We start from the raw sequence: 71656 nt of genomic DNA, 5'->3' as shown, positions 1-71656 counted from the left end.
CACTGAGGAGCCAGGACAGCAAACAGTCTGGATTTCGAGTGATTAGCTCGAGGTGCAGGAGGCACAAGACGATTGGCTGTTGCCGAGCGGAGCGAACGTGCCGGGGTGTACGGTGTGACCATATCCCGGATGTAGACGGGGCCCGATCCGTTCAGAGCACGGTACGCCAGAACCAGTGTTTTGAAGCGGATGCGAGCAGCCACCGGTAACCAGTGGAGAGCGCGGAGGAGCGGAGTGGTGTGGGTGAATTTCGGGAGGCTGAAGACCAGTCGAGCTGCTGCATTCTGGACGAGCTGCATAGGTCGGATGGCCTTAGCAGGTAGACCAGCCAGGAGGGAGTTGCAGTAGTCAAGGCGCGAAATGATCAGAGCCTGGACCAGAACCTGCGCCGCCTTCTGAGTAAGAAGAGGCCGTGTTCTCCTGATGTTGTGCAGCATGTACCTACAGGAACGCGTCGTCGCAGTGATGTTGGCCGTCAGGGAGAGTTGACTGTCTAGTGTCACCCCGAGGTTCCTGGCAGTCAGGGTAGGGGCCAACACAGAGCTGTTGAAGGTGGTCGTCAGGTCATGGGTGGGGGAGCTTTTCCCTGGAAGGAATAGTAGCTCGGTCTTGTCAGGGTTGATTTTCAGGTGGTGAGCAGACATCCACTGAGAGATGTCAGTCAGACAGGCAGAGATTCGCGCCGCCACCTGTGTTTCGGACGGTGGAAACGAGAAGATCAGTTGGGTATCGTCAGCATAGCTATGGTCGGAGAAGCCATGCGAACGAATGACAGAGCCGAGAGCATTTGTGTACAGAGAGAAGCGGAGGGGACCCAGGACGGAGCCTTGAGGAACCCCAGTAGTGAGAGGACAAGGATCAGACACAGATCCTCTCCAAGTTACCCGGTAGGTGCGGTCTTTAAGGTAGGAAGAGAAAAGAGCGAGTGCAGTGCCTGAGATCCCCAGGTCCTGAAGAGAAGAGATAAGGATCTGGTGGTTCACGGTGTCAAATGCTGCAGAAAGGTCTAGAAGGATAAGGACAGAGGAGAGAGGCTGCTCTAGCAGTGTGAAGCTGCTCAGAGACAGCAAGGAGGGCAGTCTCTGTCGAGTGGCCGGCCTTGAATCCAGACTGGTGAGGGTCAAGAAGGTTGTTACTGTGGAGATAGGAGGACACTTGGCTCAAGATAGCTCGCTCCAGAGTTTTGGAGAGAAAAGGAAGAAGAGAGACCGGTCTGTAGTTGCTGACTTCAGACGGGTCGAGCATGGGTTTCTTCAGGAGAGGGTTGACTCTCGCCTCCTTCAGAGAGTTGGGGAAACAGCCAGTTGAGAGGGAGCTGTTAATAAGATGGGTGAGAAAGGTCAGGAGCAATAGCCTGGAGAATGGGAGACGGGACGGGGTCAAGGGCGCAGGTGGTCGGTCGAGCGGAGGTCACCAAGCTAAGAACTTGATTGGGAGACAAGGGGGTGAAAGAGGAAAGAGAGGGGGATGAAGAAGTTAGTGTTGGTGAGGTGATAGAAGATGGATTAGTAAAGGAGGAGCGTATGTCGTCTATCTTGTTTGTAAAGTAGTCGACAAAGTGGCTCGGCAAAAGGGTGGAAGGAGGAGGGGGACAGGGGGGATCAAGGAGGTTGGAAAAGATAGAGAAGAGTTTTTTGGGGTTAGAGAAGGAAGACTGAATTTTGGTCAGGTAGAAAGAGCTTTTGGCTGCAGAGATAGAGGTAGAGAATGAGGAGAGGAGAGATTGATAGAAGAGCAGGTCTTCCGCTTGATTCGATTTGCGCCATTTCCTTTCCGTCGCTCGCAGGGTGGCTCTCTCGGCGCGCACCGAGTCCGACAACCACGGCGCCGGAGAGGATTTCACATAATCGGCTATTTCTCCTACACGTTGGGTCCGATTCATACCGGAATTTCTGTCGATGATGATTGAAGCTATATCACCTACTATGTTACAAAGGTTTTTTGATTTCTCATTGTGTTAAGATTATATGGCCCAATGAACCTCTTAGGGGTGTGTCTTGTTTTGTTATTTGATTTGAGGAAACGGGTCCCTTGCTGTGTTCCCCAGATTCATAAATGTTCTTCCAGCAGGTCTCTGAACAGTGTCACCGGACACCGGTCATCTGCTCTAATTTATCGTATGTGCTATGGATGGACAGTGAGTGTTAGAAGAGAGAGCTGAAGGCCTTTTGAGCGCTCCTCATTCCATGAAGCAATATTGAAGAGCACATTGGTACCAACCCAATCAGATAAGAGCGATCAATTTAAAAAAACAAAACCACAGCATTTCCCAACAAATTGAATTAGAGTCGTTTTGTGTTACTGCATTTTGATTAAGATACCACAGATATATATGTATATACAGGACTGTCTCAGAAAATTAGAATATTGTGATGAAGTTCTTTATTTTCTGTAATGCAATTAAAGAAACAAAAATGTCATGCATTCTGGATTCATTACAAATCAACTGAAATATTGCAAGCCTTTTATTCTTTTAATATTGCTGATTATGGCTTACAGCTTAAGAAAACTCAAATATCCTATCTCTAAATATTAGAATATCATGAAAAAGTATACTAGTAGGGTATTAAACAAATCACTTGAATTGTCTAATTAACTCGAAACACCTGCAAGGGTTTCCTGAGCCTTGACAAACACTCAGCTGTTATAAATCTTTTTTTTTACTTGGTCTGAGGAAATATTCAAATTTTATGAGATAGGATTTTAGAGTTTTCTTAAGCTGTAAGCCATAATCAGCAATATTAAAAGAATAAAAGGCTTGCAATATTTCAGTTGATTTGTAATGAATCCAGAATGCATGACATTTTTGTTTTTTTAATTGCATTACAGAAAATAAAGAACTTTATCACAATATTCTAATTTTCTGAGACAGTCCTGTATATGTATATATATGTATTTATATATATATATATATGTATGTATGTATGTATACATATATATATGTATATATGTATGCATGTATATCGGTATATATGTATGTGTGTATATATATTAGGGCTGTCAGCGTTAACGCGTTAACCTATGCGATTAATTTGGCCGCGTTAACGCACAAAAATATTTTAACGCAATTAACGCAACTTTGTTTACTTCCGGTGTTCGTTGAAGTTTTTACCCTCAAACCGAGTGTCAAACCGCGGCAGTATGGTTTAACACTGTTTCCGTTTTTAAAACAATTATTTCTCCGCGAAAATAAGAAGCAGAAATCAGTTTAACTCGTGGATGAATCAGTCGGGTTTCCTCCTGCTCCTCCTTCCTCCCGTCTCCCCCTCTGATCCACAGAGGAACGGGGCGACGTGTCGGGGGACGCGCCGCGGAAAGAACTCGTCACACGAAACCTTCACCGTGATTGGTCAATCCGTTTGTCTGTCAACATTTTGGGGAAAAAACAACCAATGAACACTCAGTATATCACAAAGGACCTCCCACCTCACAGGTAATGGTGTGTTCACACCGGACGTGTCAAAATTTTGACGCGCGTCGAGATTACATGTTAAATCAATGCAAAGCTGCGTCGAAGCTGCGTATTTTCCAGCGAGCAGCGCGTCAGACGCGTTTGAAGCAGCACGAACAGAGAGTTTGCCGCGGGGCGAACTCAGCGAACAGAGCGAGCAGACGCAGCTCCTCGACGCGCGAGTTGAAATTTTCCAACTCCAGCAGCAAAAACGCGTGAGTCATAGTTGCGTCAGCCAATCAGCGTTGAGCAGCTCCGCTCGTCATCGTCCTGCCGGTTGAAAAAAAATGGAGGACAAGATTATTATCGCCGTCTGTGGGCACCCCGAACTTTACGATACAACTCTTTATGCTTACCGAAACCGGAGCTATAAAGATAAAGCGTGGAACAAGGTCGGAGAAGCCGTGGGACTACCTGGTAAGTTTTGAATGTATGTATTTGCTTTTATTCTCGCTATTTGTTGTACTTTACTATCAACCAACCGCCGGCATATGTGTTTCATGGCAGAGGAGATCTGCCGCCGTAGGTGGAAAAGTCTCAGAGACACGTATCAAAGAGAGAAGAGAGAGAGAGCAGCGAGAAGCGCAGTGGGAGTGCAGCTCAGTCCATAAAAAGTGGAAGTACTCTGCGGTCCTGTCGTTCCTCGATCCATTTATTACTCCGCCCCCGATGCGTCCGACGCGTCTGGTGTGAACACCCTTTTTTCGACGCGCGTCGAGCCTGCTGCGTCAGACGCGTCGAGAATTTTTTCGATGCGTCCGGTGTGAACGCACCATAAGGCTCATTTAGCAGCCTGTCAGTCAGAGAGCAGAGAACACGGCACCAGGACAACTGAGCCTCATTGAATAGAGCTGAGATTGTTCTGGAATGTTTGATGTATAACACGTGGGTATGTGTCATATGCAAACGCTTTTAAAAGGTGAATTTAATTTTTTGTGTAAAATGTATCAAATGAGCCCAGCCTCCAGAGGGTGAACGTGACATATTTGAATGTCAGTCAGTTCCCAAGGCCACTGGTTCTGCTGTTGTTCAGTGTTAAAGATGACAGGACCAATGGGGTCTCAATATACTTCTTTTTTTTTACTAATCTGATGTTTCACTGAAGAAACAATTTATCATCCACAATATTAAATACCTCGCTGGCACTTTATAGGTAGGAGCCTCTTTGAAAACACAGCTCTGTGTGAAGTTTGGTCTTTAAAAAGAATGAACTTTTAACTTAACTTTTAATTGCGATTAATCGCGATTAATCGCGATTAATGAATTTCAAAATGTGCGATTAATTAGTTAAATTTTTTTTAGCGATTGACAGCCCTAATATATATATTAGTGCTGTGAAAAATAACGCGTTAACTCAGTTAATTAAATTACAGGTTTAACTAGTTTTTATTTTTTTACGCATTTAACGCATGCGCAGAATGAGCTTCCAATCCATCTGTTGTTGGTCGTCTCGAACCAGCAGCATGTCATTCTGTCTCTACGTGTCGCGTTAACACGACTCCGATCTCCGTCTCGCGCGCCGCAGAGCTCGGATGCCGGCGTGTGCACGCACATAGGGACGAAAAAAAGTCACTTGCACCCCCCCCCCCTCCCCCGTCAACAACTCTTCTCTCAGCTCGCGTGGCAGAGCTCCGATGCTGGCGCGCGCACTGGTGAGCAATGCAGGGCTCTCAAGTGTCACGCATTGAGCGTGAGACTCACGCATTTCGGTCTTAACTCACTCACTCCCGCCACACATCGTATTTCTCACGCTGAAAAAAACTCTCGGCTCTTTAATGTTTTAATGCAGGGGTGTTCAATATGTCGATCGCGGTCGCCGCAGAGTTCCGATGCCGGTCTGCGCGCATGAAAAGTCACTAGCACCCCCCCCCCCCCCCCCCCCGTCAACAACTCTTCTCGGAGCTCTTGCCTGTCTTGAGAGCCCTGTAAATGTATATATGTGATTAATCATGATTAATCCACAGAAACCTGTGATTAACCTGATTAAAAATTGTAATCGTTTCACAGCCCTAATATATATATATATATATTTATATACTGCTACTTGTCCTTGATTTTATTTTGAAAGTACAGCAAAGGGTCTGACAGGATGACCCTTCACTTCCAGGTCAAATTGAACAGGTGGAGTTTTGTTCTCTGTTTTCACTTTGGGGATTCAAACTGCCAAAGAGGAGCAACTTTGATCATTAAAAAAATGTGTAACATGAAGCTTTTTTTGTTCTCTCTCAAATCTGTTGTTCACAATATGCTCCATGATGCGCCAGAGAGGCTTAGATGGAGCTTGGGTTATTTATGTAACCAATTCATACAATGAATGACATTTGTGTAAATGTGGATTTTTCCCATCATACAATGCTCATCCATTACACGTGTGTGGTATTATCCCCTACAGATTGACGGATTACCATGATGAGGCTATTTGAGAACTGCCTTTGTTGAAGTCAATGTGCCAGATGAGAAAGTCACATTGCAGAGCCACTGGCTCAAAGTCTTTCTCAGGATAGAGGTTCCACGTATGGAAATGTGTGTCAAATCTGATTACCTCAGAGTGTTTTGTGTCCGCCCAGCCGATCTTATTCCCCCTCTCTCTCTATCTCTCTCTCTGAATAAACAGCCGATGTCTCTGGCAAGAAGCCACAATTGATTGTCCCTTCTTTCTCAAACCGCCGTGTCCCACCGCTCTGATCCAATCCTCCCCCTCGGCCCATAACTTATTCATATTTCGCTGACAGACTATAAGAAATTGGATGATGAGATGAAGACTCCGTCTTTTTGGGGGGTTTTAAAACTGCTAAATGACCGGCAGCTTAAACAAGATTACTGAGGATCAATTACTATGGAACGGCAGCTTTGTTGGGGAAATAATTTCTCCACTTTTGGTTATTGGAAGAAACAATCAGGTGGAATTTAATAAATGTATTTTTATTTGGAGAGGAAGAGACAGCTTCGAGGAATCTATTTGAGGCGTGGCTTGTTCTGTGGGGTCTCCAAGGTTATTAATTTGAATATTAGACAAGTGAAAACAACAGCGCCTCACACGAGCTATCAACAATTTTCTAATAAGTCAGGACACAGATGAACAGCAGGAGGATGTATGAAGTTCCAACCCTCTGTGGATGTGTCTTGTTTATAGTTTAGACAACTGAATGACGTGACTTCTTAGTTTTAGTTGAAGTGAAAAGTTTCAGTCACCTTCTGCAGCATTATAGGTTAGATCTTATTGTTTCTTTCTAGTCTAGAAAAGTAATAGTGCAATCACACTTTTGTCATCATCAGATAACCTGGCCGATGGACATATTGTCGCAGTATATATTTTAGTCACCTTCTTGAGTATTCCCCTTTGCATAATTTTTTCCCGTTCTTTTATGTGATGTACATTTGATTTAAAGTGGTATTTATTGATTTATTTGGTCAAATGTAGCATGCTTTAGCCAAATAAAGTTTTTAAAGCTAACTTGTGATAGTTTTCTATTCACGCATTCAGCCGACACAGTGGCTGTAAGGGACATTTAGTTGTTTTTTTGTTTTCTTTAACCTCCCGCCACTAGGGGGAGGAAAAGACTGTCAATGAATACAGAGGCTAATATAATCCGGGGGAGCAAAGGCCCAGGTGTTGCTAGACTAGCAGGACCACGCACCGCTTTTTGACCTTGGAAAAACAGGTGACATTGTGTTTTGGATTTCATAGGAATGTATATTTTGGTTTGTGTTGGAAGCCGTACGACTTTATAAATGAATAACCTTTCACATTAGAAACTGGACATTGCATCTGTTTATTGCACACGTCAAAACTAAACCTCCAAGCAACCACTGAACCTTTTTTGATAAGCAACGGGGTCACCACAGTTGCCTGAGCATTGATTAAAAGCTACTGGCCACTCAATGAATTCAAGTCTAAAATCATACTCACTTTTAGCTCCGTTTTGGTCTCCACCACTACAGGTATATGGATAGCGTAGTCAGTTCCTTGGGATTCTGGCATTGAAATTCCATCACTTCCAGCAAAAAGCAATCCTTTAAACTGGGAGCCATCTCTGAGTATGTGAACACCATTCGGTGTTCGTTCCATGTTCTCATCGGGGAGGAAAGTGGAGATTAGACCCTGATGGGGGAAAGGGCGGAGCAGCCTGACCTGATTGGACAAGGCGGGCAAACCATGTTCAATTTCCAATGACTTTCATAATATGGCTTACTGGCGGTAACACGTTTGACACTTAAATCAATCACACTCTTCATGTTCCATTAATGCCATTCCCGTGTGTGTGTGTGTGTACGCCTTGGTACGAGTTCCTCTCCATTGGTTTCTCTGATTAAGGTCCACTGTAAGTGCATACACACACACATTTGCTCTTTCTATCATCAAATTGCACGATGTCTAACGGTCCGACGGATGCGTGCTGTCCAACCACGTTTCTATGAACTTCCCCAAATGCATCAGCAATCAGATAAAAAGCATCCAGCTCTCAATGTAAAAAAAATGTGATCAGATTGTGACAAAGGCAGAGAGATAATAATGTTTCTCAAGCACAGTCTGAAGCTTACTCTTTTTCTGTACTGAGATAAGCAAAAGGCTTGACAGTCGTATAGAACTCCACATATTGACGTGTTTTAGACCGGTATTTTTTATTTAGAGTGAGTCAAATTGTTCTCTTGGAACAGAAAAGCTCTGTATGAAAACACAATGAGGGTCGTACAATTAACCCGTTATCTAACGTGACCTCCCGATCAACTGATGGTGTATTGACAAATCATTTGGGCGCTAAACACCAGCTGGCGTTTTTCTCCGTGTCAGCCGCACAGCTTTTCCTCCTCGCCGAGCACATGTCAACAATCCCTCGGGAAGCCTCCTCGGAGAAGATTGCTCATCACACCGGCTGTCTCGCTCTCGTCTCCCCGGTCACAACACAAGCCTTTGAACCTTTGACACCTGTCTCACAGCCCGGCCCCGCTGTCTGTGTGAGACGCGCCGGGCTGTACGACACTACGGCTCGCCTCACACCTTATTAGCTGAGAGCAGCTTTCTCAAAGGATTCCCAGGGTCACGGGCAGGGTCATTCATCACACCTGTCACCTGGGTCAAAGGCTTCTGTTGTTGTTACAGCAACTTTGATCTGTGAGATATAACAATAGAGACAGGTTTCATTAGACTACTTCTAGAAGCCCTTTAGTTATAGAAACCCTTTAATTATAGAAGCCCTTTAGTTATAGAAGCCCTTTTAGTTATAGAAGACCTTTAGTTATAGAAGCCCTTTAGTTATAGAAGCCCTTTAGTTATAGAAGCCCTTTGGTTATAGAAGCCCTTTAGTTATAGAAGCCCTTTGGTTATAGAAGCCCTTTGGTTATAGAAGCCCTTTGGTTCTAGAAGCCCTTTAGTTATAGAAGCCCTTTAGTTATAGAACCTTTATAGTTCTAGAAGCCCTTTAGTTATAGAACCTCTATAGTTATAGAAGCCCTTTGGTTATAGAAGCCCTTTAGTTATAGAAGCCCTTTCGTTATAGAAGCCCTTTAGTTATAGAAGCCCTTTCGTTATAGAAGCCCTTTAGTTATAGAAGCCCTTTGGTTATAGAAGCCCTTTAGTTATAGAAGCCCTTTAGTTACAGAAACCCTTTAGTTATAGAAACCCTTTAGTTATATAACCTTTATAGTTCTAGAAGCCCTTTAGTTCTAGAAGCCCTTTAGTTATAGAAGTTATAGAAGCCTTTTCGTTATAGAAGCCCTTTAGTTATAGAAGTCCTTTGGTTATAGAAGCCCTTTCGTTATAGAAGCCCTTTAGTTATAGAAGTCCTTTGGTTATAGAAGCCCTTTAGTTATAGAAGCCCTTTGGTTATAGAAGCCCTTTAGTTATAGAAGCCCTTTAGTTATAGAAGTCCTTTGGTTATAGAAGCCATTTCGTTATAGAAGCCCTTTAGTTATAGAAGCCCTTTAGTTTTTGAAGCCCTTTGGTTATAGAAGCCCTTTAGTTATAGAAGCCCTTTGGTTATAGAAGCCCTTTAGTTATAGAGGCCCTTTAGTTATAGAAGTCCTTTGGTTATAGAAGCCCTTTCGTTATAGAAGCCCTTTAGTTATAGAAGCCCTTTAGTTATAGAAGCCCTTTGGTTATAGAAGCCCTTTGGTTATAGAAGCCCTTTAGTTATAGAAGCCCTTTAGTTATAGAAGCCCTTTGGTTATAGAAGCCCTTTAGTTATAGAAGCCCTTTGGTTATAGAAGCCCTTTAGTTATAGAAGTCCTTTGCTTATAGAAGCCCTTTAGTTATAGAAGCCCTTTAGTTATAGAAGCCCTTTGCTTATAGAAGCCCTTTAGTTATAGAAGTCCTTTGGTTATAGAAGCCCTTTAGTTATAGAAGTCCTTTAGTTATAGAAGCCCTTTGGTTATAGAAGCCCTTTGGTTATAGAAGCCCTGTGGGAGATCAAATTACATTGCATGTCATTGAGCTGACTCTTTTATCCAAAGCGAAATACAATGGTGTTACAATCATACACCGTAGACGCAGATACACGGAGCAACTCAGGGTAACGTGTCTTGCTCAAGGACACATCGACTAGGGCGGGGATTGAACCGCCAACCCCCTGATTGAAAGACAGACCTGCTGACCTCTGAACAGTGCTACAAAGAGGATTCCCACTCATGGAAAAAAGACTGTACAGTGCATGGTATGAGTTGATGTCTAGAAACGTGTAATTATTTGACGATATTCGTTGTCAATGTGGACATCATAATTACACATTGACTTTACATCAACCACAGACAGCAGAGTCCTTATTTAGATGTCAAGGGCATCGCAGGAATGGTATCCCTCAAAATGAATGTAGTCACACCAGAAAGGCCTCGCTTAATTCAATTCAATTCAATTCAGTTTATTTGTATAGCCCAATTTCACAAATTACAAATTTGTCTCGGAGTGCTTTACAATCTGTACACATAGACATCCCTGCCCCAAAACCTCACATCGGACCAGGAAAAACTCCCAAATAACCCTTCAGGGGAAAAAGGAAGAAACCTGCAGGAGAGCAACAGAGGAGGATCCCTCTCCTAGGATGGACAGATGCAATAGATGTAATGTGTACAGAAGGACAGATTTAGAGTTAAAATACATTCAATGAATATGACAGAGTGTATGAATAGTTCATAGTAGGCATATTCCACGATGGAGACCTCCACGATCCATCAGGCAGATGGCGGTGGGGAGGAGGAGTGGGCGGAGTCTCAACAGTGGGCGGAGTCTCAACAGGACAGTGGCGTAGTCATGAGCAGGAATTCCACGACCCAGACGATCCATCAGGCAGATAGGATCTATGCCGTCTCATAGGGTCCGATGACCCCATGAGACGTGAAGTCAAAAGGACTCCGGGGAGAAAGCAGAGTTAGTAAGGTGTGATTGAGAGATGAAAATGCATCCTTAAGGAGAGAAAAAAAGAGGAGATAGGTGGATTGTCTCTGAGATGTATAAAGGTTGCAGTCTTGCACTGAAAAGGCAGCAGTTATTTCTGACGGCCTTGAGAGAAGGCTCAGGGATCCTGCTCCATTCAGCTGAATGTTTTCATGACTTGTTTGTTATTTAGTGCTTGGTTGATGACTTGTAAACTTGTTACTATAATAAAGTGTTATGGGTCAACCATGCTTAAACTACTTTTGATCTCTCACAAGGTAAAGGAACACTTATTTCCACCACAAATTGGCGACGAGGATGCGATGGACGCGCTGGACGGGGACTCCGGCTGAACGGCAGATGGCCATAATATAGATGAATCCTCCCCCGAGGTTGAGAAGCTGCCGTTCAGACGGAGACCGGACGGCCGATCCAATCTAGTTGAAAAACTATGGACAACACGCGGTGAGAGATCCAATTTATTTTAAAACAAAAAGTCATGAAACAGGGAAAATAGAAAAATCTCACAATCAGGTGTTGTTAACAGACGTGTTTTGAAAACTGTTGGGTTCTCTAGTGGTTCGTATGCACCAGTTTTGGCGCACACTTCTCAGGGAAAACAGTTAGCAGTTTTTAGAGATAGCAGCGGTCACTCATGACTTGCCTTGGTCATTCATGTGTATTGTTTAGAGTGCACGCGTCTGGTGAATCCTGAAAATTTATTGACGCACACGTCGACGTAATACACACATGACTATATGGGTAGTGCTCAGAGAAGAGGGGAGACTAGTTGGAACCATGTCGTCCCGATCCTTCCGACCCTGTGTGAATTTATGTCGGAACATTATCCGGGCAGTTTAGATCAAATGCAAAAATGGATAGAAGTTGGTTTTCCTTCAAACGGAAGTTTGGGCGAGAATCAATTAAAACAGTTGGAGGTGCAACTGAGGGAGATGGAGATGAGCGCGACGGCTCAGCACGCAGTCTTATCAAAGAAAAAGCAGAAGAATGTGATATTTAAGGCAGACTGGGAAGCCTTTGGAATGTGGGAATTTGAGTCAAAAAAAAGGGAGAGACAGAGATTGAAAGCATTTAATTCGCTAAATTCCAAAAAGCCGACAAAGAATGTTAACAAGTGTCATTGCATTCACCCAAATACTGTGTATTCTTGTCTTTCTGAGGTACTGAGAGAATCGGTGGCTCCAGACCTGGATTCCGCCCCCCCCCCCCTTTTTGCTCCGCCAGCCTGCTTGCAGCAGCCTTCTCAGTCAAATGCAGCTTCATCGGACACAGTCCAAGAGGGACACAGACTCTGGAACAATGCAAAGACCATCTGGAAGAGCGTTTCGTGAGCGGGACGAGACCAAAACTCCGGCAGATGGTGAGAAAATCATATGTTCCACTAACAGATGTCCTAAAGCACGCTGAACATGCTAAGGCGGAGTTGCACAGAAAAGAGATGCTTGCAATGATCAACACGCTTGCAAGGCAAATACGGAATATTCCTCCATGGCAACTTGGGAGGACAAGAGGTCGAGGCAGAGGCAGAATGGATCTGACCTTGGAAAGATATTATTCAAGTGTGTGCTACAACTGCGGAGGGCATGGACACTGGCGAACAGAGTGTCCGGAGCCCAAAAAGGAAGACCCACTTTCTACACGGCTGAGCGGAGGGAGGCGGGGGAGGGGCGGATCCCAGAGACGGACAACCCTCTCCAGGACAAACAAGTAAGGCACACTATACAAAAGGGAAACAAAAGAAGCAAACTTTAACATTGATTTTCTAACTATCCTTTAAAGATGTTTTGACTCACAAGCTAAAATCTCATTTGTAAAATTGAAATTCCCATTATTTTAGGCTATAAGAAATAGCTCAAAACCACTCAGTAGCGAAAAGAGTGAAAAACTAATATTAGACCAGGGAGCTTCAGTTGCTCATGATCTTTTCACATTGCATACAGTACTGCAGCAGAAGGTTACATGCCATTATTACAGTGTCATGTAAACATAGGAAGTAAACAGAAGGTTTGAGAGAATGTAGATTTGAAATAGAAGTATTGGTGAGAGAGGGCTGCTGTTGGGTCTGTCTGTGTGTCTCCCTCCATCTCAGGAAATGTGCCTTGGAGCTGCCCTGCATATATCACTGACAGACTATCGCACTGGGAAGGGCGAGGATCTGGGTCCATGTTTTGCAATGCGTCTCGGCCTTTCAAAAGAAACAACGACCGGGTGCTGAGAAACCTAGGGACTAGCGCTATTGGTAATGTATTTAAACTACATTGACCATCACAGTAAGTGTACACGAATAAAAAACAAAGAAAGAAAAGGAAAAGGGAGAACAAATAATTAAAAAAAAGAAAGAAAGAAAAGAACAAAAGTACCACATGGGGACCAACATGTCTAAAGGGTTTTCATGAAAGACCAGGCAGGTCCCATAGAGTGCTTAGTGAAAACTTTGGAATTCTATAGACGATGTATTAGTTTATATAATATTATATGTATGTATTGTATTATATGATGAATTACAGCCATCAAAGGAGGCTTGTAAAATTAACGATATCTAAACGTTTGGCAGATAATGGACATAAAACTAGTTTACAAAAAGAAAAAGGAAACATAAATGTGCACTAAAACAAGTAATTTATCTGGGACATGTGATCACAAGAGACGGCAATTTCCTCTCTCCCAAATAGTATTGTGGTAGTTCAATCACTACCAAAACTAATTAAGAAGAAACAAATTATGTTTTTAAAAAAAAAAATTTTAGGAACGACGTCATACTACAGACAGTGGATCCCAAATGACTTAGAAAGAGAGGCACACCTCTCGTCCATGGTAAAGGCCTCAGTGAACATGACTGACTGACTTAGACTATAAAAGCAAAAGACAGAAGAGAACTTAAAGACTTCCTTACTACAGGCCCGACCGGGGCCTGCCGAGACCAAACTTGATATGTATTTTATACATAGACCGAAATGACTGTTACATGAACTCCAGTTGTGTCAGCCTCATGGAGGAAACTTAGGCCTGTGTCCGACTTCTCCTCGACATGACTTTGTTGTCACAGGTCTTCCTCTCTGTTGCAGCAGCTGAAGAAGCCATGGATTAACATCACGGGACATTGTGGGCTATTCTGATGTCACACTTAGTTCAAATTCAAAGATGTTTATTGTTCATACACACACAGGGTGTGCAGTATAGTCCCGCATGCAGTTTCCCACATCTTCCATGCCAGAAGACTTCTCACCTCTCTGCTCAGAGATGGTTCAGATATCATGTTAGAATAGCGTGACATTACGGTAAAACGCTGCGATGAACTTAACTCAACTACACTTCTTCCGACTGCAGATGATGGAGAGCCTCGTGATAGTGTCCAGGTATTGCAACAGACATGCATCCCGAGACCTGATCTGTTGGACACACCTCCTTCCAATGCAGATTCGAGCTATCTGTAGCTATCCAGCTCACCCACAACGGGGCAGCGGTCAGGTTGTATGTTACATCACATCACACACTTGTTGGTGTCAGGCTTACTGCACACCGATCAGTACAAGCAGCAGAGTTGATTGCACTCACAGAGGAATGTAAGGTAGCTAAAAAGGTCAAACTAACAATTACACAGGTTCACGTCATGTATCTGGAGCTTACATGACCTTGGGCCTCTGTGGAAGACACAGAGGATTTCTAACAACAGTGGCAAACCTATGCACACCACACGGTGGGTTTCAGCTGTTTCCAGTCGTTAAATGTGAAGCTCACATCTCTTCTTTTGACCTGTGTCAATAGTAAACATAGTGGCAGATCTGGTGGCAAAGGCGGCAGCCTTATCGGGCACCCCTTTTCCCCACATAGACTGATTCCAGTCCTTAGGCAGATCTTTCCACAATTCATTCTTTTGCCAATGCCCAGGAGCGCTCCCTATGGAACGCTCTGGTGCCACTCTTTGAGTCGAGGGGTTGACAGGCCTAGACGGCAAGCCTTGTTTGCCACGCGCTCTCTTCCATACTTCTAGATTTTCTCATGGAGGAGACCACGTGGGCAAAGGGGGAATGTGTAATGCTCTAAATGCAAGTTCATACACCAGAGCATTTTCAACATTTGCAATAAATAACAACAGCAGGGTCACCGCCCTGCAGATACACTTTTTGAACAGTTAGTAATGTATTTTAAATCTCAACGTTTTAACATCAGGCATCATTGTTCTTATCATCCTCAATCAGCTGATTGAGTTGAACAAGAAAATGGTACTATGAAATCTAAACTAGCGAAATGTTGTGAAGAGACAGGCCTATCTTCGGTGAAGGCACTTTCCGCGAGTGCTTTTTCACATGCGCATGCGAATACAGCATGCTAAGATATTGTGCCAACCTATCATCCTCGCTCTCAGCACTTCACACACAGGTGAAATCTACACTTCCCTCACCAGCCACTGCGGTCCAGCATCACCTGAAACCAGGAGACTGGGTGCTCATCAAGGATCACAGGAGGAAGCACGGGAAGCAGAGACACTACACGGGTCCCTTTCAAGTACCCCGACAACGGAGACGGTGGTGAGAGTGGAAGGAGAACAACGTAGGTCTACGCCAGCCACTGCAAACACATCCCAGATCCAGAAGGAGAAGGAGCAGCTGCTACAGGTCCGGACTAGAGGGGAAGGGTGAGAAAAGCGAGCGCCTTCCTCCATCAAGTAGCATGCCAAGCTACCAACAAGCGCACCCTTAGCAGTGAAGTAACCGAACACCTCACTTATTTTGTGTGGCTGGGGAGAAACCCGAGTTTCTCAAACTGCAAAGCTGTCATACAGAAATCAGTGTGGTAGGAGGTGAACTCATGTGAAAAGGTGACGCCACCCAAGAAACAGTGATGGAAGAAAGATCTCCAGCATCAGGACACTCCTTTGAGGAGCACGGGTGCAGCCAGAGCAAAAGCATGCACTCACTGCTCTATCTGACCACGACAGCAAGGATACTGTTCCTGAACTTTGAATTTCAATTACAAGACATAAACGGCAAAGATACCAGCCCGTTTCATCTCACGAAGAAGTGGCAGGAATTGCCCAACAGGACGATGTGTTCCCTCTCCTCAGAAGATTTGATTGATATGTTAATATAGACGAACAACTTCATCAAATAATATGTGAGTGGTGTTAAGTGGCCTACCAGCAGGTCAGTAAAGCACAGCCAAAACCAGCACCTATTGGAAACATGTACTTTTAAGCCCAACACAGGTTCTATTCGATTAGAAAATAGGTATACAGAGCATACCTTGAGTAAATAAATTCAAAGTCAAGCATTCATTTTGGACAAAAGCATAATTGTACTAAATCCTTAACTAAGACCAGACCTAGAGGTGAAGATTCACCAAACCCAAACCATCCATTCTGATCCATTCTTTGACTAATGTCAGCTGTCGTGTTAATTTCTACTTGTTAGAGGATAACTACTTTGAGAATAGTGTGTAACTAAACAAGATCAGTACATAGTGGGTATTAGTAGACAAAAACCATACTTTGCACTCAGAGGTTAATGATGTAATGTCTTGAAATCTTTGTGAAGCTACACCACGGATGTTTGCTCTAAGAATGTTTAACATGGTGTTACTATTTTTTCAGTTTAAATTGTCAAAAATGACAAAAAGAGAGGAATGTTGGAGGAGAAAATGTGTTAACAATTATCTCTCCCAAAGGTCTATGAGGGAGGAAGCTAAATCATTCATAGGGGTCATGGGAAAAGGTCACCACCAAGGGGTCTTGAACTAAGCTTGAACCTAGCAGAATAAACAAGCCTTCGGGGTGTCTCAACTTCCTCTGATAGGAAACAGATGGAATGTGGATTGTCTCTGAGATGTATAAAGGTTGCAGTCTTGCACTGAAAAGGCAGCAGTTATTTCTGACGGCCTTGAGAGAAGGCTCAGGGATCCTGCTCCATTCAGCTGAATGTTTTCATGACTTGTTTGTTATTTAGTGCTTGGTTGATGACTTGTAAACTTGTTACTATAATAAAGTGTTATGGGTCAACCATGCTTAAACTACTTTTGATCTCTCACAAGGTAAAGGAACACTTATTTCCACCACAGTAGTCACACCAGAAAGTCCTTTGTCTGATCTCACTTCATGTCGATTTTCCTTCAGTGAACGACAAAGGACGCGGTCAAGCTAGAGAAGTGGAAGGAGGACATCGAGGTTGTTGGATTTTTAGTTTCTTTTTTTTATCATTTCGGGGCTGAACCTGGATGACTCAGGAAAGATGGAGCCAGAGGAGAAGAGTGGAAATAAAAGTGTCGTAAGTCTGAGGGTTGTATAGATAAGGCCCAAAGAAGGGAAAGATGGAAAGTGCTAAGAAACAAGCGAACGCACCGATTGTTTTGGTCTTTTCGTGTGAATATAAAACACTGAATAACAGCAGCTCTGCCTGCTAATGTGTTATGACACATTGTATTGGAGTCAGATGATGATTATTTCTATGACAAATAATCCTATTTGGCAGGGTACTGTCAAGATGTGACATCCCGTAATGTCCTTTGTTTGGATAAATAAACAGCTTCAGCTTTTGGAACTGCTCACGAAGGTCAGCGTGACCATCTGCTCCTCCATCTACCTCCTGGAGGCCTTCAGAAAGCGGCTCCGCCCGATCTACCACCCCTCGCCCGACATGTAAACGTCCTTATGCTAATGCCTCCTCTGCCCAGGGCGTCGCCTTGCTGATTGCACACAGGTTGTGGAGAACAATGAACCCTTGGAAGTAATAGTGCAAACCATGAAGAGCTGCAGTATCGTTAGATCCAGATTCACCATTAAGTTTACATTCAAAGTATGACTCTCTATAAGGCCCTTTCTGGTTGGTTGGCACACAGCAGTCACATCAGGGGCCACATTAAGATTCATTATGCCGACGTGAATCTGTGCTTATCTTGTTTTTCTGCGGCGCCCCGCATCAGCATTATCTGCGGCTTTCACCAGGAGATAATCTTGTCAGAGATGAAAGAGGCAACCATGAGGAGAATATGACTCCCTCTGAGCCGTCTCCTGATTGCTCTCAGAGAGAATCCATCCCTCCTTCAAACTCCTATCACCCTCCACATCTGTGCCCGTCTCCTTGATACGTCCTCCTGGACTCCATCTTATCCACTTCCATACAACCCTCAGACTTCAGACACTTTTATCTCCTCTCTTCTCCTCGGGCTCTATCTTTTCCTGAATCATCCAAGTTCAGCCCCCAAATGACAAAAAAAAATAAAAAATTTAAATCCAACAACCTCGATGTCCTCCTTCCACTTCTCTAGCTTGACCGCGTCCTTTGTAGTTGACTGAAGGAAAATCGACATGAAGTGAGATCAGACAAAAGACTTTCTGGTGTGACTTCATTCATTTTGACGGATACCATTCCTGCGACGTCCTTGACATCTAAATAAGGACTCTGCTGTCTGTGGTTAATGTAAAGTAAATGTGTAATTATGATTTCCACATTCACAACTAATATAGTCAACTATTTGTTCACTAATGTTTCAAAACCAAAGAGTGGAGAGGGTTTGCCTCGAGCTTGTAACTGTGAAGTTCTCTACATCCGATCTATCAAGGCTCCGAGATAAAATATCTCATTATTTATGCTGTGTTTTAGAATAAAAGAATGGATGGTAATTAAACTATTGATGAAGGACATTGGATTGAACGCTATATGAAGGCTTGTCATGCCAAAAGAGAGAGAGAGAATATCCTTTCTATTTTCATATTCACAGATCTCAAGGATGGATTATTGTTTGATAAGCAGAGATCTGGTGAAGAGTGTCTCCCACTGAGCGATGACGCAGTGCAGCCAGACGTGAAGAAGAACTGCTGGAGGCTGAACACATCATGTGCTTCACGACCTGGGAAATAAGAGTTGAATCAAAGAGGAGCTGGACAAGTCCTTCTGGTCCAACAGTGGTTCCACAGATCACATTGAGTCCTCCCCGGCTTATAGATCAGGAAACGATGGTTTATTCCAATCGTAAAAAAAGAGTAAATATAAACAATAAGAGGTGTTGAGTCCCAGAGGCTCTCACTGTCTCCGTCTGCCCACTCACACACAGCAGCACACACACTGGCTGTTATAAGCCCATTGTTGTCTAGCATACCCTGTGTAGCGGACCCCAGCCGGACAATAGTTGATGTTTATTCATGTTCAACCATGAGCCGTGTTGACAACCACACATTTAAGAGTTTCTCTTTTTCCATTTAATTTCCCGAAATCACCGTAAAAGCAAATGGAACAAATAAAAAGACGAGCTCTTACTTTAAAAAAATATATATTTTCTTTTATTGAAAGTAGGCATTTACAGATGTCTTTCAGACAATTGACACCACATGTGCAGATTCTCAGATGATGCTCATCCTATTCATACATATCTTTAGAAAAAAGTGCAAAACATAGTGTTGCGGGGCGATTAGGGTGAACCCAAATGCACGACTCCGGAGACAGCGCTGCAAATAATCATCTTTACACAGAAATCGTCAGGAACGGAACAGACAGAAATATATAAACACAATGTGGAACGCTAGAGGGCTCAGTCAGAAAAACACAAGACAATCTGAGAGAGGACAAGTGAGGGGACCTGAGGAGACAGAGACTAACGAGGGAATGGGCAACAGGTGAGACGGACATGAGGACCAGGTGAAGGGAATGAGGGATTGACGAGGTGGGAGTGGCCAGAGGCATGTGAGAGAACAGGTGAAGGGAATGAGGGATTGACGAGGGGGGAGTGGCTAGAGGCAGGTGAGAGAACAGGTGAAGAGAATGAGGGATTGACGAGGGGGGAGTGGCTAGAGGCAGGTGAGAGAACAGGTGAAGGGAATGAGGGATTGGCAAGGGGGGAGTGGCCAGAGTCAAGTGAGAGAACAGGTGAAGGGAATGAGGGATTGATGAGGGGGGAGTGGCTAGAGGCAGGTGAGAGAACAGGTGAAGGGAATGAGGGATTGAGGGATTGACGAGGGGGGAGTGGCCAGAGGCAGGTGAGAGGACAGGTGAAGGGAGTTGGACTAACGAGGTGGGAAGCAGGAGCTGGAATGATGTGATCGTTAGTGAGACAAAAAAAGAGATGAAACAAAACAAAAAGAAAACAAAGTATAACTGAGTGATCTATTCTCTATTGAACATTTATTGATTTATGAAGATAATACAGGTATATGAGGAGTTACGTACGTAACCCTTTACCCCAATATGTTAACTGTTCAGTTAGTAGACGGATCATCTTCTTAATGTTGTAAACGCCCTTCATGTATTCAGAGGAGGACTTTAAGTGATAACATTTCCTGGTGACAGTCGTTTTGCCACCAGAAGAACATTTAATACATATTTGTCTCTTTTTGACAATGTCCCAGATACATGGTCGTACTCCTCAACGGTATTGTAAGCCGGTGTGTGTGTCCCTCTCCAGTAGTCTGTGACAACGAGGCAATCCAAGAAAATATGGTAATAGTTTTCATTTTGTATTCCACAAACAGGGGAAATTCTATCATAGTGATGTTTCTGAGAGGGTGGAATAAAATACTGCATTACATCTTTCCACCCAAACTCTTTCCATGTCTGTGAGCTGGTTCACTTCCATTGAAATTTATATATTACTGTCCACTCTTCCTCAGATAGAGTTATTCCTGCCTCCTTCTCAAATTTTGTTTAAATATAAGAGGTTGGCTGTGTTTTGAAATTCAACAGGCATCTACGTGAGATGATTTTACTGTCTATATATGTTTTTCTAAACAGATATGTACTCATATTTGTCATCTTCGTATTCACGTAGTGTCGCATCTGCGAGTATCGATAGAAGTCCTGATTTTCCAGTGGGTGTTTCTTTTTAAGAGTTTCAAAACTTGGCAGTGTGCCTCCTTTCATTATGGTGCATATGGCTGTTATTCCTTTGGCGGTCCAATCCCTAAATCTAGTATTCAATTTATTTGATGTGAAGTCAGACTCATATGCACACCATTTAGGTGTTACAATATCTCCCTCCAATGTGTGTTCTCTTATAATGGTTCTCGTTCTTAAAGGGAACATACAGCTAAAATCTAGCATTAGCATCTTATTACAATTCATTTTACAAGTTAATAAAAAAATAAAAGTCACTAAACATGTAGTCAAAGCCCAAGTCTCTCAAGTCCTCTAGTAAAAAGTATGGGTCTTCACCAGAACCCTCACAATGAGGTCCTCTAGTGATGATGAAGGGTCTTCACCAGAACCCTCACAATGAAGTCATCTAGTGATGATGAAGGGTCTTCACCAGAACCCTCACAATGAGGTCCTCTAGTGATGATGAAGGGTCTTCACCAGAACCCTCACAATGAGGTCCTCTAGTGATGATGAAGGGTCTTCACCAGAACCCTCACAATGAAGTCCTCTAGTGATGATGAAGGGTCTTCACCAGAACCCTCACAATGAAGTCCTCTAGTGATGATGAAGGGTCTTCACCAGAACCCTCACAATGAGGTCCTCTAGTGATGATGAAGGGTCTTCACCAGAACCCTCACAATGAGGTCCTCTAGTGATGATGAAGGGTCTTCACCAGAACCCTCACCATGAAGTCCTCTAGTGATGATGAAGGGTCTTCACCAGAACCCTCACAATGAGGTCCTCTAGTGATGATGAAGGGTCTTCACCAGAACCCTCACCATGAAGTCCTCTAGTGATGATGAAGGGTCTTCACCAGAACCCTCACAATGAAGTCCTCTAGTGATGATGAAGGGTCTTCTGAGGGATCTCTGTACTCAAGAGGCTGATGAGTGTCTCCAAGTAAGAAAGTGGAACTAATTGCACATGTTGGCCGCCATTAGGTAGAAGAGGTCCATTCATGATACTTTCAAACTTCTTAATTGAAATACTTAATATACAATGTTGATGATGAACACAATAAAGACATTGCTGCATTCTGCCTATTCATTTATAGTATATTTGTAAAATCTCATTTTGAGTTCTGACGACTGGGAATCCAGAATCTCTCTCATTTCTAAATATGTTTGTTTTTCTAAATTTGATTAATGTATGTTTTAGTATCCAATTACTTATATTTCACAAGGAATCGGCATTAGAAGAACATCTTCCAGTGTAATCAACAGCAATAACTGATGTACATGCAGCTGTATCCTGTGTTCCCTAAACATAGAAATGAGTGTGACCCCGAGAAGGGAGGCACAGTATATTACGACTCAAACAACAACACTTTCTCTGTCTTTGAATAAACAATACAGGGTGAAATGTGATTGTACAGTTGTGTTATTTACAGATTTCCTATTGCCGATGTAATTAAAAGATAATTGTAGGGCAGCAGAGAGCGGGTTCAGTTAGTGCACTACTCATGAATAAACTCTGGAAGTCAACAACTAAATATGTTCAATTCAATTCAGAGTGCTTTACAATCTGTACACATAGACATCCCTGACCTTTGACCTCACATCGGATCAGGAACAACTCCCAAATAACCCTTCAGGGGGAAAAAAAGGAAGAAACCCTTTATTAAATATATATTATATATTATATATATAATATATACAACTGACTAAACTCATATAACGCTCTCAGAACACTGTCTGTGTTCCTCCTTAGGTAACATATTGTGTGTGATAGTTATATGTGAGGCTGTTTATTAAGAAACAAGATAACAAGTAAGCAGATCATGTGCCGCAGCAGAGGCCACACATGTGGGTTCAGATTTTTGGTAATTTGATGTTTAAAATGTGCTGAAAAAGAAGGAATCCTCTTGCCCTTGACTTTGTGGTGACATCATTAGATCCGCTGCACAGATTTAGGAATTGGCTGACAAGCAAAACACCGGAACCTCGTCGCCGTTCCTTCTCCTTCCAAATAATTTGACCTTTCTGGTTACACTCACACCTTGGCTGCCTTTGTTTTACACCGAACTAATTGGATTTTGTTTCATATATAAGAAACAAACGGGACGCTATCCATCCAAGTAACAAATATAAAACACATCCGTTACAAGATATATGGCACGTCGTCCGCGTTTCTGCAGACCGCATCAGCAAAAAGAAAAAGAAAAGCATTAACAACCACGCAGCTGTCTGCAGCCTGACGCACGCCTCCACACGCCGGCAGCCAACTCTCACAAAGTGCGGCGGCCTTCGTGTGATTGCCGTTCACTCAAGTGAGCCAACGTCTGTCATTGAAGATATAAAGAGATTACTTTTTTTCTAGGGAGCACAAAGACCGGCAATCACTGCACTATACGTGTCATTAGCCGGCTAATGAATGTGGACGTTGGCTGTGTGGAGTGAAAGCGATGGCAATTTAGCTTCCAAGAGGAAATGCCCTGTCCCATTGATCGGGCCACTTCGATATATACGTATTTAACCCTCCTGTTGCCTTAGGGTCATTTTGACCCGATTAAATATTTAACCCTCCCGCCGCCTTAGGGTCATTTTGACCCGATTCAATGTTTCACCCTCCTGTTACCTTTATATTTACTAACATATTTTACCCTTTGGGTTCAATTTGCCGCCAGCAATTAAAACCTCCAGAAAATTATTAGAATTAATATTGTTTTCCAAGTTTAAGTGTGAGGCACTTTATGTTTGTTTATTGACTACCGAAAGAACATCGGCATTAAACATTGAATGGGGTCAAATTAACCCTCAGGCGGCAGGAGGGTGTAATATTGATTCGGGTCAAATTGACCCTAAGGCAACACAAGGGTTAACCTCCTCTTTGGGAGGTGCCTACACATCGTTTTTGCACACGGCCCTCTGGTCTGGGGGCGATAACTCCTCCCCCTCCTGAGAGCTTTCACAGACGTGAAATGAAGATGGTTGTCTCGCCGCTCACCACGTGGCTTACAGAAGGTTGCACATTCATGCAGGTACAAAGGTCAAGGTGGTTCAGAGGAAAGAGATGCAGGGAGAGCGCCACCTGCTGGACAAATGAAGAACTTTGTGCACAGAGTTTTCCGAGACCAGAAAAATATGGGATATTAATATGTAGAGAAACTAGAGTGGAGCTTATCTAATCCTACTGAACATGGTACAATCACCCTTTAAAAGGGACGATGCAAGAGAAAAGTTTAACCTGGAACTTTCCAGAGAGAGAGAGAGAGAGAGAGAGAGAGATATGTAGGGTTGATTTACTCTTACATCACATTGTACTTTCCTGAGTATCAATCTGCAGGATAAGCACTGCTCCAACTGGCTTGATCTTTTAACTAAGGATCTTAACTGAGGTGCACAAGGTGTCAACAAGTTCAGAGGAGAGATATCTGCACTTTGTTTGAGTTCGGAAGGACTGAAGGACTAAAGGACTGAAGGACTGAAGGACTGAAGGACTGAAGGACTGAAGGCCTGAAGGACTAAAGGACCTTCATCAGAGTTATACAGGGATCAGCTGGAAAGGCCGGTGAACAAACAAACAACAACATTAAAATCAGTTCATTTCACTTTAGTTTATTTTATATAGTCCAGTATCACACACTCCCCTCAGAGGGCTTTACAATCTGTACACATACGACATCCCTGACCTTTGACCTCACATCGGATCACCAAAAAACCCTGAAAAAAACAGAAGAAGAGCAACAGGAGAGCAACAGAGGAGGACCCCTCTTCAGGATGGACAGTAGAATATATGTCATGTGACCAGATGAACAATAGGTGTCATGTGACCAGTCGAACAGTTACAGAGTTAGATAAACATTCAATGAATATGAAATTTATGAATAAAGAGTAGTAGGCATGGACCACGATCCTTGTAAACAGAAGGAGAAAGAGAGAAGGGGCATCAGCAGGGCCATGGTTGGAGGCAGGGCCCAGGAGGAAAGAGGCCAGGCATAGGAGGCAGGGCCCATGAAAACAGGAGGCAGGGCCAAGGAGGTAAAAGGCTAGGCCTAGGAGTCAGGAGGCAGGGCCCATGAAAACAGGAGGCAGGGCCAAGGAGGTAAAAGGCTAGGCCTAGGAGTCAGGAGGCAGGGCCCATGAAAACAGGAGGCAGGGCCAAGGAGGTAAAAGGCCAGGCCTAGGAGTCAGGAGGCAGGGCCAAGGAGGTAAGAGGTCTTGCCTAGTAGTCAGGAGGCAGGGCCCAGGACGCAGGGCCCAGGAGGAAAAAGGGCAGGCCTAGGAGGCAGAGCCCAGGAAGCAGGAGTCAGGGCCCAGGAGGCAAAAGGTCAGATCTGCAGGGCACAACCACGATCCATGGAAAACAATCAATGTATAGCAGCTGTGCACCCCGTGGTGCATGAGTCTGGGAGGGTGGAGACTGGGATTACACCAGAGGCTTAAGGATGGAGGCCCCACTAACGAGACACAAAAAGGGGATAGAGCACATTGTGTAGAGACAAAACACACACAGCACCCTACAACAACATCATAAACTAGAAGTGGCACTCGGTAGAGCGCATACCTTCGCATATCACAAGATTGGGCATTGAATTATGAACATTTGGCATTAGTTGCATGCCAATTGGATACAAATTGACCGCGCTATGGTAAAAAGAAGATTTTGACCTTTTCATGACCTTGACCTTGACCTTTGACCCGATCGATTCCCAAATCTAATCAAATGGTCCCCGGATAATAACCAATCATCCCACCAAATTTCATGCGATTCGGTTTAATACTTTTTGAGTTATGCGAGTAACACGCATACAAATAAATAAATAAATACACGGCGATCAAAACATAACCTTTCGCATTTTCAATGCGAAGGTAATGAGGCTTTAATCAGGGTTGAGCCTAGAGCTATAAGAAAACACATCTAAAAACAAGTGAAGAACCAGAATAGAACGAGGGGATACGGAGGGCTGCCCCACAGGAGCGTCATATCCCACATTCTACATTAAATATCCTGGATTATTGCATCAGCACCAGGTCAACAGCCTTGAGGCCCGTCAGCTGAAGCGTCTCTTCGGTGTTGATCCCGTGTCGCCGCCTGACGGCGGCTGCTCTGCAACACTTTGCAATATGTTCCCTTCGTTCCTCCCTGGTGTGAATGTCTCTCTTCCACTCTCTCTCTCTCACCGGCACAACTTCACATTTTAAATTCTTCATGTACCACAAGGACACGGAGTGTCATAAACAACAGGTTTGAGTTTTTTCTCAATGCACTGTTGACAATGATGTGTGGCAGGAAGTTATTGTTCCCTCCTCTGCATGTGTTCCCACCTTTATTTATCCAACAGAGCCAGGAAACGGTAACTACCGGGTCAACATGAAACCTGTCAGTCTGTCTTTACAGCTATCACCTGCAAATGAGAGACATGGTTATAATACTAGACAGGCACTAAATGGTCACTTTACTTTTCCTCTACCCAGAACAAATGCACTTAACCCTTGTGTTGCCTTCGGGTCATTTTGACCCGATTCAATATTTAACCCTCCTGTCGCCTTCGGGTCAATTTGACCCGATTCAATGTTTAATGTCGGTGTTCTTTCGGGAGTCAACAAACAAACATAAAGTACCTCACACTTAAACTTGGAAAACAATATTAATTCTAATAATTTTCTGGAGATTTTAATAGCTGGGGTCATATTGACCTCAAGGGTAAAATATGTTAGTAAATATAAAGGTAACAGGAGGGTGAAACATTGAATCGGGTCAAATTGACCCGAAGGCAACACAAGGGTTAAGAAATCAGTAATGTACAGAGCCATTGCATACTGGGATGTGCTCCCCTCATATGTGACTCTGACAAGAAATAAATGTGATTTCAAAAGGAAACTTAAGGCAGCAATAATCAGAAAGGAAATGATGGTAGATTAGGTTATTATTTTAGGTATTTAAGGTATTTGGGTATTATTATTTTACTTTTAATGTAAATGTTGTTTTCAAAGTCTAAGTGTTTTTGTGATAATTGATCATGCTGTACTGCATTTTATGTATTTGTATTGTAATGTTTTTTTGCCTGGACCCCAGGAAGAATAGTCTCCACTCCGGACTGTAGACTAATGGGGATCCTTAATGAACTCAACTAAACATGGAGCTGATGCCCCTCTGGACATCTGTTTTGCCATAGAAGAATAACTATTGCACACATGATGATGTCATCTACAGTTTTCATTCTGAAGAGGAGATAAGACCACAGCCGAACCGCGCCGCCGATAGCTGCAGAGCTCTGGACTCTCTGGAGGTTCTGGTTCTGATGGCAGACGTCAGGGTTCACATGTGGACCAATGGGGTTTCCAGGACTTCAAACCAAATTTCCATGACCAAACATGTTGTGAAATCTCGGTGTATCACGTGAGTAGATCCCATGAGCAAAGTCAACATACAGACGGCAATGTTTGCGATGGGCGCGAATTTTCGCCTCAACTTGAAATATTTAAACTGGGCAAAAAATTCGCCAGACGCCGAGTTGCGAGAGCCAATCAGCGTTGAGCTGCTCCGCCGATGGTGAATCTAACTGCTGCTCTAGTGGAGCTGAAGAGACAGTTATTCAGACGTAGAGGTGAACGTCACCGAGCTGTGTGAGCCTATGGGGGATGTCATGAATATATATATATATATATATATTATATTAATGTTATGAACCAAACACGAGGGCGTTAGATGTTCAGATATTTGTGGGAGGTCCTCAACAAGTATGAAGCAGAACTCGTGGTTATTTCTTCGTGGTGGTGGTTGTGTGGGGAACGGAGCGGTCGGCCTGGAGAGGACGGTTGATAGGGACTTATCGAGGATCCTCTGCAGGGAAGAAGATCCTCTGCAAGGAAGGAGATCCTCTGTGGCCTCAAGCAGGGTCCGGTCTTCATGTCCACCTGGCTCCTGCTACCGGGATCCGTCCTCCTCCCTCAGGGGGTCCAGGTCGTGGTCGTGTTTCAGCCGGTTCCGTTGTTCTTGTACTTTAACTTTTCTAAAAGGTGTTTGGAAGCTGAATCATCCCTACAGCGTTTTATCCTTCCTTCTTTTGCCTCTCTCACTCCTCTCTGATCGCCATGCTGCTTTTCTTAATTGTTCGTTTTCCCTTTTCCTGCTTACAGGTGAGCTCATTTATAACCATTTAGGCTCCACCCACTTTTCCCATGGGGGGAGGGGGAGGGCGGTGCTCTGCTTTGCCTTCCTGCTACAGGACGCAGCACGAGTCCAAGAGTTACGACTAATAACGAATAAGAATCCCCAAATAAAAGTACGAACACAAGGTTCCAGTCATGAACACGACATGGCCGAGGAACACATCTTTAAATGAGACTCGGGTCCTTTTCCATGTTGGCAATTCTGTGAGCGGTTGTTCAGTTGAATCCGTCATGATGGGATGGAGAGCGTTCTATGAACGTTCTGCCCGTGTGGCGCTAGTGACACCTAGCGGTCACAAAAGGTACTGCATGTTTCTTCTGCACGCCAAACGGAATTGGATTGTTGAAACTGGTTTAAAATGAAGTTTGTAATTGTTTCTTCACCACGAGTTTTCCCGTCAACCTGCTGACAAACAAACAAGACACAACTCATAACCTCCCCTCTTTCTGAGTGAGATAAATGATGTGAGACCTTCCACATTGTGAACAGTTCAGTCTCATACGGATATATCCCCAACAAGATGATGAAACAGTGACATCATCAGAGGAAATGAAGGACCACGACTCGTGCTTAGAAACAAATTGGAGCCTTTATTTGAACTGTGCAAGGCATTAAATACACAAATCCCATTCTTTTAATAATTTGGCATTTAATTATACAAAAAAATTGTAAGAAAAAAAAAGTCTAGTCTAACAATACTGGTCTGACAGTCGTTTGTTCATCTTTATAACCGCAGTAAGTCCTCTCGTGTTTCTTTCCCCTGCATCCTGACACTGTCGTGAATGAAATGGACTGCATGACGAATCAAAGGGGAGACGAGGGGGGGGGGGGGCAAGAGGATAACTCAGCTCGGACTGAAGGAAACACTGCGTATCAAAGCTGCATCGAGGGTTAGACAGTCTGTTGCTGATACCGGTATCTATTATTGATTTATTTGTTCATTGTGTTTTGTTTTACCCCTGATTTCCCAAGTTTTACATATAAAAAACTTTTTGTATGAAATATAAACAAGCTCTTAAGGTGACGCTCAGACGCGTGCGTTTGAAGCCGGAGGATAATATAGCGTGAAATAAAAAGGAGACAATAATATGTTCTAAACTCGTCGATGATCCCGAGAGTCATCGGGTCTCGTCAGGACTCGTGTTTTCATAAACAAAACATAAATAATATGTTCTGGTGTCAGGAAGGAACTATTCGTGTTTTTCTCATCATGCTCGGCCTCCACCAACACCATCTTCTTAAATCACCATCATCATCATCATGTGTACAGATTGTAAAGCACTCCGAGACAAATTTGTAATTTGTGAAATTGGGCTATACAAATAAACTGAATTGAATTGAATTGAATCATCATGGCCGCTCACTGCACGATGCTCAACAGACCCAGATGTGTTCTCAAAACCGTTTTGGCTTACAAACCATTTCCCCTCATTTTGAAAAAAAGAAAATTATTAATAACATAATTTGAAAAAAGGAACGTTCACAATAAATGTCCAGTCTGGCCTCTTTTTTTTTTTTTCCTTTTATATTCTGGATCGCCTTCTCGTCCCACACCATCCATAGCGGGACAAGTCATGAAGAAGCACCACTGGCTCCCCCGGCCCCCCGCCCTGAGACCTCTGGGGGTCCAGGTTAAGACATGACTCCGAACACGGGGTTGTGGCGGCAGATGCTCGGCCCGATCTCCTCGTAGTCCTTCTTGGTGTGGCAGACCTGGTAGAACTCCGGCTGGGGAACAGAAAAAACACACAAATCACGTCATTTAAAAAAATAAATGAGTGGCATTTATTTGCACATCTACTTTCAGCAGGTGTTGTTGTTGTTGTTGTTGTTTTAGCAAACTGCTGCTGCCAGAAAGAGCTGCTCGTATAAGATAGGGTGGTATGTCACGATGCTGTCGCTTTGTGTTTGGAATTTCACAGAGGATGGGATTATAAACTTTGTAGAAGAAGACGAAGACTCACGGTGGACGCCAGCATCGACCCCCCGAACCACACGGCGTATCTCTGCATGTGATGCGTGATGACCTGGACGTCGATTGGTTTGGGCTGCAGAGGGGAGGGAGCAGAGGAAGAGATGGGGGTCAGTTTTCGGAGGCGGAGTCAACGAGGGAAGTGTAAACGTTTCAGACGTGGAGCGCGATCCGAACGGCGCAGTACGATTCAGAATTCACAAAAACAACAACAATGTCGTTCAAGGACTCGTTCTGCTACACAATGCAGCCGGAGCCGCAACACAAGAGGAAACACACTGGAGGCAGTTTTGTTTGTTACTTTCACCAGCTGGAATATTACGTATTATTATAATATAAATTCACCAACTGAAATATTACGTATTATTATTATATAGTTTCACTAGCAGGAATATTACGTATTATTATTATTATATAATTTCACCAGCAGGAATATTAAATGTTATTAAAATATCATTTCACCAACTGAAATATTACGTATTATTATTATATAATTTCACCAGCAGGAATATTCCGTATTATTATTATATAATTTCACCAGCAGGAATATTACATATTATTAAAATATAATTTCACCGGCTGAAATATTAAGTATTATTATAATGTGTGTGTGTGTGTGTGTGTAAGATCTGTTCTTTGTTGCACCCGTGGGTGCACGTCAGCATGTTGCTGTTGGGATTAGCCACATCCACCAGCTGTGTGCTCCGTGCCCCAGGAGGACTCCGCCTCAGGCTGGATGACATCCTCACAGGCGCTGCCTTCACAGCTGGACCACGTGAGGAAGAGGAGGAGGCGGGAGAGACTAACTTCTTCCCTGAAGGTGAACCAACTCAACTGCATTCCCCGTGAAGCGCCCTGGGTTTACCGTGATCTACATCCATTACACATCTGGGCCGACAGTCACCGTCGTGAGGAGAGATGTGTGGGTGGTCGTGTTGCCGGGCCGTTTTCCTCACCTTGAGTTTGCCTCCACTCAGCTCCTCGCTCATCTTCAGCCGCGCGTCCACCGACCTCTTCAGGTCTCTCTGCAGACGACGGCCGAAGTCCCTGAACATGGTGGAGCCTCCCGACAGCACCACGTTCTGTGTGTGTGTGTGTGAGGGAGAGAGAGAGAGAACACATTTTGTATTTAAACCAACAATGATAATTCGAAAGCATACAGTAAAACCTTAAATTACACAAATGAATGAGGTATAATTGTATTTTATTTTAATCAAACTATTGTCTGAGCGTTCACTCGCAGCGTGAAAAAAAAAGAAAAAAGTGCTCAGCGAGTATGAGAGCGGATGCCGGCTTATATTATGAACGTCTTTCTTTTAAAAACAAAATAATTATTTAAAACTCAGCGTAAATGAACATGTGTGACTATAACACATTTCCATGACTTTTCCAAAACCTTTGTGATTTCATTTTTTCCAAGGACTTTTCCAGGCCAGGAAATAACCATGTTAACATTCCATGACTTCTCCAGGTTTTCCATGACCGTAGGAACCGTGCAAAGTCACAACCAGAAGATGAATCCAAGCTCCTCTCCCACAGAAAACCACCAACGTCTTCTGACTTCAGTGGGAAAAGTTACAAACTTCATTCAATCGTTGGACAAACAACTTTGTCTTAAAACACACACACACACACACACTGCAGCTGCAGACTCTGGAGGGAGGAGTCCATTGCCTCCGTTATCATGGGGGTTCCTTGTGGCCGAGGCGAGCCGGCTTACCTTGTAGAGCGGACGCCGGACGTCGATGGGGCAGTTCTGGATGACCTCGTCCACGACCTCAGAGATGGGCTGCGTGAAGTCGGGGTTGGCGAACTGGGGAGCCAGAAGAAGACGTCGTTACGCCGAGCGGCGTCCGGCACCAACGCCACGGAAATAACCACCGCAGCCACCGTGTGACTGAGCAATGTGAAGGTTAATACTCTGGAGCTCGGTGTGTGTGTGAGATATGTGTGTGTTTGAGATGTGTGTGTGTGTGTGTGTGAGATGTGTATGTTTGAGATGTGTGTGTGAGATATGTGTGTGTTTGAGATCAGTGGCGGTTCGTCCATAGGGGGCGCTAGTGCGCCGCCCCTCTTAAAATTTGGAGATGAAAAAAAAAGAAGAAAAATAAATACAAAAATCCTGTCAAAAAACATTATATGCCAAATCATTTAAATAGTAAATATACCGTGTTGACGCGCTAAATGTGTGTGGGAGACCGTAAGCCCCTGTCAACAACCACTTAAGTTAATGTGAAAAAATATAATGTATCGCCATTATCACGGAGAGAAGCCCCTCCCCTTTCGAGGCGCTGGTCTAACGTGTGTACGGCATCGATACAACATTTCAGTCGTTTTGGCAATGACCGGCTTCACATTGGCGGATGAAACCGGGAATCTTGGTGCGCATAAATGTGCGCACGCGATTGGATTATTCGGCAGATCAGAGACCCGTATGTTCCCTCAGCCCATAGAGCAGTGTTGCCAGGTCCGCGGTTTTCCTGCGGAATCGGGCCACCTTTGAAGTGTTGCTGGTTGAATTTTTTGTCCTTGGTTCGGGTAGACCTATTTTGCATGTAAATTACATGAATATCTTTAAATAAAAATCCATATTTTAAATGAAATAATTTATTCATACCCAAATCCTACCAAACTGACTCCAGATCAGCACGTACACACATTTTATTTATGATAATATACTGTATAATTACACAAGGCCATTTTAGGACCTAGGTGAAATAAGTGTTTCGGGAAAACTGCTTTTAATGCTGGCAAACTAAACATATGTTGTTACTTTGTAGATATTACAATACATTTGGCAATGATAGCAATGCTGTTGGACTTTAAAAGCAGTGTATATGGTTTGGCACGGGCATATTTTGAGTTCTGATATTGGGCTGGTTTTTGGGCTGGTTTTGATTGGCCATTGGGCTGGTTTTGTCACACAGACCTGGCAACCCTGCTCACAATGGTTTTATATTGCTGAGGGTGAGTTGAGTGAAAAACGATGTTGCACTATTTTGGCTATATTCTTTTATAAAAATTAACCGTTTATGTTACATACAGTAATGGTCGCTAATACGATCACGGCGTCCAGCTGTCGTGTCATTTAGACCGTCAACATATACGTTTGGTGGCGGTCTCATTGAGCCACTTTGGCACCGTTTGTTTAGCTACATCCGGTCGCCCCGACGTATATTTTCCTTGTGTAAATTGTGTTGTTTTGCGTGTCTAGGAAGTGGAAGTGCAGAGACAGATCAGAAGGCAAATGTGTGTGTTCTGTTGTCTTCTGCAGGTATGTGTTTCCCCTTGTTCAAAGTTAGAATTTTCTCTGTTTCTGCTGAAATGACTCTAGCTCATGTAGTTATTTATTTTGTCCATTAGGGGTCTCTGTTTTCCCCTTGCATGTTACATGTCATGGTTTTGATGAGAATTGTTATTATTTAGATTTAATGTGGTCCTGTCTTCCATGGACAATGGTTTTATATTGCTGAGGGAAGTGGAAGTGCAGAGACAGACCAGAAGGCAAATGTGTGTGTTCTGTTGTCTTCTGCAGAATAAATAAGTGCTGGGAAAATCCACCATCTGAGCCGACTTCTTCCATGCCCGTTCCACATCAGTTACATCTGCTCTGAACCTCTTTCATGTGAGGGTGAAACTCTTTTATTTTGCAAACCTCTAAAACCCAACCCAATTTTTCTTAAAGCATTCTGCTCTGAACCTCTCATGCCCAAAGTTACAGTGTGTTGATAGTTGTTATTGGACCGTGTTGAGCACGCTGTGTTCTTGAAATAAAGCTTTGGTTTTTACAATATTCTACTCAAAACCTCTTTTCTTCTCATTGTTGAGTGCTATTTAAACCGCGTCGCCCAACTGCGCCCCCCCAAAAAAGAATTTCACCAGCCGCCACTGTTTGAGATGTGTGTTTGTGAGTGTTATGTGTGATATGTGGGTGTGCGAGATGTGTGTGTGTGTGTGAGATGTGTGTGTGAGATGTGTGTGTGAGATGTGTGTGTGTGAGTGTTATGTGTGAGATGTGGGTGTGTGTGAGATGTGTGTGTGAGATGTCTGTGTGTGTGTGTGTGTGCGCTGCACTGACCTCGGGGTGGAAGAAGATCTCCGGCCCCAGGAAGCGCTCGTAGCCCACGTCGATGGTGAACTCCTTCTTGCTGACCGAGTTGATGCCGGTGTAGGTCTTCACCCACTTGGAGGCGTCCGTGTCGTACTTGCTGAACTCCTTGACCAGGTCTGGACACACGTAGCCGAACCGCTCCTGGGGAACAACGGAGGAGCGTCAGCACAACACGTCTCTTCTGGCGGCTCGCTGACAGACGCCAAGGGGGCGTGTCTCCTGCTCTCCGATCATCCCTTGTCGAGCTACACGCCGTTTCTTAAAGTTGTTACGTCGGCCGGCGATGATGGCGAAAGGAAAGCGGAAAACCCGATCGGCTGCGCACACGCACACACACACACACACACTAGAGTCCATAGTAGAATCTGTGTTGGTTCAATAGAGCCAACAGGCCTCTGCCTGACTTGTTCCCCCTCTTGGTTGCTCTGCTGCAGACTGTTCTGCTTTTTGAAGAGAATCAACATCGAGTCGTCCGGAGGACCAGCTCATCGAGAGTCCTGGTTCCTCATCAGACACGAAACACACAGGCAGGCGTTTGAAGGACGTCGGCTGCATGGAGCAGACCTGTAGTGCCCCCTGGTGGCCGCAAGCAGAAACACCTCCATCTCACTTTTAAAGACTAAAGGTACCGAAGTCCAGAGTTCCTGACTATCTCTATGCTGTAGACAAGAAGGACCTAGAGAGTCATGTCGGCTCCATCTCTCAGGGACCTCCTCTCTCAGGGACCTCCATCTCTCAGGGACCTCCATCTCTCAGGGACCTCCTCTCTCAGGGACCTCCTCTCTCAGGGACCTCCTCTCTCAGGGACCTCCTCTCTCAGGGACCTCCTCTCTCAGGGACCTCCTCTCTCATGGACCTCCTCTCATGGACCTCCTCTCAGAGACCTCCTCTCAGGGACCTCCTCTCTCAGGGACCTCCTCTATCAGGGACCTCCTCTCTCAGGGACCTCCTCTCTCATGGACCTCCTCTCTCAGGGACCTCCTCTCTCATGGACCTCCTCTCTCAGGGACCTCCTCTCTCAGGGACCTCCTCTCTCAGGGACCTCCTCTCTCAGGGACCTCCTCTCTCAGGGACCTCCTCAGCCTCCAGGCGGGTTACACTGTGACTCAGTGCGTTTACATGATGGTATCAATCGAATCTTGCTTTAGTCGGACTATGCTATCTTTTGGGGGATCTGCTGTTATCCCAATATACATGGCAGTAAGAAATTCGAATCATTGGCCTTTGAAAGCATGTCATATCCGATACGATAGGCGGCGCTGTTTTCATTACAACTCGTGGTGATACAGCCATTTCCGCTTGACCTCTTCACCACCACCAACAACAACATTTCGAGAAAGATGGCGAACAGAGAGCAAGGCGAAGCTACATCCCTCTGCTATTCTTCCATGGTGTTAATAGGAGTACAGCGAATGCAAATGGCGCTATTGGCTGAGTTGATAACGGAGAGAAGACGCCGTCGCCGAAGGTACACGGAGAATTTAATTTATCGTCTCTTTCGACTTCCGGGTCACGACATGGGAGGGAGGGAGGGAGGAGGGCGGGGGGATCTCGAGCATGCGCAAAGACGCAAAGTCCAGTTCCTAATCGAATTCACCGTTACATGCCGCGAGAGTCGAATTATCAACTGGATCGGACCGAGCTATCCAGGGTGTTTATCGGATCGTAGTCGGACCGCACATAGTCCGACTAAGGTGTTTACATGAAACGGATAATTCGATTTCAGTCCGACTAAGCCAATAATTCGATTGCATGTAAACGCACTGACTGAAAGCCGAGGAAGGTTGTTACAAAGATACAGATTCCTGGAAGTCATGACAGTCTCTCAAACTTGGTTTGACCACAAAATGACTTGTGATCTTCAGAATAAATGAGAAACGTCCTCAAAATATTAACTTAATGTTGAGAAACTCTCTTAATAGTATGAAAAAGTCTTTACTTTGAGACAAGTCATTACTATGAGATACTAAGTCATTTTTATTATGAGATACTAAGTCATTACCTTCGCATTGAAAATGCGGAAGGTTTTGTTTTGATCGCCGTGTATTTATTTATTTGTATACGTGTTATTCGCAGAACTCAAAAAGTATTGAACCGAATCGCATTAAATTTGGTGGGATGATTGGTTATTATCCGGGGACCAGTTGATTAGATTTTGGGATCGATCGGGTCAAAGGTCATGAACAGGTCAAAATCTTCTTGAATCGCATGCAATTTGATGGGATGATTGGTTATTATCCGGGGACCATTTGATTAGATTTTGGGACCAATCAGGTCAAGGTCATGGAAAGGTCCAAAACTTTTTTTTACCATAGCACGATACATTTTTGTCCAATTGGCATGCAACTAATGCCAAAATGTTCATAATTCAATGCCCAATCTTGTGATATGCGAAGGTATGCGCTCTACCGAGTGCCCATTCTAGTTATTATTATTATTATTATGAGATATCAAGTCATTTCTTTGAGATACTAAGTCATTATTTTACGGTTTGTAACTTTCTTTTATTTCTTTTTCTTACATCAAAATCTAACAGCTTTAAATATAAGGAGCAGGTCTCCTGTGCCATCAAATTAGTATTAATTGGTAGTTTATTCAGTGAATAAATAAATAAACTCAAATTTTCTGTGCAGAAAACATCTTAAACATAACACGCGTTTCTGAATATGCCAAATACATCCGGTCCAGAAGCCAGGAGGCGTGTTCTATTCTGCATCCGGGCTGCGTTCAGATCCAACACCACGCTCAGCAGTCAGCACTGGTCCCAAGATGTTAAACAGGGGTCAGACACACGTGGACCAGGGGGTCCAGGACTTTTTACCAAATGTCCATAAGCAAACATTTTGTGAAATCTTGGTATAAACCTTAAATGACACAAATTAATGAGACAATAGTTTGATTAAAAAAATAAACATTTATATAAATGTTCATTCTTTTAAATCAAACTGTGTAAATGAACAAACGAATATAAAAAATATCCATGACAATTTTTTTAAAGGACTTTTCCAGGCCTGGAAATAGCCATTTGTAAATTCCATGACTTTTCCAGGTTTTCCATGACCGTACGAGCCCTGTGCTAACGTGTCAACACGCTTATTAAAACCTGTGCTCTGTAGCTTCCCAATGATATCTCCTCATGTGAGACGTGGTACTACAGGACAGCCGGCCAGGGCTCCAGACAGAGGAGCGGCTGGCCAATCAGGAGGCTTCGTGTGGACCCACCTTGATGGCCTTGGCGGTCTCCAGCGACTGCTCCGGCGGGATGCCCACCTCCCGCTCCCGCAGCAGCTGCTGGGTGAAGTAGGTGATGTCCCGGCCCGCGATGGGGATGTGCTTTATACAGCTGCCGATGACGTAGCCCTCAGCCTGAGAGAGAGGAGCAGGGGAAGTGAACACACACACACACACACACACACACACACACACACACACGGCTGCTCCGTGTCCCCGTGGTGTTGTGTTTGGCTGGTTTTTAAGCGTGTTCAGCAAGCGGCTGCAGACACGCCGACTCCTCCGAACATTTCCACAAGCTCGTTTCCTAGAAGTGAGTCCTTCCTTCCGGCCCTGAAGGCAGTGGCCTCCTGCTCATCAACACTCTCCTGTTGCTGACCACCAGTGGAACATGTCTCAGAGTATGAAACCCTCCAGATACACACCGCGCTCACACACTCACCGCAGCCTCACTGCGGTGCTTCAAAGTGAGTTGTCTGGGTACTTCTTTTTTTTTTTAAGTAAAACATTTTTAAAACGGAGAAATTATGAAAAAGCTATTCGAGCTGGTCATTATTTTTATATAGCCATTACATTATCCAGATCAATTAACCGGCTGCATGTCTTTGGACTGTGGGAGGAAGCCGGAGAACCCGGAGGGAACCCACGCTGACACGGGCAGAACATGCAGGCTCCACACAGAAGGAGCGCCCACACCGGGAATTGAACCCACGGCCCTCTGGCTGTGAGCCGACAGCGCCGGCCACTACACCACCGTGCAGCCGCCATTACATGATATATTTTTTAAATCAAAATAGTCAATGGGAGTTTCGTCTTCTCACAAGTTCAGTTTAACATGTTCAGTTCAACTTTTGTCAGCGTGTGTGTGTGTGTGTGGTAGTTTCAGCTAGGTAATAGGAGTATCGTCTTGTAAAACACACTTCAAATCGACAGAAGAAAGCTCACCATCTTTGAATAACTATGGAAAATTCCCAGTGATATATATATTATATATATATAAATAAAATATATATTATATAGGTATTTTTGGTTGAAATGCCACTCAACTTTCTGAACAAAGCCAAATAAATGACCCCGACTCCCTCAGAGATCCACACTGCAAGGCCCCTTCAGGAGTTTAGGGTTTCCATGATGAATAAACCCAAACATTGAACATCTCTGGGTCGTGGGACATGTGACCGTATCCCTCTGGACACTCACCACGGGGATGACGTGGGTCACGCCGTCTCCGCTGTCGAGGACGGTGCCCGTCAGCGTCCTCTCGCCCACCTGTCTGGACGTCCAGGAGGCTGCTAGAGCGAGCACAGCCTGCCACACACACACACACACACACACACACATTACATGCTTACATCCACGTGCCACTACACCGTCACGGTCACATAAGGGAGCAGTATGAGGGGAACAGAATGATGCATCAGAAGAGAGAATGAATATTATGATTCAAGGTTATTTGGTCATGTTGACGTCCCGAGGCTCACCTGCACCGCGATGTACAGCCCCGGCACGTTGAAGGACTCGAACATGATCTCAGCCGTGTACTCTCGGTTCTCTGGTGTGTTCAGAGGAGGCTCTGTCTGCAGAGGGGAGGAGAGAACACACACACACACACACACACACACAGAGACACACACACACACAGACACACACAGAGAGAGACACAGAGACAAACAGAGACACACACACACACACACACAGAGACAGAGACACACACACACACAGAGACAAACAGAGACACACACACACACAGAGACAAACAGAGACACACACACACACACACAGACAGACACACACACACACACACAGAGACACACACACAGAGACACACACACACAGTGTGTTTTGAAAGCAGGTTGAGTCACATGGTTGAGCTATGAACATCGTCTCAACGAGGCTCCCGGAGTATGAACTTTGACTTTATCATTTGGGGCCAAAAAACTTACACAAGCACAAAAAAGTGCAATTGTGTGTCCCCAGAGCGGTTGTGCGTGTCAACAGTGTGTCGCTGACAGGATCTGAGACCACAGCGCCAGCCTCTTACCAGGAGGAAGTAGTGGTCCTCGGGCTCGGCCCTCAGGTACTTGAAGATGATCTGCTCCATGAAGCGCTCCATCAGGTCCCAGTCCTCCACGATGCCGTGACGGATGGGCCACTGTCGGGACAAGAGTCCAGCTTCGTGAGGACACGCACACATACAAAGACGCGACGCAACGCACACATTGCAGCACACGCACACTGCTTTGAGGAAAAGGTTTGGTTGTCTTAAGTGTCTTGGATTTCCTGAGGAAGGCAGGGGGCTGTGAATAGGGCCCCGTTTAGAAGTTACCAAGCACACTTTAATTCTTATCTTCTGGCGTCAAAATAAACATGTGCGTCAACACCGGACCGGGTCTTCAGTGTTATCAGAAGTTCAACTAGATGTTCTTCACCGTGTAGAGCTACCTGCAGTCCAGATGTAATCGGTTTGTCTGTGTGATGAAGGAGAATAGTGCAAATGTGGACACATATAATCCACAATCCAATCCAATAAATACTTGATTTTGTCACTTGGCTCACTGAAAACTGAAAACCAGCTCAGAATTATAGGACGTGGTCCAGAAGTGGGACACCGTCCTGGTGAAGTGCGTGCTGGGTAACTGGGACACGGAACGGGAGCAGAGCCATCGCGGATTCAATTCAATCATTTCGTACAGCTCAAAATCATGAATTCTCCTCAGAGGGCTTTACAACCTGCAAACATACGATATCCCTGACCTTTGACCTCTCATCGGATCAGGAACAACTCTCAAGAAAAAATGTTAAAAGGTCAGAACCCTTCAGGAGAGCAACAGAGGAGGATCCCTCTCCAGGATGGACAGAAGAATAAATGTTGTGTGACCAGATGAACAATAGATGTCATGTGACCAGATGAACAATAGATGTCATGTGACCAGATGAACAGAGTTACATAAACATTCAATGACTATGAGAGAAATTATGAATTATGAGTCGTGGGCATGGACCACGATCCAGACCTCCATGATACAAGAGGAAGAGAGAAAGGGTGGAGGGGCATCAGCAGGACCACAGAGGCAGGATGCATTGCAAAAGAGGCCGGACCAATGAGGCCAGGCCCTTGAGGCACAAGGAAGGAGGCGTGGCCAAAGGGCAGGAGGCTGATGATTCGTGCTGCTCCGATGGGTCCGAGAGGCCAACTGAACTAGGGCTGCAACTAACGATTATTTTGATAATCGATTAATCTGTTGATTATTTTGTCGATTAATCGATTAATCGGATAAAAAAACAAAACCAATTTTTTTTCAACCCTTTATTCAAAACAGGGTCCGTACGGTCATGGAAAACCTGGAAAAGTCATGGAATCTTTAAATGGCTATTAGCAGGCCTAGAAAAGTAATAAAAAAATCCCAAAATAATTGGAAATGTAATGCAAATTTGTTTTATTCAAATGTTAATTTACATGGAATATATACTGTATGCTTTGGAATTCTCATTGTTATTTTAAATACTACATCTTCTCACTTTGTCATGTATAGACAGTTTTCACAAAATGTTTAATCATGGAAATTTGGTTTAAAGTCATGGAAAGGTCCTGCAGATCCACTGCTCAGGATGTGGGTGAACCCTGTTCACTGGTCAGCAGTATGAACCTGTTCACTGGTCATGTGGATGAACCCTGTTCACTGGTCATGTGGATGAACCCTGTTCACTGGTCATGTGGATGAACCCTGTCACAAACAGACTGACAGCGCTTTACTCTCCTGAGTTGGCTATTTATGGGTTAAACGCCTCATACGGTGAGGGGGCGGGGCTTATCTCCGTTGCCTTTCTCCGTGGAAAAATATTTTCCGCCATCCGCCACGGAATAAATAACCATGTTTTCTACGTTATACTCTTGTGGAAATGCCACACACATCGTAACATGTAGCGCCCTGGTGTCTGGGGTCATAACGTCAACCGTAGGCGCACTCAGCTCCGTGAATGTCTCCGACTACGTGAATGACTTCCGCTTCCAGCGCCACGTGAGCAGCAGCAGCCAATTAGATTCATCAACAGCGGGGCAGCTCAGCGTTGATTGGCTCTCACAACGCAGCGTTCCGTCTGTGCTCTCTCTCCACTCCGCTCATGTTTCTCCTGTGTGGCTTTGCTCTCAACTCAACTTTTATTGTAATCCACGACTTATTGAGCGCCGTAATAATCGCGCGACACAACGAATCGATAATGAAATTCGTTGCCAACTATTTTAATAATCGATTATCGATTTTATCGATTCGTTGTTGCAGCCCTAAACTGAACCAATGTGTGTTTCCCAGAATACACACCAGCCCCAGAGAACGAGGTCGAGTCAGACTGTTTGGGCAAAGTCACAGAACACGGACTCAATTTGGTAGAATAAAGTCTTATTTCCATCCGATCGCTCCGTTATTCTATAGTTGTGTCTGCAGCAGGTCTCTGGAGCCGCAACAACAAAGACAATCAAAGATAGAATCCATATTGGCAACGAATTTCATTATCGATTCGTTGCGTCACACGATTATTACGCCACTCAATAAGTCACGGAGATGTTTAGGGTATTAAAAAGAGTCGAGAGCGGAGGAAGAGGAATGACCAGCAACGTTGTTCTGGAGCACACGGCGGAGGCAACCTGTGGTCACGTATTTACTCGGTGCTTTGTTATCGTTGACAAATACATTTGTGTGCGTTGTACTTTCTTTAAAGTTCTTTTATAGCATGTGTTCATCTTAATCTGTGTTTAAATGAACTTAACTTGTACTACAATGATGGTAAGAATGAAATGAATACGCTTCAAGTGAACGAGAGAGAGAGAGAGTGAGTGAGTGCGCGTGAGTTCTGACATTCCAACAAATCCTGATTTTCTGATTTGTATTTTTCTTTATTTTTAATAAATTATTTATTGTTCTTACAGCTCAGGTCCCTTTAAACAAAAATATACATCTTTTTGTGCCCTTTATTTGTATTTGTTTGAAGCCTACATATTTGTCAGATGTAAAGCATACATGTGTTGCACTGGTTTGGATTAAAGGTTGGAAATTATAGCTTTTCAGTTGTTTTTTTACCCGATTCATGGAAGAAATAACTGACTATTAAAATACTGGTTGGTTGCAGCCCTCAGCTGGTCCATCTCACCCATCAACACACACATGCGAATCAACTTCCTGCCAGAGGCTCCATAGTTGGAGTAGCACAGGTCGTCGTGAGTCGTTCACATATAAAGGAGAGATTCCCTCGCTGCCTGAGGAAGTCTCTGGTTTGGGGGGGGAAGGAAAAACATTTCCGAAAAATGGCGGGAAAGTCTAATTTATTCTGCTTCTCGTTTCCGAATCTCTAAAAGCATCGACGATGAAAGCATCTGAAACACGTTGAGCGTTTGCTCTGCCCGTCGTAGGCGTGCCGAGCCGCCAGGCTCGCGTACCTTAGTGGAATACAAGGGCTTGTCCACGGCTTCATCTCCGATGTAGAAATCCAAGTCGTCCACCCCCTTCCCCATCCTCCGCTGGGCCTGGTCTCCCACCTTGGCCGACTCCTTGATGGCGATACCTGACAGGCAAACGGAGAATTCAACGAGGAGCAACGGGCACTCTTGCGAAGGTGTGTACATTTCATCGAGAGGCAAGTTAAAACGCTCAAGGACTATCGCTCGCTCCTCTTCAAATCATACCCAAACTAGAAGTGGCACTCGGTAGAGCGCATACCTTCGCATATCACAAGATTGGGCATTGAATTATGAACATGTTGGCATTAGTTGCATGCCAATTGGATAGAAATTGACCGTGCTATGGTAAAAAGAAGATTTTGACCTATCCACGACCTTGACCTTTGACCCAATTGATCCCAAAATCGAATCAAATGGTCCCCGGATAATAACCAATCATCCCACCAAATTTTTTTTTTTTTGTTATGCGAATAACACGCATACAAATAAATAAATAAATAAATACACGGCGATCAAAACATAACCTTCCGCATTTTCAATGCGAAGGTAATAAATGGCGATCAAAACATTACCTTCCGCATTTTCAATGCGAAGGTAACTAGAAGTGGCACTCGGTAGAGCGCATACCTTCGCATATCGCAAGATTGGGCATTGAATTATGAACATTTTGCATGCCAATTGGATACAAATTGACCGTGTTATGGTAAAAAGAAGATGTTGACCTTTTCTTGACCTTGACCTTTGACCCCAAAATCTAATCAAATGGTCCCCGGATAATAACCAATCATCCCACCAAATTTCATGCGATTCGGTTTAATACTTTTTGACTTATGCGAATAACACGCAAACACGCATACAAATACACGGCGATCAAAACATAACCTTCCGCATTTTCAATGCGAAGGTAACAACAACGAGACGTTCAACCGTGACAGGTGTTACGGGGACCGCTACAGCAGACGTGTTCCTCTTTTCAGAACACGCGTCGCGGTCGGAGGGGAATCCAACGCGCTCGGTACTCACATGACGGGACGATGAACTGCGGCTCCGTGTTCCCCGCATAGCCCAGTTTGGTGTAGCTGCGGGAGGAAAAGCATCACGTTTAAGGACAGAGAGACCGGCTGCATGTCCAGGACGGACCAGACCACCTGCCGCCGCCACCGCATTTGGGGATAGTTTACGACAATAAAAGTCTATTTTTGGTCTGGTCCTGCGCTATCGGTCTGATCAATGCCGTCTCTGTGCTTCGGCGGGTTGGCTGGCCGCCAACAGCAGCGGCGGCCCCGGAGTTTGCTAATGGAAAGACAATAAAAGAGCCATTCATGTCGGTTTGGGGAACTGAAGACTATTCATGTGTCTGTGTGTGTTTGTCTGTGTGTGTGGGGCAACTTCTGCATACACTGACCATCTCAATATAAACTGGCTGTGACCTCAACACTGCTGCACTTCTCTACTTCGCTCGGGGAGAAAAAAGAACAAAGAGGGAAGTTGCATGAATAACATTTATTTATTTTTAATTTATTTAACCAGGAAATGCCTCATTGAGATTAAAAATCTCCTTTACAAGAGAGTCCTGGCCGAGACGGCAGCAGCAGCACGTCACACAAAGTTTCAGACATTACAACATAAAACAGTGACGGACAATATAAAAAACAAAAAAAACTAAATCACAGCATGAACTAGAACGGGCACTTGGGAGAGCGCATACCTTCACATGTCACAGGATTTGGCATTGAATTATGTACATTTTGGCATGCCAATTGGATATAAATTGACCGCGCTATGGTAAAAATAAGATATTGACCTTTTCATGGCCTTGACCTTGACCTTTGACCCGATGGATCTCAAAATTTAATCAAATGGTCCCCGGATAATAACCAATCACCCCACCAAATTTCATGCGATTCGGTTTAATACTTTGAGTTATGCGAGTAACACACATACAAATAAATAAATAAACTAGAAGTGGCACTCGGTAGAGCGCATACCTTCGCACATCACAAGATTGGGCATTGAATTATGAACATTTTGGCATTAGTTGCATGCTAATTGGATAAAAATTGACCACGCTATGGTCAAAAGAAGATGTTGACCTTTTCATGACCTTGACCTTTGACCCGATCAATCCCAAAATCTAATCAAACGGTCCCCGGATAATAACCAATCATCCCACCAAATTTCATGCGATTCGGTTGAATACTTTGTGTTATGCGAGTAACACGCATACAAATAAATAAATAAATACACGGCGATCAAAACATCACCTTCCGCATTTTCAATGCGAAGGTAATAAAACCAAAACTAAGACTCAAGTCAACACAACCACAGGAGCATATACCTCCATCATAGAAAACATCTACAACCAGATGAATTTCCCTCCAATTCTTTCAGTCCATGTTTAAACACACCTCAAGGTGGTGTTCCTAAAAACCCTGACAACTGGAACACATCTAGGGTTGGGTACCGAAACCCGGTGCCAATATGGTACCGGTTCCAATACAACCGGTATTACCCGGACCGAAACGCAACGCACATTTCGGTGCTTCTTTCCGGTGCCTGAGCCGATTGAAATTGAAAAAAACTATTGTTGTGAACTTCTCTGGTGACTCCGCCCTGTCAGCAGGTTAAGATAGCCTCTCGTATTTCACTTTGACAGCGGAGGCTGCGCCGTGTGTGACTAGTGAACCCGTGTGGAGCACACCAGCGTCAGGCTGGACGCGATGGGGAGACCGTCACCGGTCCCCCTGAACACGCGGAGACCGATGATGACGAGCAGCCTTAACTCAGATTAGTACCGTAACGTTGATTGCAAGTCTTGCATTCATAAAAGTAGGCCAAGAAATAATAAATTATCCATTATAACCATGCTTAAGCTAGCTCGTAGCTAGCGCTAGCTCGTAGCTAGCGCTAGCTACGAGCTACGAGCGTAACAGTCTGCTAGCAGATGTGTTGGTGTCCAGCGGTCCCGGCTGTATACCCGGTGTTACCGGGAATATAATGACGGAGGAATGAAGACCGTGGGGCGTCACTTTGTTTCAGTGTAACTCGCTGACTTTGTGTCACGTGTCCAGGGCTCTCAAGTTTTGAAGACAGGCAAGCGTGAGATTTCCATCAGCACCCGATACAGCTGACCGTTGCGCGCGTCGGCATCGAGCCGAAAAGAGTTGTTGACGGGGTGCTAGTGACTATTTTTTTGCTCCATCCCAATGCGCGCAGACCGGCGTCGGAGCTCCGCAGCGGAACAATCGATCGGCGTATTGAGCACCCCTGCATTCAAGCATTAAATAGCCGAGAGGTTTTTTCAGCGTGAGGAATTCGATGTGTGGCGGGAGTGCGTGAGATGAGACCGAATTGCGTGAGTTCACGCTCAATGCGTGAGACTTGAGAGCCCTGCGTGTCATCTTCAGTCCCTCTGATTGGTTGTTCTCTTTGCCCATCAAAACAGTGACAGTATTAACCCTATAAGGGCTGCACATGACAATACATATCACCTCATATAATGGAGAACATATATTGTGTATGTTAACAGTCTGATATCCGTTGTGTGTCAGTGCTCCATGATAACGGCTTCTCCAGGGAATATGGCCGAAGAGGTTTTTAATGTCCTCAATGTGCGTTTTAAAAAAAAAGTATCGGTTCAGGCACCGTTTAGGCACCGGTATCGTTTTAAAAGTACCGGTTTAGCACCGGTATCGGAAAAAACCCAAACGATACCCATCCCTAAACACATCCACGTCTCAGCTCATTCAGGTGAGACGCCTTCTGCCCTCGTTCAAAGACTCGAGACCCCCCCCCCCCCCCCCACCGCCGTCTGCGCCGCTCTGCTCTGTGCGACTGGTTGTTTTTTTGGAGGGGCACATGTGGACCAGATGTGGTGCCGCCAGGGTTCGGCCCAGACGGGACTCCCGTACTTCCTGCACACAGGGCCCGGGGGACAGAGAGCACACGCCGACGCCCGCTAGAGCTCTGCGGGCCTGAAAGGCCACATCCTGGTCATAATAGGGGATCTTGGAAACTTTGAAAAAAAGGGCCACACCAGCAGTCTTTAGAAGAAATTACCTGGGAATGTTCTGAGTAAACGGGGGTTTGGACTTGGCTCCAATGTGACTTCACCGTGTCTTTGGGTTGTTGTTCAACACTAAGCACCAACTTCACCTTTCGTTTTGCTCCTACGTTTGACAAGGTTTATGAAATGTGTAAACTTCCTGTCCTGGACACGGAGCAACGGCCTGTTGTTCCTGGGTGAACCCCTTCCTATCGCACAGGAAGCGGCGCATCGCGTTTACAACGTCCACAACGGACATTTATTTAGAATAACTGCAGACAGGAAGCAGAAATATAAGGTTTAGAACGCAGCACTGGAAAGAAGTGTCCCACCTGCCAACTTAAGAGTTTCCAAAAGAATACACGGCGACCCACACGACCACAAGTGGTGCTACATTAACAACACATGAAGCAACAATCACACTATTTTAATGTCTAATGTTTGACTGGCACAGGAGCCTTGATTAGCAACTCAGAACAAACCCTCCTCCTCCTCCTCCTCCGACATGAACCAACAGGTGAGAGCGGACACCACGGAGTGTGTCTGTTTGTGTGTGTCTGTGTGTCTGTGTGTGTGTGTGTCTGTGCGTGTCTGTCTGTGTCTGTGTCTGTGTGTGTCTGTGTGCGTGCGTGTGTGTGTGTGAATAAAGTTATATAATCTTATCTGGCAACTCCCTCCATCTGAAAAACCAACAGCGCTGCCAATGTTGATTGTCCAAGGTAGAGCCAGGACCCAGTGGCCTGTGTTCCCGTGCAGGAGGCCCCTGGGAGCTCCTACACAGTGTTTCTGGAGATAACGGCACGGTGCATTTCAGCCGGTCGTTCTCTGAGCTCCACGTTCATACTGCCAGCGTAGGGGAGCTGCTGGCTGCAGCTTCTCGTGGCTCTGGGCGTGCAGGGGCTTGTCGTCTTTGTACCACCTTGGCGTGCGTTTCGGACCGGCCTCTTCAAACACTTTAATCCCAGAAAAGAAAAAAAATGGAGAAAAAAAACTCGCGAGAGCAACAGCAAACTGGGGCTGACAGGCAACAGGATGCCGGAGCAGCAGCGCCTCTGAACACCTTCATACCACAGAGCGGCCCCAGCTCGTCTCCCTCGACCTGCCTCGACAGGCCCGCGCCGCACGGCCCGGCTCGAGCGCCTCGTCGCCTCGAGCTCAGGGAAGCAGCTCCTTGTTGTTGCTATCTGTCGTTTATCACTTCACCTTCACATGTCATTATGACCCGTGCTGACAGACTAATTTAAGGTCTACAGCCACACGTTGGGCGCTTTCACGTGTTTGCTGAAGAGAGATGAGGAGCTACTCCACCCGATTTTGGTTGACATGGAGGCCTCGATGAGACAAACTAACCAACACCGAAGTCTGGATGTGACCGTGCTTCTTTTACCACACGGCCAAGTCGTCTCCTCTCATCAAAGCAGCGGCGTCATGAGCAGGACTCAGAGGCCGCTGGGGGGGGGGGGGAGGTATGCAATGTGAAGTGTGGGGACTTCAAGCCTCTACATGCAAAGCAACCCAAAACCACTGCTGGACCCCTGAAAACTGACTGAGCACCGCAGTCATGGACACATAAGACACACGTCTCCTCCTCACAGAGAGAATGTAGGTTCATGTGGATACAATCACAAACACGATTAGGACTCAACTCTATGTTCCACATACATTGTTTAAACCTTCATCTCATAAAAAGGAAAACAATATAAGCAGAAGTGTGAATGGACCAAAAGCTCAGGGAGCCCAGCTCGTGCTGTCCGTCCTTTAAAAAGCAACAATTGCTGCTAAAGCAGATTATTATTAGCAGAGTTGAGAAAATGCGTTTCGGAAAATAGCCAGGGAAAGAGGCGAAATTAGAAAAGTTAATGAAAACAGCATGCTCGGATGCCCAGAAACCTCCATATATGGACTAAGCAGCGTGAATGAGGAAGTGTAGGCTGAGTAGGAAGTGGTGCGATCCGAGAAGGAGCGACTCGAGCTGCCATTGCCCCGGCTCAAGAGGCACGTCCCGTCCGGGAACACGCCTCCGAGGCAACGAGTTGCAAATGCACAGAGGACCATAAGACGACACGGGCGATAACAAAAAGGCCTGCCGGCTCCAAATGAATGAAACCATCTGGGGAGGGCAGCCTTCCTCAGTCCGGGGTCGGGCAGCCAACGTTTCGCGAAACCCCCCTCGACCAGGAAGGAAACACAGCCGAGCGAACGAGGGGGGAGGGGGGAGGGGGGAGGGGGGGCGACAGTCACGTCAGAGGAGCCCGAACGACATGACGGCGAGAGAGTGAATAACAGTTTGCAGTTGGCTCGGTAGCATGTTAGCTCGCTGGCTAGCTGCCTGCATACGCTCCGATACACACACACACACACACACACACACAGAATCTCTGCCGCTGACACTGACAGTCCCCTGGTCGCGCTCAGCCTCTCCGTGACACCCGAGCCCCCCTCCGAGCAGCTTACCCTGTGCCGCAGTCGACAACACACGCCGGTAACCGTCCAGCCATCTCTCTCTCTCTCTCTCCCTCTCGCCCGGGTCTCTGTTGTCTGGAAAAGACAGTGAAAATGTGATGGGTAGCAGGCTGTGTGAGGAGGAGATAGCGAGCCGTCCACAGGCGGAACCCTGAGCCCGCACAGTGCCGCTTCCACTTCCGCACTCGGCTTCTGGCAGGCAGGAGTGAGGCAAGATGGCGGAGGCCGGGCAGCTCGCGGGGCTGAGCAGCTGTCAATCACCGGGAGGAAAGCAAATTAAAGAATAATTATTTATGATAGTTAACGGATACTGAAAAGGACTAAGTGACATGTATTGTTAACCTGTTATGTTACACGTGTTATTGTGTTTACAGGAATAAGTTAAGAGTGGTTGTTATTACCGGGTTCAGGAGGTCAGTGAACGTCTCATGACCTGTGTCGCTGTGAAACCTGTCACTCAAACTCGCTACCTATGGGAGTGGGTGGGACGCATGAGAGGGCCTGTGATTGGCGGAGCTAGTGAGGTGGGCGGTATCGCTGCCCCGTGGAGGGTGGGTCTAGGACCGGGAGTAGGGGCGAAGCATGTTGAGAAGAGAGTCAACAGCGTTGACCGACTTTGGCTGCGGCCCAATGTCCCCAAATAAATAAGCAACAATAAGCGATATAACGTCTCGCTACACTACATATTATACATTAATTCCCTATCCAAAATTCGCTTAAAATGGACATTATAACAGATTTTATTATTATTAATAATAATGTATATTTAAGCCTTCTCTTAAACACGCTACCATATATTAATTTTAATATATTATATAAATACAATGATATAAATATATATATATATATATATAGACTAAATACCATATATATATATATATATATGGTATTTATTATTTATTTATAATATATATATTTATATAAATATATATATATATTTATATCAATATATTATATAAATATATATTTACATATATATTTATTTAAATATATATACAGGACTGTCTCAGAAAATTAGAATATTGTGATGAAGTTCTTTATTTTCTGTAATGCAATTAAAAAAACAAAAATGTCATGCATTCTGGATTCATTACAAATCAACTGAAATATTGCAAGCCTTTTATTCTGATTTATTGCTGATTATGGCTTACAGCTTAAGAAAACTCAAATATCCTATCTCTAAATATTAGAATATCATGAAAAAGTATACTAGTAGGGTATTAAACAAATCACTTGAATTGTCTAATTAACTCGAAACACCTGCAAGGGTTTCCTGAGCCTTGACAAACACTCAGCTGTTATAAATCTTTTTTTTACTTGGTCTGAGGAAATATTAAAATTTTATGAGATAGGATTTTAGAGTTTTCTTAAGCTGTAAGCCATAATCAGCAATATTAAAAGAATAAAAGGCTTGCAATATTTCAGTTGATTTGTAATGAATCCAGAATGCATGACATTTTTGTTTTTTTAATTGCATTACAGAAAATAAAGAACTTTATCACAATATTCTAATTTTCTGAGACAGTCCTGTATATATAAATAGTAGTGCTGTGAAAAATAACGCGTTAACGCGTTATGATTAAATTACAGGATTAATTAGTTTTGTTTTTTTAACGCATGCGCAGAATGAGCTTCCAATAAGTCTGTTGTTGGTCGTCTCTAACCAGCAGCATGTCATTCTGTCTCTATGTGTTGCGTTAACACGACTCCGATCTCCGTCTCGCGCGCCGCAGAGCTCCGATTCGGCGTGTGCGCGCACATCGGGACGAAAAAAAGTCACTTGCACCCCCCCCCCTCGTCAACAACTCTTCTCGGCTCAGAGCTCAGCCGCGATGCGCGCACACTGGTGAGCAAGTTATGTGCACGGTGCACCCCTGGGTATAAATGTATATATCCGTCTTTTGTCATAAATCTTCATGTTCTCACAGAAATATACCGAGAATATCGGTAATATGTGATTAATCATGATTAATCCACAGAAACCTGTGATTAACCTGATTAAAATTTGTAATCGTTTCACAGCCCTAATATATATATATATATATATATATATATATGGTTCTTTGAAATAAGTTTTTTTGAGAAATCATAGGTTTGGGCACTTATAAGCTAGATAGCTTCAGCCTCGACCCTTTCGGTCAGCCACTTTCTTCTTTTGTTGAATTCTGATTGTCGTATATTTTGCTGATCGAAATAAACTAAAATAAAATAAAATAAAATAAAATAAACTAAGGGGTTAAATAAGGGCCCCATTTGTGAATCCCACAGAACCAAACCCACCCCGGGATGGGGTGTAGGAGTAATCACACGAGGTGATTCTCGCCAAACCGTCCCACCCCGTTGGGGAGGTAGGCGATTCATAATCAGACTCGCCTATGAATCGCTCCTCCCGTGTAGGCGATTCTGAACCGCCTATCGCCCACCGCTCCTGTGAGATTCACAAATCCCTGCTGCTTTGCTGGAAATCACTTCTACTTACAGACTCTGGTTCGGGGCTCCGTGACGTCACTAGCACCAAAGCGCTTAGATGTCACGTGACAATGTTTCCATGGTGACGGACAAGGTCGCGGAGATCGAAGGCACTGACAAGAAGTGACTTGATAGCTGGTCACTGTCTGTGATATGCTGGTCTAACTTGTTTGTTTAAGACAAGAATGACGGCGCCAGTCATGGCAAAACCCGCTACTGCCCCTACTGGCGAACACGAGTATCGCCCTGCAGCCACTTCAGGTGAAAGCAGGATAAGGAGGTGAAATAAGGATGATGGGGGCAAGGTACTAACACACTGCAATACAATAACAATTCTCATCACAATATTTGCCCTTAAAATATCCAGGGTGCCACTTATGTAAATATATACTTATGTGTGGGCATATATATGTATGTGTGAATGTATATATATATATAATATATTTACATATGTATATATATATTTACATTTGTATATGTACACATATTTTTTTGTGTATATATATATTTATGTAAATATATATATATATACACCCCCCCCCCGCCCCCCCCTCCGTCAACAACTATTCTCGGCTCACACTGGTGAGCAAGTTATGTGCACCCCTGTGTATAAATGTATATATCCGTCTTTTGTCAAAAATCTTTATGTTCTCACAAAAATATACCGAGAATATCGGTAATATGTGATTAATCATGATTAATCCACAGAAACCTGTGATTAACCTGATTCAAATTTTTAATCGTTTCACAGCCCTAATAAATAGATATAAATAGATAATGGCTACACGCTACCATATAATAAAAGCACTATAATAATGAGGTAAAAAAACTACTCAATATTAATTATACTTGTCGGACAGAAACTCATGCCGTTTTTCACCTTTTTTTCTTCTTCTTTTTTTGCGTAGTATTGATTGTTTATTTGAATAACGTGAATAAACATAAAATATTAATATTAAGTATGAAAAAAGCACAATATATAAAATAAAATAGCACAGCATTTATTTATTTTTTGACACATGTTTTTTATTGTTTGTTTCCCCCACATTACACAAACACAAAGCATAACAAGGCACATCAAAAGTACATAAAGGCACTTGGAAATATAAAATAAAGATCTCAGTGGCATGGTTAGTTGTTATGATATGATATGATATTTCTTTATTTGTCCCACAGTGGGTACATTTCAAAAATCAATTCAATTCAATTCAGTTCATTTGTATAGCCCAATTTCACAAATTACACATTTGTCTCAGAGTGCTTTACAATCTGTACACATAGACATCCCTGCCCCAAAACCTCACATCGGACCAGGAAAAACTCCCAAATAACCCTTCAGGGGGAAAAAAAGGGAAGAAACCTTCAGGAGAGCAACAGAGGAGGATCCCTCTCCAGGATGGACAGATGCAATAGATGTAATGTGTACAGAAGGACAGATTTAGAGTTTAAATACATTCAATGAATGTGACAGAGTGTATGAATAGTTCATAGAAGGCATATTCCACAATGGAGACATCCACGATCCATCAGGCAGATGGCGGTGGGGAGGAGGAGTGGGCGGAGTCTCAACAGTGGGCGGAGTCTCAACAGGACAGTGGCGTAGTCAGGAGCAGGAATTCCACGACCCAGACCTCGATGATCCATCAGGCAGATAGGATCTATGCCGTCTCATAGGGTCCGATGACCCCATGAGACGTGAAGTCAAAAGGACTCTGGGGAGAAAGCAGAGTTAGTAACGTGTGATTGAGAGATGAAAATTCATCCTTAAGGAGAGAAAAAAGAGGAGATAGGTACTCAGTGCATCCTAAACGTCCCCCGGCAGCTATAAGCCTATAGCAGCATATCAAGGGGCTGGACCAGGTGAACCTGATTCAGCCCTAACTATAAGCTCTGTCGAAGAGGAAAGTCTTAAGCAGTGGTCCCCAAACTACGGCCCGCGAACCGGATCCGGCCCGCCTCCACATTTGAACCGGCCCCCTGAATAATACCAGAGACGTGTTCCGATTTATTATTTTGTTCACCTGGCCCGCTGCCGTTGAGATTGCAGTGAGACGCGGAGAAAATGTGAAGTGGTGCTCTTCGCAATAAAACATCTTTGATGGGACGTGTCGCGTCTCGGCCAATCAGCGTTCAGATGTCCACAGCGTTTGGGAAGTTAGGTTAGCTTGAATGTTAGTCCGCTACATCTGCTGCTGTCACGCTGCACGGTGTAGCGATGCTAACAAAGTACCCATACGTTAAAAACGATGTGATTTAGCATATTTTTAGTATCGATACTTCATTAAAAGAGCGATCAGAGCACGCGCACTGCTCCGCTAAATGCTGTCTCCACGCGCAGCGCTCACAGGTGAGCACACTCTCACTAGCACCCACCCCCCCCCCCCCCCCCCCCCGCTGGCCCTCCAGCTAACAAGGGAAACGTTATGTGGCCCTCTCAGGAAAAAGTTTGGGGACCCCTGGTCTTAAGTCTACTCTTAAACGAGGTGACTGTGTCTGCCTCCCGGACTGAAGGTGGAAGCTGGTTCCATAAAAGAGGAGCTTGATAACTAAAGGCTCTGGCTCCCATTCTACTTTTTAAGACTCTAGGAACTACAAGTAGTCCCGCATTTAGTGAACGTAGCTCTCTAGTGGGGCAATATGGTACTACAAGCTCCTTAAGATATGATGGTGCATCACCAATCAAGGCTTTGTACGTTAAGAGAAGAATTTTTAAAGTGATTCTTGATTTTACTGGGAGCCAGTGCAGAGCAGCTAGTGCAGGAGTGATGTGATCTCTTTTCTTAGTTTTAGTGAGAACACGAGCTGCAGCATTCTGGATCAACTGGAGGGACCTAAGAGATTTATTAGAGCAGCCTGATAATAAGGAGTTGCAGTAATCCAGTCTCGAAGTAACGAACCCGTGAACCAATTTTTCTGCATCTTTTTGAGACAAGATGTGCCTGATTTTTTAAATATTACGTAGATGAAAGAATGCAGTCCTTGAGATTTGCTTTACGTGGGAGTTAAAGGACAAGTCCCGATCAAAGATAACGCCAAGATTCTTTACAGTGGTGTTGGATGCCAGGGCAATGCCGTCTACAGAAACCACATCACCAGATAATTGATCTCTGAGGTGCTCAGGGCCGATTAAAATTACTTCGGCTTTGTCTGAGTTTAACATCAAGAAGTTGCAGGTCATCCATGTTTTTATGTCTTTAAGTCATGCTTGAATTTTACAGAGTTGGTTGCTCTCCTCTGGTTTTATCGATAGATATAGTTGAGTATCATCTGCATAACAATGAAAGTTTATGGAATGTTTCCTGATAATATTGCCCAAAGGAAGCATGTATAAGGTAAATAAAATTGGTCCAAGCACAGAACCTTGTGGAACTCCGTGATTAACGTTGGTGGTTATCGAGGCGTCATCGTTTACAAATACAAACTGAGATCGATCTGATAAATAGGATTTAAACCAAATTAGTGCCGTGCCTGAAATGCCAATCGACTGCTCCAGTCTCTGTAACAGGATGTCATGGTCAATGGTGTCGAATGCAGCACTAAGGTCTAACAAGACCAGGACAGAGAGGAGTCCTTTATCTGCTGTCATTAAGAGGTCATTTGTAATTTTCACCAGTGCCGTCTCGGTGCTGTGGTGTTTTCTAAATCCTGATTGAAATTTCTCAAATAAACTATTATGATGTAGAAAGTCGCACAACTGATTTGCGACCACTTTCTCAAGGATCTTGGAGAGGAAGGGGAGGTTAGAGATCGGTCTGTAGTTAGCCAACACCTCTGGATCCAGAGTGGGCTTCTTCACATCAGAGCATCAATGAAAATAAATATAAAACACAAAACTAAATACTAATACTAATACTAAATATACAGGGGGAAAGGTCTTCAGGAGGGCTCCCTGCACTCCAAAGGACCTCAGTCTCCTCAGCAGAAAGAATCTGCTCTGTCCCTTTTTATAAAGTGCGTGTGCGTGGTCAGCCCAGTCCAGTTTGTTGTTCAGGTGAACACCCAGGTACTTATAAGATGTTACAATCTCAATGTCCAGTCCCTGGATGCTCACTGGTACCGGAGGAGAGCATTTACCACGGCGGAAGTCCACCACCAGCTCCTTGGTCTTACTGGAGTTGATGTGGAGGCGGTTCCGCTGGCACCATTCCAAAAAGTCCTGGTTCAGTTCTCTGTATTCCCTGTCATCGTCGGCAGAGACGAGGCCGACGATTGCAGAGTCATCAGAGAACTTTTGCAGGTAGACGTTGCCAGAGTTGTGCTTGAAGTCCGAGGTGTAGATGGTGAAGAGGAACGGAGCCAGAACGGTTCCTTGTGGAGCCCCCGTGCTGCAGGAGACCCGGTCCGACTCACATCCCCCTATCCTCACATACTGTGGACGGTTGGTGAGGTGGTCCAGGATCCATGCAGTGAGGTGGTGGTCCACCCCGGACTGCTCCAGCTTGTCCCTCAGAAGCAAAGGCTGGATGGTGTTGAAGGCACTGGAGAAGAACATGACTCTCACAGTGTTTCCAGCCTTTTCCAGGTGAGAGAGGCATCGCTGCAGCAGGAAGATGACGGCGTCATCCACCCCGATGCCATTGTTGACTCATTGACTGTTTTTCAGCAGTAACTAAAATTAAAATAACAGTAGAGGGTGACAGATTATACATGCAGGGGTAGATACATATTATACCCCCTCCCCCCCAAAAATGAAATGAAATAAAAAGATGTATGGGGGTTACAGAGTTACAATAAAATCGTCCCCCTCCAGAAATTCCATAAATGATCTCCAAATCTTTACAAAGGTGTTATATTTTCCTTTCACTACATATGTAAGTTTCTCTAGGGCGAGGCACTGTAGCGGTCCCTCTATCCAATTTTGTTTGGCCGGCCTCTGAACAGATTTCCAAGCCATTGCAATTTTATGTTTAGCTTCGAGAAGGCAAAATAAGACCATCTTCTTTTTGCTTTAAGTGTACAGTTAGCTGGGAAACGCCCAAAAAGACAGAGTTTTGGACATAATGGAAGTTGTTTGTTAATACAGATATACAATTGTAATAATCTCTTTCCAGAAATCTTGAGTGAGGGTGCATTCCAAGAGGCAGTGAGCCAAGCTACCTTTATGTCACATTTAACACAAACGTCCGGTGTATTGGGATACATGCGATGCAGTAACTCTGGAGTAATGTATGTTCTCATTGCCCATTTATATTGTAGAAGTTGACCTTGAGTTTATCGTTTGGGTTTGACTCCGTAGACATATCTCCTGCCACTCTTCTACAGTGATTTCTTCATTTAGGTCTGAACACCATGCTAGCCTTTTGTCATCTGAGGATTCTTTTGCTGCAGCTATGATAGTCTGATAAAACGTTGAGATCAGACCAGCTGATCCACAATACGGAGCAGGGGTGTCAAACTCATTTTCACCGGGGGCCACATCCGCCTCATGGCTGCACTCAAAGGGCCGGTTGTCATAACACGGTATAATTCTAACTACTCCAGAACATATTGTTAAATAACTGTCTTTGCATTTGTTTATTATTTAGGTGTACTTATATAAATGTATAACTTTATATGCAAATGTATTTTATATGATAAAATAAATCTATTTAATTTCATTATATTTATTTTAACCCACATTACTTCATCAAAGAGCAAACAGACATTATTATATTAACTTTGTTAAAAGCTTTGTCACAGTTGAGACGGGTGGTTCTCTACTGGTCTGGGCAGTGGTTCTCTACTGGTCTGGGGCAGTGGTTCTCTACTGGTCTGGGGCAGTGGTTCTCCACTGGTCTAGGGCAGTGGTTCTCCACTGGTCTAGGGCAGTGGTTCTCCACTTGTCTGGGGCAGTGGTTCTCCACTGGTCTGGCTTTGGGACGCACTATCACCCCTGAATGACAAGCTGAGACCTAAATCGAGGGACATTTTTAACTTCTCAAATGTATTTAATGAAAAGATGGTGCAGTTTGAACCTGAGAGTTCAGAATATCACAGTATGCACAACAAAACTATTTAGTAATATTCCCTTTTACAGTCAATTATGAACCAACAAGTGAATCTTAAGGACACAAGGTAATACAACATACATTACTTCTCTGTAACTTCAGACTTTAAAACATTTTGGGGATGATAAAAAAAGGAAAACACAAAGGATTCAATTAGGTTTATTATATAGCCCAATATTCCAAACTCCCCTCAGAGGGCTTTACAGTCCGTACACATACGACATCCCTGACCTTTGACCTCGCATTGGATCAGGAGAAACTCCTAAGAAATAGAAAAAAAACCTTTCAGGGGGGAAAAAACTCCACAGGCTTCACATGATGACCTCCTCCTCCTCCTCCAGCCTCTCGTACTGTGCACTAAGGCTTACTGGGATGGGGATCTTTAACACCTCGTCTGTGTATGGTGCCGGGTCCACAAAGACCAGGTCCATCAGGTCATCCACGTACCCTGTGCAAGATTTAAACCACTCAATGATTTGTTTTACAACTTTGTGTCGCAAATAGCTGCCGGGGGACGTTTTAGGATGCACTGAGTACCTATCTCCTTTTTTTTTTTTCTCTCCTTAAGGATGAATTTTCATCTCTCAATCACACGTTACTAACTCTGCTTTCTCCCCGGAGTCCTTTTGACTTCACGTCTCATGGGGTCATTGGACCCTATGAGACGGCATAGATCCTATCTGCTGATGGATCATCGAGGTCTGGGTCGTGGAATTCCTGCTACCGACGACGCCACTGGCCTGTTGAGACTCCGCCCACTGTTGAGACTCCGCCCACTCCTCCTCTCTACCGCCATCTGCCTGAAGGATCATGGAGGTCTCCATCGTGGAATATGCCTACTATGAACTATTCATACACTCTGTCACATTCATTGAATGTATTTAAACTCTAAATCTGTCCTTCTGTACACATGACATCTATTGTTCTGTCCATCCTGGAGAGGGATCCTCCTCTGTTGCTCTCCTGAAGGGTTCTTCCCTTTTTTTCCCCCTGAAGGGTTATTTGGGAGTTTTTCCTGGTCCGATGTGAGGTTTTGGGGCAGGGATGTCTATGTGTACAGATTGTAAAGCACTCTGAGACAAATTTGTAATTTGTGAAATTGGGCTATACAAATAAACTGAATTGAATTGAATTGAACATGGATAGAAAGCCACGGTACAATGATTTGTTTCTATCTATCCTACACGCCACAACCTGATATAATATGTATATTTCCTCATGGTATAGGTGTGCATTTACTGTATTTCTTAAACTGAGAGAGTTTAACGAAATGAAAGTGCTAAATATTACCCCTAATATGAGAATTCCATTCTGTTGATGGATGTGAAAAATACAGGAATGCAACACTTACTTCCACTTACTCTGCATCCTCCCTCCCCGGCCTTTGGGCGCTGCAGCTTGAAGAGCGGCTGTCCGGGCCGATGATGTACGATGTAATACAGGGCGGCCGGGTACAGTTGGAGCACAGTTATGACAAAAAGAAAGATGTTAACATTAGCGGAGGCGGTGTACGCGTCGTCACTTGTTCTCAGTTACTTCATTTACCTGCTCCGCATTCCAAGAAATGGAAACGCAACATTCCTTAGGGAGCAAACCGGAGGGCGGCGCTGTGGAAAGACTCCAGAGATGAAGTCTGAATCTTAGTTTTATTTGCTGTGTTCTTTTTGTATTTATTGTATGTGTGTAGAGACATTATTCCACATGCATTATGAGAACTTTTCTGCCTTTTCAAAACAGAGGATGTAGTTTCTGATGAATCTAGAGCTGTGAGAAACAATTCAGACATTAAACCTGAAGGTTCCTTAATCATGGCATTTAAAGCCCCGCATTTAGTGAGGCAGCTCTCTAGTGGGGCAACATGGTACTACAAGCTCCTTGAGATATGATGGAGCATCATTTGTAGGAGGAGAAGAATTTTAAATGTGATCTGGATGTTACAGGGAGCCAGTGCAGTGCAGCTAATACAGGAGTCATGTGATATCTGTTCTTAGTTTTAGTGGAACATTAGAGGAAAAATTCATGTTTGAGCACTAACATTGTTTTACAAATGTTGTGGGTAACAGAATAAATAAAACACCTTCATCAACAGTATTTTGATACAATCCATGCAGTGCTAATCACAGTACAATAAACTAATATATTAGTATAGAGTTGTTCTTTTAAAATCCACTACTGACAGCTGCCACTGCATCTAGTAGTATGACATCGGAAAGAAGCCTAAAATTATATATCAGACAGTGACACAATATGTTATATATTTATTAAAATACAGTTAATGTTAAACCCCGTGTTTCATTTGTGTACGTGTTATTAGAAACATGTGGGCGCAGCTGAGCAGACTCAGGTTACAGCTACATTTTAAACAAACGTTTTAGTTGCAGCATATTTCTTAAAACTTCTTCCTTTTATGGCGGTTTGCAAACAGCTTTCGTGTGCATTAACCCCACCCACTAATCTGGATATTGACTTAATGAAAGTTAATATTTTCTCCTAAAAAACAAACAAACATAAAAGTTAAATTAATCCTCAGATTCTACTCATTAGTCGTGTTGCCTCTAAATATCAATTTCTTCAAACTGCCATCGTTTCTGTGTCTTTAATAACTCTCGTGTTCCTCGAGGAAGTTGATAAATGCCTGTTCGACGAGCGAGGAGGTCCTTTGACTTTTTACTCAGGCAACGGAGACGGCAGCCCGGAAAGCGCCTGAGCAGCGCTCTCGTACACACACGTGCTGCCCCGTTGCCATGGCGGACCTACAGATGAAGCTGCTGCGGAAGAAAATTCTGAAAAGAAATGAGAAGAACAAGGAGCGCAAAGTTATCCGGGAGCAGATAGAGGGTGAAAAGTCAGGTGCGTGCGCAGGATGAACGGAGAGCGCGCGCGTTGTTGGTTGTTTCGTGTGTTTCTGAGGCGGGGACGACCTCGCGTGCTAAGCTCAAGCTAGCTGCGTTAGCATGTTTTTTATTCAACGGTCTCATCAAACGGGTCCAACGTAAAGTAACGTTAGCTGACATTAATGTGTAACATGACACGCTTGTGTGAGTTTGTCATCGTAAAGTGTCGCGGAGTATTATTATGTATAAGAGCGTCGCCACACGGTAGCTAGCTGGTGGTAGCATCGTAACTAAAGTGTGTGCTTCATGGATGTTAGCGGAAGGCCCAACTGTAAACTGACTTCCTCCAAACCGTTTCCGTCACGTGACTGATCGGCTAAGGAACGTTGTGTGTGTTGTCGCGATGTGTTTGTCAGTCAACTCTAACGGACTGGAGGAGAAGCCGAAGAAGCAGCAGAAGAAGAAATGGATCGCGGTCCCACTGGAAGTGGCCCCGGAAGAGGAAACTCCTCTGAAAAAGAAGACTAAGAAGAAACGGAAGCTGGCTGACGCTGCGGAGTCACCAGGTAAGAACTGGCGGGGTTGTCGCTTCTGATACTGATGAGCTGCGGTGTGTGTGTGTGTGTGTGACGTGCAACTAACACGTGGTACTGCTCGTCCCAGTTGAGAAGAAGACCAAAACAGTGGAGGAAGAGGAGGGAGACACTCTGGAGGATGGAGAAGAGAAAGGCCGTAAACCAGAGGAAGATGACGATGAAAAGAAGGAGCAGGAGGAGGACCACAACAGTGAAGAGGAAGATGAAGAACAGCCTGAGTTACCATCTGGTTTAACAGGTATTTCCATTAGTAGAGTCTAAGAGCCAAATGCATGATTTCATTTGTTATAATAATTTAGTTTTAAAAGATTTAAAAAGGTAACTGAATGTAAATCCTTTTCATTATGATTTGAAAGAATGTTTAGTTTAACATATCATTTAGTATTGTATTTGAAAGTTGAATAACTTGTCAGAATGCAGGCTCCCAATCAGGTGACGTCACGTCATTATAACACCTGTGTGTTGGACTGTCGGTGCTGATTTGAGTTCAAAGATGTTAGAAGCGACATAGTTTTTTGACCGCGTGACCATGTACTATATGTTTTTTAGTAAACATCATTTTGTATGAAAGAACTACTTGTGTCACTCGCGTGTCGATTAATAGCTTTTAAGACTGATCTCAAAAGTGTGGTACAGAAGACCCAGAACTAGACGGAGTGCCACTACAGAGTCCTGGATCCGGTCCGGGCTTACAGCTGCTGGACCGGCTTTGTGGTTGGAAAGCACATCATTAATGTTTCCTTAAAGTCCACCGTGAATAGTTGAGCTGTGAAAAGCAACTTGTTGGCCTTATTTTCTAAGTTGTGACATCAGTAAGCTAGATTTATATACAATTATGCACCCCCCAAAAACACAATGTGCTTTCTGTAAATATATATCCAACTTTTATTCCTGCTAACATATTTGCTTTATTCTTGTATCAAATAGATCTAAAAGTAATTGAGCTGCGTCCTGGGCCTTTTTGATAATACCTCTTTATTTAATAGCAATAAATAAATAAAGCAATGCTACAATATATACCTTTATTTTCTCTGAACACACGTCTTGCTCATACAACACACACGTGGTGTTTGTGTGTTGTATATATTTATGAATTCTGCTCTATTCTCCAGCGGGCAGCTAAATTGCAACGCGTTTGTCACGTGACACATTGTCAGTTATTCATACACATAACCTACATTATTATCAGGCTTCTTCATGTGTCCATACCTGTATTTAGTTCACCAGGTAACTGGTGCTCTCGGGGCCCAGCTGCCTGCATCAACCCGTAAAGCTCTTCACTGACACACGGTCAGTCACAGCGTTGCCTTTATGTGTTGCCCGCTCAGTGTCTCCATCATGAAACGGGTGTCAACTAAGGCATACAGAGACTGTTGTGGTTGTCTGTGGGAGGAGCCTCCAGTGGCCCTCTCAGGTACAACGGCAAGGACACATGGATTAGTTTAGTTCCTCTGCTGATCCTCCTGTCTTCTTGCCCTTTTATAACCTGGCCTTTTCCTGAAATGCAGTTCCACTCATGAAATGTGTCGCTTGTGTTTCAGGAGCATTTGAGGACACGTCCTTCTCCTCTCTGTCTGAGCTGGTGAGTGAGAACACGCTGAAAGCCGTGAGGGAGATGGGCTTCGAACACATGACTGAGATCCAGCACAAAAGTATCCGCCCCCTGCTGGAGGGAAGGTGAGCCGCTGGTGGTTCATAATCTTTTGGCTCATTTCAGATAAAACCCACATTGCCTGGAGACCGGAACGTAAAGCGTGCTTCTGTCTGCTTCTCTTCAGGGATGTTCTGGCTGCTGCCAAGACGGGGAGCGGTAAAACCTTAGCCTTCCTCATCCCGTCGATAGAGCTCATCTATAAACTCAAGTTCATGCCCAGGAACGGTACGACTCGCTTCATTTGAGTTGTTGATTTCTGTGGGATGTAAAGAGAAAAGCGTTCCTGAACGCATCCCTACTCATGGAAGTTGCGTGGAAGCCTTCCACTAATCCCCCCTCCTTCCTTCCTTCCTTCCAGGCACCGGCGTGGTGATCCTCTCCCCCACGCGCGAGTTGGCGATGCAGACGTACGGCGTGCTGAAGGAGCTGATGGTGCACCACGTGCACACCTTTGGTCTGACCATGGGAGGCAGCAACCGCTCGGCGGAGGCCCAGAGGCTCGCCAACGGGGTCAACATCGTGGTGGCCACGCCCGGCCGTCTGCTGGACCACCTGCAGGTGAGCAGGGCCACACGGTGGTCAGACAGGAGGTCGTCGTAAAGCTCTTCACTGTCACGCGGTCAGTCACAGCGTTGCCTTTATGTGTTGCCCGCTCAGTGTTTCCATCATGAAACGGGTGTCAACTAAGGCATACAGAGACTGTTGTGGTTGTCTGTGGGAGGAGCCTCCAGTGGCCCTCTCAGGTACAACGGCAAGGACACATGTTCCTCACGTCTCATCCTCGTGACCTTCTGCCTGAAATGCAGTCTGTCTTTGGGAGGCTGTTCCTCCTGTAAACCGTCTTATCTGTGTGTCTTCAGAACACTCCTGGGTTCATGTACAAGAACCTCCAGTGTCTGATTATCGACGAGGCCGACCGGATCTTAGAAGTGGGCTTTGAGGAGGAGCTGAAGCAGATCATCAAGCTGCTGCCAAGTACGTTCGGTCGTGTCGTTGAAGGAGCACGTCGGCCATTTAGGACCGGTGGTCAGAGGCGGAGCTACAGGGTTAACTCCACAGGCTGATTGTACTCTTCATGCTCTCTGAACCACGTCCACCCCGGTCCCGTTTAACGCCGTCTCGCCCCCCAGAGAAGAGGCAGGCCATGCTGTTCTCGGCCACGCAGACCCGTAAGGTGGAGGATCTGGCTCGCATCTCCCTCAAGAAGGAGCCGCTGTACGTCGGCGTGGACGACGACAAGGACCACGCCACCGTCGACGGCCTGGAGCAGGTACCGTCTGGCCCCGCCCCCCGCACCGTGGAGGCCTCCTGTGGCGCTCTGTAACCCGTCTGGTGTTTCAGGGTTACGTGGTGTGTCCGTCGGAGAAGCGCTTCCTGCTGCTCTTCACCTTCCTGAAGAAGAACCGCAAGAAGAAGATCATGGTGTTCTTCGCCTCCTGTATGTCTGTGAAGTTCCACTACGAGCTCCTCAACTACATCGACCTGCCCGTCATGGCCATCCATGTAAGAAGCCCCTCCCCCTCGTGCGTGGAGTAGTGTTCCGGCGCCTCACCCGTCTCTCGTTCTGTCTCCTCCAGGGCAAGCAGAAGCAGACCAAGCGCACGACCACCTTCTTCCAGTTCTGCAACGCCGACACGGGCATCCTGCTGTGTACCGACGTGGCGGCCCGAGGCCTGGACATCCCCGAGGTGGACTGGATCGTCCAGTACGACCCCCCAGATGACCCCAAGGTACCGAAGCTGCACCTCGATCGCCGATGGCGCGTTGAGACGAGGGCGTGTCCTAAGCTGGGCTTTGCGTCCGCAGGAGTACATCCACCGGGTGGGCCGGACGGCCAGAGGCATCAACGGCCGCGGCCACGCGCTCCTCATCCTGCGGCCGGAGGAGCTCGGCTTCCTGCGCTTCCTCAAGCAGGCCAAGGTAACCTGGAGCCCCGCGCTCATGTCCTCCTTCACCCAGCAGGCGGCCTGAGCCAGGTCTTACTCTGCTGCTTCCTCTGTCCAGGTCCCACTGAGTGAGTTTGACTTCTCCTGGAGTAAAATCTCCGATATCCAGTCCCAGGTGAGAAACGTCCCGAGCGTCTTCACGTCTTTGGCCTTCTAAAGATGTTAAAGAGTCTCAGTCCAACGAGACCTCTGCCTCTCGTTCCCTAGATGGAGAAGCTGATTGAGAAGAATTACTACCTCCACAAGTCGGCCCAGGAGGCCTACAAGTCGTACGTGAGGGCGTACGACTCGCACTCGCTCAAACAGATCTACAACGTCAACACCCTCAACCTCCCCATGGTGGCGCTGTCGTTCGGCTTCAAAGTGCCGCCCTACGTGGACCTGAGTATCCTTTGCTGCTGGCCGGTTGATGTGGTCGTGATCCGTCTGTTTGATGTGCATGATGTCGGTCCGGTTTAAACCAGAACAACGTGTTCCTCCTTAACTCGGCTGTTCTCCAGGCGTTCACTCCGGTAGAGGTGGGAAGCTCCAGAAGCGAGGCGGCGGGGGAGGCTTTGGATACCAGAAGGCCAACTACGGGAAATCCAGGATCTTTAAGCACGTCAACAAAGGAAAGGGGGACGCGAGGCAGTTCTCCCGCTGAGCCCCCCCCCCCCCCAGAGAACTCTCTTGTCTACCTGAAGACCTTTTATCTGATGAACCTTGCTTTGCTCGCTGCTCTCCGACATGTGGAGAGCATTTTGTAAATGTACACGTGGTGTGTGTGTGGGGGGGGTCCCTCCCGTGCTCCGCTGTGGACTCACTTTGCTAACATGACCTCATGTTACCTGTCTGGAATATAAAATCTGTCGACTTTCCCGAAATTTGCTTCATTTATGCTGCGTGGCCATGGAACCAGTAACTCAGTCCTCCCATGATGTGTGTGTGGGGGGGGGGGGGGTCACGCAACATCTGAACCACGTGGGGAAAACCGTTTAGCTCATTGTGAAAATATTTATTACATTTTTATTTCATTTACACTAAAACAAACACTAATCAGGTGTAAGTTATGCAGTCAATTTATATATATTTATATATACAAAAAGTGAATTTGTCTCATACGTTCAAAGTTAAGAGCTCCACTCGTCACCAGCGGCGCCCACCTGCTCCAGTGGTCGTTCAGCACTTCAGACTAACGGCTCAGTCTCAGGAAAATCCAGATTATTTTAAAGAAAAAGTGCTGGATGAGCGTCTGACGCCCCGAGAGGCCGTCCTCCTCCAGCTGCTACCCATGACTATGGAGAGCAGGTCACACCTGGTGATCTGGGAGAGAGAAAAGATTGAGTAGTTGCCTGTGTTTACCTGTGGTCATGTGACAGACGCTCAGAAGCCTCTTGTCATGCATGGCCACAGGGTTGTCAACCCTCACGAGGCCCTCTAGTGGCGTTGGAGTGAATTGTAACCACAAACTGGATTAAAATTTAAAATGGATTTTTCATTTACTCATTTAATTAAGTGTTTTATTTAACCGAGTTCTTTGAAAGATTATTTACCATTCAGCAGCGATAGGTGGACTACGAGGGCTTAGTTGGGCTTTTGTAGGTTACAAAGACAAGTTAGAGTCAAAGGAAAGAACAAGAGAATCAAAGTGTTTCCTTATTGTTAAATCCTATTCATCCTCGTATATTGATTGTCATTTTCTGAGGGTTCTTTACACAAATATTTAATAACTAATTTGGAAAATTCTGATAATTGTTTATTAAACCCCCCCCCCCCCTTTTTTTTCATGTACAACGGCCCTTCTGTCTCACACACACACACCTTAGGGTGCTGCTCTGGCGGGGGGAGGGGAGTCTTTCATCTTCTTTCCTGCACCTGTTGTCGCTGAGAGATTATGCCACACAAACTGTTTTAAAAACACTTCCTGTCCGTCACGTGACACACTGTTCATACACTCGAGGTACTACCGGGGGCCGTGCAGCTCGGCTCCGTGGTCTCCCAGTTCATGGACCTCTGGACGGCCTTCTTCCATCGGGCGAAGCGGAACTCGCTCTCTGTGGGACAGACGGGTCAGCCGGTGTCATACACGGGGCCGCCACCAGGTGGCAGCAGACCTCTCTCACCTTCAGTGTTGATCTGAGGCTCGTACTTCTCATACGTGACGTGGGGTAGATGGCCGGGGCTCAGGCTCCACACGCCCACCCCCTCTGCTGCCCCCGCCACCATGGCTGCTCCCAGAGCCGTGGTCTCCGACATGGTGGGCAGCACTGGACACACACACACACACACACACGTTAAACTGGCCATTCAGAGCCACTGTCGTGCAAACGTGTTCAACGAGGGAGATGATTAAATCTCTACGTTCATGTGTTTTTCACAGAGGAATAGACTGATGTATCCAGAAGGACCGGTGCTGATGAGTTCAGGGTCCGCGTGGTAATGTTCACGGGGGGCAGTTATGTACACATCAGTACATTTGATGTACATCAAAGTCAACATGTGTCCTCCTGACCTCTTGGCCCATTGAAACGTGGACACAGAGGTTTAAAGTCCAGGTTCAGTCAACGCTTACTCAATCTGACGAACACATGTATGAACTTTAAAAAGGTATTGTTTGAAGTAGAAGAGACATATTTACTGGAGGTGTCACTTCAAAGGGATCAGATGTGAGATGTCCCTTCTAAGACTTCTACATCTTCTTTAAACATCTAAATAACATCTTTTAAGTGACGTTGTCCTTTCAAGCCGTTCTTTGGTTCTCCTAATTTACTTTCTCTGTTGTTCTTTACTTTGTATTTTACCATTACATTTGTTTTGCTTGATTCTCTGCAGAGCACTTTGTAAACCCGTTTTTTAAAGGTGTATCAATAAAGTTATTATTAAATGAAGTCGTGTGTCATCACCAGCAGACTGTTGTCACTCAGCAGCACGTCTTCATCACACGACACACATCACACTGCATTGAGCTACCGTAACAGAAATAAATCCTTCCACTTTTTCATATTTCCAATAGGATTTAATTTAAATGATTTCTGTTAAACATGTGTGTATGAGCTCCTTCGCTTTGCTGTCCCTAAACTTGTAGTTGTTCTAACCAAGAGGTTAATTATCCTAATCCTTGCAGTCTACCGTTGGACAGTCTGAGGAGCCCCAATGCATTGTGGGTCAGTCGAGTCTGTCTGGTAAGCTCACATCTCATTCCCAAACCCACACACGGAGTTACACACCATACGCAGTCGGAAGAGGCTGTGAGCATGTGACCTCCAGCACATCCTAGTCAACAATTACCCACAATGCAAGGCGATCGTCTCCAGGTCAGATATTCAGGTGTCTAGAAGTGTGTGTGTGTGTGTGTGGAGGCCTCGTACCCACGGGGATGCTCAGGATGTCGGCCTGCAGCTGCATCAGCAGCCGGTTGGAGGTCATGCCTCCGTCCACCTGCAGCTGCGTCAGAGGGACGCCGCTGTCCTGGTTCATCGCATCCAGGATCTGACACACACACACACACACATTAGGGCTTTGGCATTTGGACAGGGTGCCTCTGTGACAGCGGCTCACCTCTCGGGTCTGGAAGCAGACGGCCTCCAGGGCAGCGAAGGCCAGGTGGTTCTTGTTGGTGAACTGAGTGAGTCCACAGATGATGCTGCAGAACAACCGGATGTTAGAGGAGCTCTAGTGTGGTTATTAACTCACCACAAAGGGGTCGGCCATGTTCATGCGTTCACGTTGCCAACGGGGGAGAAACTAGGAAATCACACCTGGAATCTCCAGAGGAACAGGAAGTCTAATGAGCTTCTCACCTTGTTCATCGCCGGAGGAAAGTTTCACCAGAGGAACCTTTATAAAGTCTTTGTTTGTTTTTCTTTTAGACTCGTATGTCTGACTGCTACTTGAAGTTTATTTAATAATTCTTGATATATAATTTCTAACTTATGTTGTCTAAATCTTTGTTGTTGTGAGCTATTTTTCACTTTATTACTATTATTATTAATATTATTAATAATAATAATATTATTACTACAATCACTTCATGTTGGACAAGAGAGAAACATACTTTCAGATCTTCTGTATGTTTGCACCAATGGAAGAATAAGTTTTTTTTAATAATAATAATTTAGGATGGGAATATTAAAGCATTTTTGCTTCTACTCATACTTTTTCAGTTTCTCTTTTTGTATATTAAATATAATCATATTGTATTGTATTGCAATGATTAACTGAATAAAAATACACAACAACAACAATAAAGAAGATTTCTTTCCCTGATTATTTTTCTCATCTGTGACAATAGGTGAAAAAATAAATAAATGTTTGTTGTTGTAATACTCATTGTGTCCACAAGAGGCATCTCGACCTCATGTTCTGAAGAGGACTAAAGGGTCTCAGAAGGCTTCCTCACCCTCGGGCGCTGGGCTCCCAGTACGGGGCGTAGAGGCCGGAGAAGGCCGGCACGAAGTAACAGCCGTGAGACGAGCCGGCTGCAGCCGCAAGCTTCTCTGAGGAGCAGAGGAAGGACAGGAGGAAGAGGAGGGACAGGAGGAACAGGATGAAGAAGAGGGACAGGAGGGACAGGAGGAAGAGGAGGGACAGGAGGAAGAGGAGGAACAGTTACTAGTCAAACTCAGACACCTCCTTCAGGTCAGAGGAGGCGCTGCGGGGTCCGGACCGATCTCTGAGGACGACTTCAGGATGCCGAGGTTGTCCTTCAGCCAGCGCACCATCGCCCCGGCAATGGCCACCGAACCCTGGGAGGAGAAGGAGGAACACGTGAGAGGCCCGTTCACCAAGGGAGGACTCCACTGCACCGAGGAGGAGGAGGAGGAGGAGGAGGAGGAGGAGGAGGAACACGTGAGAGGCCCGTTCACCAAGGGAGGACTCCACTGCACCGAGGAGGAGGAGGAGGAGGAGGAGGAGAAGGAGAAGGAGGAACACGTGAGAGGCCCGTTCACCAAGGGAGGACTCCACTGCACCGAGGAGGAGGAGGAGGAGGAGGAACACGTGAGAGGCCCGTTCACCAAGGGAGGACTCCACTGCACCGAGGAGGAGGAGGAGGAGGAGGACACGCACCTCCAGAGCGTAGCAGGCCGGCTCGTCTTTCCCCAGTTTGTAGGCCACCGTCGTCAGCAGGCCGTGGTCCGACTGCAGAGGCTACAAGAGTACTCAGAGTGAGGCATAGACACAGAGTGAGGCGTACTCAGAGTGAGGCGTACTCAGAGTGAGGCGTACTCAGAGTGAGGCGTACTCAGAGTGAGGCGTACTCAGAGTGAGGCGTAGACTCAGAGTGAGGCGTACTCAGAGTGAGGCGTACACACAGAGTGAGGCGTACTCAAAGTGAGGCGTACTCAGAGTGAGGCGTACTCAGAGTGAGGCGTACACACAGAGTGAGGCGTACTCAGAGTGAGGCGTACACAGAGTGAGGCATACTCAAAGTGAGGCGTACTCAGAGTGAGGCGTAGACTCAGAGTGAGGCGTACTCAAAGTGAGGCGTACTCAGAGTGAGGTGTACTCAGAGTGAGGCGTACTCAGAGTGAGGCGTAGACTCAGAGTGAGGCGTACTCAGAGTGAGGCGTACACACAGAGTGAGGTGTACTCAAAGTGAGGCGTACTCAGAGTGAGGCGTACTCAGAGTGAGGCGTACACACAGAGTGAGGCGTACTCAGAGTGAGGCGTACACAGAGTGAGGCATACTCAAAGTGAGGCGTACTCAGAGTGAGGCGTACACACAGAGTGAGGCGTACTCAGAGTGAGGCGTACTCAGAGTGAGGCGTACTCAGAGTGAGGCGTAGACAGAGTGAGGCGTACTCAGAGTGAGGCATAGACACAGAGTGAGGAGTACACAGAGTGAGGCATAGACACAGAGTGAGGAGTACTCAAAGTGAGGCGTAGACTCAGAGTGAGGCGTAGACTCAGAGTGAGGCGTACTCAAAGTGAGGCGTAGACTCAGAGTGAGGCGTAGACTCAGAGTGAGGCGTACTCAAAGTGAGGCGTAGACTCAGAGTGAGGCGTACTCAAAGTGAGGCGTACTCAGATTGAGGCGTAGACTCAGAGTGAGGCGTACTCAAAGTGAGGCGTACACTCAGAGTGAGGCGTACTCAGAGTGAGGCGTACACACAGAGTGAGGCGTACTCAAAGTGAGGCGTAGACACAGAGTGAGGCGTACTCAAAGTGAGGCGTACTCAGAGTGAGGCGTACTCAGAGTGAGGCGTACTCAGAGTGAGGAGTAGACACAGAGTGAGGCGTACTCAGGTGAGGCGTGCACACAGGTGAGGCGTGCTCAGGTGGCGTACTCAGAGTGAGGCGTACTCAGTGAGGCGTACTCAGAGTGAGGCGTACACAGAGTGAGGCGTACTCAAAGTGAGGCGTACTCAGAGTGAGGCGTAGACTCAGAGTGAGGCATACTCAAAGTGAGGCGTACACACAGAGTGAGGCGTACTCAGAGTGAGGCGTACTCAGAGTGAGGCGTACTCAGAGTGAGGCGTACACAGAGTGAGGCGTACACACAGAGTGAGGCGTACACACAGAGTGAGGCGTACACACAGAGTGAGGCGTACTCAAAGTGAGGCGTACTCAGAGTGAGGCGTAGACTCAGAGTGAGGCATACTCAAAGTGAGGCGTACACACAGAGTGAGGCGTACTCAGAGTGAGGCGTACTCAGAGTGAGGCGTACTCAGAGTGAGGCGTACACAGAGTGAGGCGTACACACAGAGTGAGGCGACACACAGGTGAGGCGACACACAGGTGAGGCGTGCTCAAAGTGAGGCGTGCTCAGGTGAGGCGTACTCAGAGTGAGGCGTACACAGAGTGAGGCGTGCTCAGGTGAGGCGTGCACAGGTGAGGCATACTCAAAGTGAGGCGTGCTCAGGTGAGGCGACTCAGAGTGAGGCGTGCTCAAGTGAGGCGACTCAGAGGTGCTCAGGTGGCGACTCAGGTGAGGCGACTCAGAGTGAGGCGTGCTCAGGTGAGGCGACACACAGGTGAGGCGTACTCAAGTGAGGCGTGCTCAGGTGAGGCGTGCTCAGGTGAGGCGTACACACAGAGTGAGGCGTACTCAAAGTGAGGCGTACTCAGAGTGAGGCGTAGACTCAGAGTGAGGCATAGACTCAGGTGAGGCGTACACAGAGTGA

General features: G+C 45.3%; 3 protein-coding genes across 3 annotated transcripts in view; 1 reads left to right on the top strand and 2 right to left on the bottom strand.

Annotated features, from left to right (window-relative positions):
* Positions 1-28363: 28363 nt before the first annotated feature.
* Positions 28364-49360, bottom strand: LOC130201520 (actin-related protein 3-like). The gene is made up of 12 exons (XM_056426573.1): positions 49059-49360; positions 43583-43638; positions 42539-42663; positions 39149-39259; positions 38589-38684; positions 38308-38415; positions 37099-37242; positions 33844-34017; positions 31486-31578; positions 30722-30847; positions 29758-29841; positions 28364-29521 (listed from the first exon to the last, which is right to left on the bottom strand). Exons 1-12 carry the CDS (start codon positions 49100-49102, stop codon positions 29426-29428), a joined length of 1257 nt encoding a protein of 418 aa, XP_056282548.1. The 5' UTR covers positions 49103-49360; the 3' UTR covers positions 28364-29425.
* A 10869-nt stretch (positions 49361-60229) lies between these two features.
* ddx18 (DEAD (Asp-Glu-Ala-Asp) box polypeptide 18) lies at positions 60230-65410 on the top strand. The gene is made up of 14 exons (XM_056425738.1): positions 60230-60373; positions 60774-60923; positions 61021-61191; positions 62495-62630; positions 62732-62832; positions 62966-63165; positions 63468-63582; positions 63738-63877; positions 63949-64110; positions 64185-64337; positions 64414-64527; positions 64612-64668; positions 64761-64938; positions 65054-65410. The coding sequence occupies exons 1-14, from the start codon at positions 60268-60270 to the stop codon at positions 65194-65196; spliced, it is 1926 nt and encodes a 641-aa protein (XP_056281713.1). The 5' UTR covers positions 60230-60267; the 3' UTR covers positions 65197-65410.
* A 122-nt stretch (positions 65411-65532) lies between these two features.
* Positions 65533-71656, bottom strand: part of LOC130201608 (glycerol kinase-like) — a 36062-nt gene continuing 29938 nt past the window's right edge. Inside the window, exons 11-20 of the mRNA XM_056426686.1 lie at positions 70205-70235; positions 69600-69680; positions 69199-69277; positions 68932-69028; positions 68091-68175; positions 67901-68021; positions 66656-66799; positions 66500-66586; positions 66354-66416; positions 65533-65855 (exon numbers count right to left, since the gene is read on the bottom strand). Coding sequence (XP_056282661.1) covers positions 66355-66416; positions 66500-66586; positions 66656-66799; positions 67901-68021; positions 68091-68175; positions 68932-69028; positions 69199-69277; positions 69600-69680; positions 70205-70235 — 787 coding nt within the window. The 3' untranslated portion in view covers positions 65533-65855; position 66354. The remainder of the gene's footprint in view (positions 65856-66353; positions 66417-66499; positions 66587-66655; positions 66800-67900; positions 68022-68090; positions 68176-68931; positions 69029-69198; positions 69278-69599; positions 69681-70204; positions 70236-71656) is intronic.

Source organism: Pseudoliparis swirei, chromosome 2, assembly GCF_029220125.1.
Source record: "Pseudoliparis swirei isolate HS2019 ecotype Mariana Trench chromosome 2, NWPU_hadal_v1, whole genome shotgun sequence".
In the NCBI taxonomy this organism is placed as follows: domain Eukaryota; kingdom Metazoa; phylum Chordata; class Actinopteri; order Perciformes; family Liparidae; genus Pseudoliparis; species Pseudoliparis swirei.
This window is presented reverse-complemented; position numbering and strand designations above follow the sequence as displayed.

Excerpts from the sequence above, each read along its gene's own strand:
- ddx18 (XM_056425738.1), top strand. The coding sequence starts at position 60,268 with ATGGCGGACCTACAGATGAAGCTGCTGCGGAAGAAAATTCTGAAAAGA. Across the intron at positions 62,833-62,965 it reads CAAGTTCATGCCCAGGAACG|GCACCGGCGTGGTGATCCTC; the intron begins GTACGACTCGCT and ends CCTTCCTTCCAG. Across the intron at positions 64,111-64,184 it reads TGCCCGTCATGGCCATCCAT|GGCAAGCAGAAGCAGACCAA; the intron begins GTAAGAAGCCCC and ends TGTCTCCTCCAG.
- LOC130201520 (XM_056426573.1), bottom strand. The coding sequence starts at position 49,102 with ATGGCTGGACGGTTACCGGCGTGTGTTGTCGACTGCGGCACAGG. Across the intron at positions 42,664-43,582 it reads GCAGTTCATCGTCCCGTCAT|GTATCGCCATCAAGGAGTCG; the intron begins GTGAGTACCGAG and ends TTTGCCTGTCAG. Across the intron at positions 29,842-30,721 it reads TGAGTGGAGGCAAACTCAAG|CCCAAACCAATCGACGTCCA; the intron begins GTGAGGAAAACG and ends TCCCCTCTGCAG.